Genomic DNA, 71,597 nt, shown 5'->3' on the forward strand with positions numbered 1-71,597 from the left:
TATGAGTAGTGGACTCTAATCTAGAGATCCAGATTTGATTCCCCACTCATCAGCATGAAGTCTGCTGGGTGACCTTGTTCAGTCATGGTTCTTTCAGAAGTCCCCCAGCTCCACCTACCTCACAAGGTGCCTGCTCTTTGTGTGTGTGTGTGTGTGTAAGGCAAGTGTAAACCAAGTTTGAGACTCCTTATTATAAAAAAAATTGGGTTATAAAAATCAATTCTTCTTCTGTTTCACAGTTATATAGTCTATAATTTTTGTATTCTCCAAATGAGAGAATGTAAGTGGAATCTACCTCTCCCCCAATCTCTCAGGCATTTTTAGAAGTTTAGGGAAATACAATTTTCTTTCATTTTCACAGGGGCTTGAAGAAAGTAAGGAACAGTAGACATCTATTCCAATGTTTCTTATGTTTCCGTTGTCTAGAGTAAAAGAGAAAAATATGAGTTTCTCCAGTCAACCTTATGCATATACTAGAAAGCTCAAGGGAGAGTCAGAGTCTTATCTCATTTATATTGAGTTTTGGAAAACTAAACAGTGGTACTACAGATTCATTCAATGTCTTACTTTCTCCATCTTGAGAACAGAAGAGAAAAGGCCCCACCTCTTTCCCAAGTCCTCTGGCAAGTACAGATGGTTTGGCAAAAGGCAGGGTTTTAGCTCATTTGTGCTGCAATTTTGGATATGATGCACCAAGGGGTCTCATGCACAAATCAGAGGACTAAAGGGTTGTTAGTGAACACTGATTTAGTCTGTTTAATAAACCAAGCCAATTTTGTGGACCTGTGGCTGCTTAGTATTCAAACAGTGCTATTAATTTCAATCAATATTTTTGTCACGATCACAAATCAAACAAGATTGACACACAAGACAGTTATCAGCACATCTACACACTATTAAATTTCAGAGCCATATAACAAGCTGATTTAAGTAATGCAGATGTAATTAATAACAAGCCTATACCAGCTGCTTCCTTGTTGAGTATCCTAAAGCAATAAAATCAAATAAAAAAATCAAAGACAGCCCAGAAACCCCACAACGCTCCAATCAAAGGTGGTTAGAACCATCTGAGTGAAGGAGGGAAATATAAAATTCATCTGATCTGCCTGGAAAATAAGATTGGAGTTATGAATAGGACCGAATGTGCCTATACAAAAGACAATAAATAACATGTGGTTGTCCATGAACCTTTTAGTACAAATGATCAGAAATGTTTGGAAAACATTTTCAATCCCCGCCCCTTTACCACAATATAGTTCCTCACTCATCCCCTCATAATGATTCTTAGCCACCATTATGTGATTTTTCCCTCTCTTTTTTTGAGTTCTGTGTTGAGTTGATGCTTCAGAGCCTCAAAGCTTCTTGCTGCAATTCTCCATTTCTCATATAATCAAAGCATAGAAGGTTAGCCCGCCCCCCATAAAATAAAACACCCTCAGGAATGACTGAAATAAACAGGTGAGGGGGAACAACATGTGCTCAAAAAATGGAGGAAGTCCAGGGAAGCAGAGAAACTTTGGAAACATAGTAAATAGATGACACAAGCAATTGAAGATGCTTTCAAAATGTTTCAGCCAGAGAATCGTTTTAAAAGAGGATTCATTTAAAACATTTTGAGGCTGAAAATAAAATGTTTTGGAGTTAAAAACAATGTGGAACTTCAGGGAGGAAATGTTTTATTTCCTGCCTCAAAATGTTTGAAAAGGTTTGAGCGGAAAGGACCTGTTTCAACCATGGCAGGGGCAAATATGTTGAGAGTAAAGAATTCAGGTATATATTCCTTGCAGAGGAGATTATGGTAATGCATTAAAGCAGGTCAAGGTAACAGCTCTTCAGTATTTAAGGAATTGAACAATTTAGAGATAGTCTGCCTGATTTTTTTTGCCATGATTCCATATCACCCTGCACTCTGTTTACTTGAAGGGATGCATCCCAGATTCTCTGTTTAATTAATTAGCTCCAAGATTACCTTGGACCAGGGGAGTAAACCCGTAGAAATTTAGTTTTTCCTCGCCAGCTCTCACCAAGCATGAGCAGAAATTGTTTGAAAGAATTAAGTTAATTCAGAAGGATTAAAGCTTAATTTACGATAAAGGGATATCACATGATAGAAATCTCATGGCTTAAGCAGTACCATCCTGATTGTATCCTATGAAGGGCATTAGGAATATGGTGTGGACCCCCAAATATGGATCTAAGAAATCTGGCTTGTATTGTCTCCAGGGAACAGAAAACTTTATATACATTTATAAGGCCATTCTTCCCCTACGGGCTTGATGCAGCTTTCAACAATTGTATCCCATATATGTCAATAAAATTAGTAAAGTGTGGGAGGGGGGAAATGGTCAGCTGGATGGACAATTGCTGCTGCCCTTGACCAAAGACCTGGCATAACAATTGTGTCTTTCAAGTCCTATGGAACTGTACTAGGTCCTGCTGGACAAGACTCTTTGGGGGTTTTACTGGGAGGGGTGGTCACACAGATGTGACAGTTCTAGATAGTTAAGGGCCGTGAAGATTAATACCAGATCTGGTACTCCACCTGGAGCCAATGCAGCTGGTGGAGCATCAGTTGAATATGTACCCACCTTCAGGAGCAGAGCAAGGGGAAACTGCTCCCAGAGTGAGTGTGCCCTGTGCTCCTGCCATGACACCGCCTGCCCCGGAATGCCACGCCATGCCCCCACTGCAGCGCATGCCTGGGGCATTGCCCCACCCCCACCCCATTGGTGCTACACTACTGCCCACCTTGGAGTCCTGGTTCTGACGAGCAGCTGCATTTTGCACTTTCCAGAGCAGTCTCAAGGGTTGCCCTGCAGAGATTGAGTTATGCTAGTCTAGCCTCAATGACCATTGTATTGATCACTGTGGCTAGAGATACTGTTCCCAGCGCTGCTTTCTATCCCATCTTTCTCTTGGAGTTCAGTTTGGGTCATTCAACTTTACTCATCGAACCATTCCACTTCTAGAACAGGTAATTATTGCCTTATTCCCCCAACCCCCCCCCCAATCTGTTCCAGACCTTTATTCTCACCTCTTACTACATCCTAGGATTATGTGAATTCTCTCTCTGCTTTTATCATTTGTGTGCTTCTACATTTATTTTTTTCATTTTCATAAATAAAACTTATTAAACTTTACTCCAGATTCCTTCAGATTTCTTGCGGAAACCCACCTCCATAAACTCTGGTGGAAAGGATCTCATATCAATTGTCCTTTCTTGCTATGCAAGGTCTGCCCTTGCTAATTTCCCCATTCTAAAAGGGGCTGACCTCAGCATTTTGGGTAACAACCAAACTGGAAGTCAGTTGCTGTATCATTCCTGCAGTCTTTTTTCTCAGGTGGGCAACATTCCTAGGGCCTTTTAGTTTCTATCAATGCAAAGACAATATTCATGACAACTGAGGGAGAGGGCAGAGGTCTTGGCCCATTGTTCCAGTGATTTGGCCTAATTTGACCTACCAGCCAACATGCAGTTCAATTCCTGCTGTAAGCAATGAAGCCTGACCTTATTAAACATGGTAAGAGATTAGTCATTGGTTTCTCTGGGACTTAAGAACACTGTGATAATGACTGCATTGGAGTGTGGTAGAAATGACCCAGCCACAAAGAAAACTTCCCTGTAAATGTATCTTCTGTGATTATGATTGTGAAGCTTCAAGTCCTGCATTTGATGTTAAACTTATACAGTGTCTGCATGCAATGCACTTCATATCGTGTTTATGAAAAACAAATGGTAAAATGAATGCTTAAAATTAGAGGAAAGGATATTTATTTAAATGTTTTGCAGATAACAATTTCTGCACCAAATGTGGATTTGGGGTGTTTAGGTATGGGACAGTATGAATATATATATATATATATATTAAATTACATCATCAGAATAGCTTGTAGTAAAAATCTGTTAATTTATACTTGAGTGAGCCAAGAAAATTCCATACTTAGAATAGCAAAGTATGCTACTTCATGCTTTCAAAAAAGCTTTCAGAAAAAGTCTTTGAACATGGTATTTAGCATAGAAACCTAAAGTGTTGTACATTTCCTTAAAAAAATACTTGTATGATTAAATGACTGGTTAAATAATATACTATATAAGCTGAAATAGAATTATTTAATGAGAGAAGAAATTTCAAATGTGATCTTGGTTCTATAATATTTTATGTAGGAGAGAAAATAAGTGAATCCAGTCATTACTTGGAATTCAAATAATGAACAACTGGCTATTTTCTTATAACTTTTCTTCAATTTCCTTAATTTGGGATGACACCACTTTGCCGTCCACCACCTCCTCAACAATTGTCTTGATCTTTCTGGTTTTGGTTGGATCTAAACAGGAAGAAAAAGAAGGTTCACAAAAATTACTCTCTTCCTTACAGATATACTCTAAATATTTTGTTCGTTTCCTAGAACATTAAAAAGTATAGCATAGAAGTATGTGAATTAATCCAATAAACACTGGGTGCTGTGTAGTTGTACACATGTCCACAATATATGCGGAGAAAGTGAAATGCAGATCAAAAAGAGGGATAATACAACAGCTGAAACGCTAAACCATGAAAATGTATAAATAAGACTAAACTCATGGATATTCCTATTAATTGGGCATTTCCTTGATGTTCTCTCATTCATCTATCTGGTCTGAAATCCCAGCATCTGCTTACCAGAAGTGGAATCCACTGACTTGGTACTTGCTCCAGAAGCACTTTCAAATGAGCTGCAAAGGAATAATAAAGCTGTTATGCCACACAAGATTGCTAGGAGGCATTTTATGATGAACACAGTCTTTCACAGAGAACTGATGTTACAATGGAGGTCATTCAATAATCATTTAAAATATTTGAGCGGTCCTCCTACCGAATCTCGCCGTCAAGTAGTCTACGGTAAGTCTCAATCTCCATTTCCAGTCGGGTCTTGATATCTAGGAGCTGCTGGTACTCAGAGTTTTGCCGTTCCATGTCTGCACGGACCTGGAAAAGCTGTGTTTCTAGATTTTCGATCTGAAGTTGCATTTGTGAGAGATGGCCACAATATCCTGCTTCTGTTTCTGCCAGGGTGTCTTCAAGAGATTTTTTCTTCATTGAGGAAGAAAGAGAAGTGGGGGGAGGGAGAGAGAGAGAGATGCATGACATGCATGACATTAAAACAAACTTAAGCATGCTAAATCACATAACTAGCTGTGAGGTAGTGGCAGATATGAGAACCCATTGTATCAAGGGATTAATAGCACATAAAAGCATGTTAATGATAACCAACAGCATGTTTTGGAGAGAGAGAGAGAGAGAGAGAGAGAGAGAGAGAGAGAGAGAGAGAGAGATTGATTTCTGGACAAAGCAATTGAGAAAAGAGAAGCATTCTCATTGGGACCTGCTGTGCCCTTGAAAGGTCATTTTGAATAGTGCCAAAATTCCCTGAAAGATATTCGATAATTTCCTCTTTCATTCAGAATTGAACTGGTAGCCATACCATAGCCAGTTGAGACTGCAGTTCTATTTCCAGGCTTTGTAGAGTACGTCTCAAGTCTGTGATCTCACTTTTTCCCGACTGAAGCTGTTCACTGTGTGAGGAAATTTCTCTTTTCAGCTCCCCGCTCTGAAAATATCAAAATAAGAGAGGTTTGGGGGGCAAAAAAATCCAGTTTTGATAATTCTGTTCAAGCAAATATTCTCTTTCTGACATACCTTTTCATTGAACCAGGCTTCGGCTTCTTTCCGATGCTGTTCAGCAACTGCCTCATACTGGACTCTCATCTCATCCAGAAGTTTGGTTAAGTCAATCCCTGGAGCAGCGTCCATTTCTACACTGACTTGACCAGTGGTATTGCTTTGGAAACCCTGAAGTTCCTTAAAAAACAAAAGAGCTGGGGTATTAATGGTCAAAAAAACCCAGCCTGATGCTATATGTAAAGAAATGGGTTAGAGAGCCTACTTGGATATGCATTCTTCAATATCCTATCATCCATACAGACCTGCCCAAGTGCTGAGGTTGGGGGGTGGGGTGCTCCTGGTGGCCCCATTGCCTTCTGAGACTGGGGTGGTGGTGGTTGGGACTGCCCAGAGGGCCTTCTGTGCATGTCTTATATGCTTAATGCAGTTTAAGGCCGTTTCTGCACGGCCTAACATCTGGAGGTGCACCAGCATAATTGACACCGGTCGAATCCCCACTTGAAATTTGCACGCAGATCCAAACCTGTTCGTTGTGAAACTGTGTCCTCTTCATCGGAGTTTCTCCCTCCCCACCGCAGTGAGCACACAGCAAACACACCCCGGTTGCAGAACTCTTAGCAATCCCCACTACCAGGCTAGCTCGCTTTGCCAGTCTCCCCTGATTGGCTGGCGTGCCTTGATGGGGTGTGCATCGCAGTGCTGTTTGGTTGCCCAAATTCTGCGTCACACTACAGGGCGGGAAACGAGTCAGGGTTTCAACCCTCATCCCTTTCCTCAGATCAGCGCTGAACCATGTTAATGGGGTCTATGCCACTTGCAACCAGGCCCTGCCGGAACGCAGATTAACGGGGAGAACGGGCGCCAGAAACGGAATCTGCCATGCAAGCAATGGGGAGGTCATCCCTCAAACCTGGTTAGTTTGTGTTCTGAAACCTGGCTAAGACAGTAGTGGGGATTTGACCACCAGCGCACCACCAGGGCTGTTCACACGGTGACCTGCAAATGGCCCCGGTGCCCCAGCGGCCCACAGGGCTGGGTTTGCATGGGCACGCTGCCACAGATTCCTCTTTCCTTGTCTCCCAGTCACCATCACACTGGAGAGGCCATGGGACATGCTTCCTTGGCCATGGTAACACCTTCAGGACCAGAGGCCAGAAGGAATGTCTCTTGGCTTCTCCAGAGCAATGTGGCTGGGGGACAAAGTGAGAGGGATCTGCACTGGTGCGGGGAAAATACCGTTTTCCACCTGATGCCGTTCGCTTGGCACCGAATGGAAGCCGGTGTTTTCCAAAAGTGAAAAACATGGGGGGGGGGATGCTGCCGTAGCTATGCGATCTCTCCCCCCAACAGCATTTTACTGGCCCCTCGCCAGTCTAAATAGGCCGTGCAGAAGCAGCCTTATAAATATTTTATTTAAGAAGTAGCATACTTAATTGAGGTAGGCTGTGTATATAAGCTGGAAAACTGACTGTTATATTTGGAGCATGATAGTTACTTCGTGACTGCACTCACAGTCCTCCAGAGCTTTACCAGAGCATAAGGATTCCTTCTATATACTGTTTATTTTATGGAACTTATCTTTCTATTCTGCTAAATCAAAAAACTGTTAAAAATCTGCTTGTTTTTCAACTTCTCTTTTTGTGTATATCCTCCCTATCTGAAGTACCAAAAGAACAAAGCATGGTGAGTTAATACAAATGGAACTTGAACACGTGAGGTTGTGACTTGGAAGAAAAAGAAAAGAAACACTAAAAGGAATTAAACAAAAGCTTACTTCTTCATGGTTCTTTCTGAGGTATGCCAGTTCCTCCTTCAGATTTTTGACTTGCATTTCCAAATCAGCCCTGGCCAAATTCAGTTCATCCAGAACCCTGCGCAGCCCATTGATGTCAGCTTCAACAGCCTGACGAAGAGAAAGTTCATTCTCAAATCTGAAAAGAGATCAGATATGTATCTTCCAACCAAAGCAAGGTTTCTCAACTAAAAATGCAGAGGTATATTTGGGGGGGAAAGCTTGTGCTGCATATCACATTATGTCCTTGTTATATCTGACCAGTAAAATAATTCCTAGATCAGGAGAAGCCATTCACCAATCACGTATAAACTGTACTTGTGGGTTTATCGGATTCTGACATCAATGTTTTGTTTGTCCTTGTGCTGTTTCTCTTTGAGATCTATGCCTATTTCTCCTTCTTCCCAGGTCTGTAACTTGGGGTTTCTTCTTTTGAATTCTGATCTTTCTTTTTATTTCTGCACTATTTCCAATTGTTAAAAACACTAAACTTTAATCTTTGATTTAATTTGTTACCACCAAGTCTACTTGATTATTTTAAAATAGTTAGATAAAATTACTGTAATGTTCTTTTATCTGGATTGGTGCTCATCTTTAACCTATTTTATCTATTTCAAATTCTGCAATTCATTTTTCATTCTTATTTTATGTGTATTTTCCTGTTCTTTCAGTTCCACAAGATTTCAATGTATATTTGTGTTGCTCTGCCTTTTTCTTATATTTCTATTCTCTTATTTCTTTATAATCATTCCCTTGCAGTGAGCATGATGCTAAATGTTGCAAGATACGAAACTGTTGACTTTTATGGGTTTGTCATTATTGTATTTTTTATGTTTTCCATATGTTGTAAGCCTCCTTAAGTTTCTGGAGGGAGAAAGGTGGCTAATAAATATTTTAATAACAATATGTATAAATATACTTATAGTTATAATTCTCAGGTCACTAAGTATCATGATTTGAAAACTGAGATTCAGCAACTATGGCACAAACCAGCTGAGGTCGTCCCAGTTGTAATTAGCACCCTGGGCGCCATTATAAAACCATTGGGCAGCACTTAAAAACATCTTCAAATCGACAAAATCAACATTTGTCAGATTTAGAAGGCAGCCCTGCTGCAATCTGCATGAATACTATGCCAATACACTACAACAGCCTAGGCCTCTGGGTGAGGCTCAAGTTGTAATGAAAGGCCAACAGCTGGCAGCTGTTAATAAAATAACTGGCAGCTGTTAATAAAATAAATAGCAATAAATAAATAGCAATAACAATAATAAATAAAATAAATCGCAATAACAATAATAATTTGGGAGCCTTCATGAAACAATTCTACTTACTTAAGTCTGAAATCCTCAGCTGCCAGCCTTGCATTATCGATTTGAAGGACTTTTCGGGCATTATCAATAATTTCACTCAGTATCTGGAAAATAGAAAGCTTATTTTAAAGCAGCACACAATTTGGAAAAATGCAAAAACGATTTGCATTATGACCTTATGCCCATTTACTGGGAAGTAAATTCTGCTTTGTTAATTTGGACCTATTTCCAAACAAGTGTACATACAAATGCAACATTATGCAGGGTAGGTTTTGACACTATAATTGTTTTGCAGTACAACTCTGTGTACTTACTCCAGTCTAAGCCAGTTTTTTTTTTAAAAAAACAGCAGAGTATAAAATGACGTAGTTAGACTATACCTGGAGCAGTGTGCATTAAAAGTAAAAAGCTTGCAATCTGTGAAAACATCCTTAATTCTGTTAGATCTTTGTTTGACACCTTTGTTTACTGAATTTTCCAGTCTGCCAATGCTACAATCCCATGGAGTAGTCTTGGTTATTGCCATTATAAGAAGTGGGAACCAAGTGAGAATGTAATACCTGATGTCCTGCCTTTACAGTATCAGATTACCCCTATGTATGTTGCTTGTATTTCCTTGAGGTAAGGTACCTAATGTAATTTTATAAAAGTGAGGTTTAGTGTCCACTGAAGAGTACCCACCCACGTTTCCCCCAAAACAAGACAGGGTCTTATATTAATTTTTGCTTCAAAAGATGCATTAGGGCTTATTTTCAGGGGATGTCTTATTTTTTTCCATGATTTTGTGCCTCCCCACATGACCAGATTGGCTGCGCTGGGGAATCTGTAACTAGGGATTTTTGGAGTAGGGCATATATTTCAAGCATCCTCCAAAAATCCCACAAAATGATGCTAGGGCTTATTTTTGGGGTAGGTCTTATTTTCGGGGAAACGGTATCTACACAGCTGTAACATAATACAGCAACAGACTACAAGTCACAGTATTGTTAAGCATAAATTATTTATTCATCTTTAAGGGCTGGTTTGATAATATTTCAACTGGGCGGTAATATGGAGAGTTCAGTTTGTAAAGAAATTCAGGGATCTCATAATGGCTTACCTTGTTCTGGAGATCTTCAATTATTGGATTGTATTTACTGTAATCTCTGCCAGCTGCTGAGCTGCCAACACCTGGTCCATTATTCTCATACCATTCATGGATTTTGCTTTCCAGCTCAGTATTGGCTTCCTCCAGAGAGTGCACCTTATCCAGGTAAGCAGCTAGGCGGTCATTCAGATTCTGCATGGTTTCCTTTTCAGTTCCTGATATGAGGTTGCCTTCACCTCCAGCACTAAAGACCCCACTGAAACCTGCCACTGACCCTCCACCATATCCACTGCCCAATCCTAATCCACTACTGCCGCCACTTCCAAAACTGAGGAGAGACCCCCCACCAAATCCTCCCCCCATGCTGCCTGAACTACTGGTGCTAGATAACCTAACAGAACCTCTGACAAGTCTGCTCCGGGAAGAGAACTGCCGGGGTCCAGTAGATGCTCGGATAGAAAGAGCCATGGTACACAAAGAGAACTTATCTCTAAACCTGGTACAGTGATGGGATGAAGCAGAGTAGCTTCACTGTAGGCTTTAACTTTATATATGAAACAAAAGGGAGTGTCTGGCTGGTGAAGTCCACGCCTCCTTGAGGCAATATGCTTTCATCTGTTGCCTGTTCAGTTAATCTCCTGACCAAGTGGGTTGATATATTCAACCCCCAAATTGTCCATTGGCATGGAAAATTCAGTGCCCTCTGGGTGTTTGTATTTCTAATGGGTGTATCGGGTGGAGATAAGCTTAGAAATAATCCATCTGCTGCAACTGAAGCTGGAAATACCTTGTGCTTTGCTAAATCCCCCCCCCCCCCCATGAATTAATTTTTAAAGACTTCGTTGCTTTGGTACACCCCAAACAAATTATAAACTTTTGTTTATCTCATCTTGTTTCTCCCATTATGAGTTTTTGGTCCTGTAAAACATAAACACTTCCTTTTTGTTTGCATGGTTTATACATTGCTGAATGCATAAATTATGAATATCCTGTCATTATGAGTGAACATGGGATAATATTCTATGCTTTGTTCAAAGTTATTTGTAAGTAGGAAAAAAATCCCATCAAAAAGTGTCTTCTCTTGTTGAATCTGGGCAGGCTCTGGCAAAACATTCTGTTCTTCCACAGATAAATGTGGTAGTTTTAATGGATGTTCACATATCTACATAAATACAAATGTATTGAAGCTGCATTGTACTGGGAATGCACTGCTCCGTGTTAATGGAAGACCACGTTCTGCCAAGCAGTCATGTTTGGGAACTGGAATGTTTTCGGCAAGAAGCTGAAAAAAGGGCAGTTAGTTCCATCTGCCCCAGGGGTTTTGTGTTGGTTTCCCAAACAACAGCTTCAGTGCTGAATGGCAGAACACTTGTGAAACTATCAGAATGTTCAAAATTATTTTCTTGATGTGTTGGCATGAGAGACATGCAACTCTAAGAAAAAAGTAAAAAATCCCACTGGATCTATCCAAGGTTTTCAGTGCCCAATGATCACCTTAAATCTTCCGCCATGTCTTTTATTCCAATGCCATCTTTTTATGCCTCAAGAAAGCTTTATTATCTGCAGGTGTGAGAGAAGATGCACAGCCTTTGGCCATTTCTGTAGCTTACTAAAATAAAGTTTGAGTTTTATTTGCCTTTTTTTGTGAATTGGGAAAAGCTGACCTGTCTAAGGCTCATTCCGCACACGCAAAATAATGCACTTTCAAGCTGCTTTCACAACTGTTTTTGCCATTCCGCACAGCTTCAAAGAGCCCTGAAAGCAGCTTGAAAGTGCATTATTCTGCGTGTGCGGAATGAGCCTAATAGAATTGTTGGGGCAAAACAAAAAAGATTGTAAAGCAATGTGATAACTTAATGATAAACAGTAGTTCAACAGTAGATCAAATGAATTAAGACATATGTCCGGGGGATTGTATCTGGTGATTGAGATGCATTCCTAACCCCTTGTAACTGCTACAAGATATATGTAACCAGCCTACTATATGTTATCACTACTATTCTGGGGCATTATTTCCTCGATCTTTGCTTTATGGCTTCACATGCTGGGTAGATAACTATGCTTTCCCCTGACACTTTAGTCTCATGGGAGACATGGTTTTTTCCCCTGTCCCATGGTGGTAGGATGCCGGGCGGTTTTATCTCTATCTATCACCAATCTTGGGGCACCTCAGTTCTGAACTAACTCTTTCTCACATTCCTTGGGAACAAGGAGGGGGATTAGCATTGAGATAAAACAGGTAGCAAAAGCCAGGTTCCCCAGAGCTGGCGTTGTCCAACTGGGTGCTCTGAGGCCTATTAATAAATGCTGCTGATCAACACTACAGAGTCAATTTATTGCTTCAAGGTTCAAGACCTAACAACGTACAAGGAACACTCAAGGGCCCTTTCCGCATGGGCGGAATATGGCGGCCTGGGGACAGCAAAAACGCTGTCCCCAGGCCGCCATTCGCACAGGGGGCGCAGCTGCAGCGCAGCCGCCCTCGCACCGCCCGACTGGCGCGAAGCCGGCGTTCCCAAACCACGCTTCCCCAGCGTGGTTTTCTGGGAACGCCAGCTTGGAGCCGCTGCCGTGCGAACGGCAGCGGCTTCCAAGCGCCTTTCCCCCCCCCACCAGGCGACTCACCAGTCCCCCGGCCCTCCGGCGCGTCGCCAAGGCCTGGGGACACGCCCCCTTTGCCCTGCGACCCTGGAGCGGCTGCGCAGGGCAGGGGGCATGTCCCCTGGCCTCGGCGACGTGCCGGAGGGCTGCAGGACTGGTGAGTTGCCTGGACGACGGTGTAGCTCTGGTCGTCCCAGCCGGTTCCGGGACCGTGGTGAAGGGGCCAAGATGAAGTTATTTCCTAATTTCCTAATTACATTCTTATTACACTCATTCTCCATGGACAACACAATGGTATGTATGGTTCTATTCTCTAGCTTATCCACACAACCCTGTGAGATAGGCTAGGCTGAGGAAGTGTTTGGCCCATCATTACCAGTGGTATTTTATTACAGAGTGGAGATTTGAATGTGGGTCCTAGGCCATTTATACACTTGTGGTCTGCCCTTCAGTGAGCCTACATGCCCCTTGTGTCAGATTTCTGGTTGTGCACATGTTTTCCCCCTCCCAAACTCACTGCTGCCCAATCAGAGAAGCCCCGAAGCTTGTGAAAGTAGGAAAAGTACTTTTCCCCTGCTCATGCAAGGAAAGTGAAGCAGAAGCAGTATACCTTTTGACTACTTTGGGTTTTCTGCTACTCCTTGCCTCCCCCATGCAGGAACAGTTCCACTCACTCCTCAACCAGCATTTCGGGGGGGGGGGGCGGGTTTGATATAAAATCAAGTGGCAGACACCCTCCTTACCCAAAACCAGGGGGCAGGCAAAATGGTAGCTGGACTCAGAGGAATCCATGGGCCACCTCCTCTCATGTAAATGAAGAAACACAAGGAGTCCCTACTGTGGAGCCAAGAACACTGGGTGAGTACTGCAGGCATAAAGGGTCCTAGACACAGAGTCCCCACTGGCTCTATACTACAATTACAAAGCACTGGTTAATCTGTATGTACATAATCCTAGCAGAAATATTTCATGTTAATATGCAGTCCTTGTGAAATCACTTTGACATTTGACAGGGCTTCTTATTTAGAACAATGTTTCAGAGAATAAATGTTAGGCCTTAATTATAAATACAGACTCCAGAGACCTTTAGATCTTTCTTTGATAAGCTATACAGCAAATAGATAACTTTTAAAAATGTGTATGTTGGCTTTTATCATCTTATTGAAGCTGTCATTTCGAGCTTATAACTTATAATGACTTCAAGCAGTAGTGCTATGGGTGTGTTTGCTTCAGTTTTTGGTTCAAGAAGCTCAACTGAAAGAATTCTCCTTTTTGGGTAAAGAATCAGATTGTGACTCACAGCTGTGAAACTATGGAGTGTTTTCTTTGGCTTGGTATGGACAAAGATTATCAAAGGGGAAAAAGGAGATTTGTGAAAGATGAGTGCATATTTGTGTGTTTGTTTAATCAAGAGGAAAGTCTGTACTTCCTCCTTTGGACACCTGGGTGTTGGCTGACGGGTTGTGCTATATGGGCATATTTGCTAACTGATAGGCAAAGTCTTATTTTTCCTATCAAATAGAACAGGAGTCCCCAATGTTAAATGTTTAAGTGGGTGGGGCCATGTAGAACTTTTTGCATTGTTGATGTTTATGATGTACTGTAGTCAGTGGCATTTTATTAACTATTTTACTTAATCAAATAATGGAGTGATAATAAACACACAGTGGTACTACCTTCTGATTAATGCAACAGGTCAGTGTCAGGATATCCTAATCTAAGCACTATATTGTTAAGGGAGAGAGAGACCCAAAACAAGAACACTTAAAACGCTACACAGCAGTTGCTGCCACCAGCCCTGTTGTCTAACTCAACAGCCAGGAGCTAAAGGGGAAAGTTCCAGCCAGGGTTCGTTTTGGGGTATTTTAGTGGTTTTCCATTTTATGCCTGCAGGGGGTGCAGTTTTTAGGCTAGCGGCACCAAAATTGCAGCGTATCATCAGGAGACTGTCCTTATGCTACCCCCCAAGTTTGGTGAGGTTTGGTTCAGGGGGTCCAAAGTTATGGACCCTCAAAAGGGTCGCCTCCATCTCCTTAGCAAAGACTCTGGGCTTAGACTTGAATTTAGACTGGAGCCATCCGAAGACAAAAACACCTCCAAAATAAAGGGAATTTATTAAAATTGTGCAAGAACACCAATAAGAGAACAGCAGTGAAGAATAAAATAAGAAAACCTGTACCATGGAGGACTGACAAAACAGTAAAATCACATTAGTTCAAAAGGCAAAAATCAAAGCAAGACGTCACCAAATTCTAGCTGTATCCATCAACGTCACGCAGGCCACTTTATTAAAAGCAAATCTGAGGTGTCAGACAGCCATAGTTTCAGGCACCAGAAGCAGGCTTGTCAAGATCCAAAATGGTGAATTATTTTATGAATTCCAAATCACTTCAAAATGCATGCATTCTTTGGCTGTTCTCCCAGAATGCTTTCCTGGGATTAAACCCCATTAGTTAAAAAAAGCACTTACAAATAGACCTATTTAGGATTGTTCCATAAACTATGTCAACAGAGAACAGTCTGCTTCTGCAAACCTGTATCAAAAGATAGCTGTGGTATTCTATTCTGAGAAAAGCCCAACACTGCATAAGCCATTCTTACTTTGCTCCTGAATGCTGACACTTTTTCCTTTTTAAATTTACCTTTGCTTTATATAGGGAGAATCTCTGGTAATCTAAGAGAAGTTATTCAATTATTTATAGCTGTGAGGATAGAAAAGCTACATTAGAGGGAGTGCTTCAACATAATGCTCCTTCATTCTGCAATTATGCAGCCCATTCAAAAGCAAAGGCCGTTTCCGCACGGAGGTGAAAGCGGCTGGGTCGGCGCGTTTCGCGCCGATCCGACGACGCTGGGACCGTCCGCATGGACAGTCCCAGAAAGAGCCGGGACGATGACGCCACAGAGCGCCATCGCCCGGCCGACCCAGCATGTCCCCGGGCCTCCGGCACGTCGCCGAGGCCTGAGGACACCCCCCCGGCCCTGCGCGCCTGCTCCAGCATCGCGAGGGCAGGGCGTGTCCCCAGGCACCGCCGACGCGCCGGAGGCCCGGGACAAGGTAAGTGCAGGGAGGGTGGGGGGAGGCGCTTTGAAGCTGCTGCCGTTACGCGACGGCAGCTGCTTTAAGCCGGGCGCTCCTCGAAAAGCGCCCCAGCGCACTCTGGAACGCTGGCTTGGCGCCGGTCGGGCGGGCGGCGAGCGGCGGCGCTGGCGATGAGCTGCGCCCCCTGTGCGAATGGCAGCCTGGGGATGCCGTTTTTGCCGTCCCCAGGCCGCCATATTCCGCCCGTGCGGAAACGGCCAAAGATAGTGGGAAGAAAGAAAATAGTATATTATTTCTATATGAATCACATGATGATTCTCTTTGTAATTTGACTCTCTTGATACCTCTGTTGAAAAGCTTCATAGAGGCATAGAAATCAAGGGGTTTTTTGTAAGTAGCGTTAATACAAGGTGCATTTCATTTCATTGCTGGCTACATCTTCTCTTCTCTCATTCTGACTTGGGATGACACCACTTGTCCATCCACCATCTCTTCAACTACGGTCTTGATCTTCCGGACTCTGTTCTTTTCTGGAAATAAAAATACGTAGCTATTGAGTGCAGCAGGCAATTAACAGTGATATCAGTGTTGGTTCAATGTAGTAGTTTTTCTGACCCTACTAATTCTGGGTTGGCATTTTTACAAGCAGAAAGGGGAAATGCCTGAATTTTTAACAGGCTGCTTGAGTTGCTGATGTAGAGCAAGTACCATAGACAGTATCCTAGACGAGTCTTTTGAGGAGCAGCAGTGGCATATTGGTTAACAGCAGGTGTACGCTAGTCTGGAGGAGCCAGGTTTGATTCCCCGCTCTGCCGCCTGAGCTGTGGAGGCTTATCTGGGGAATTCAGATTAGCCTGTACACTCCAGCACATGCCAGCTGAGTGACCTTGGGCTAGTCATAGTTCTTCTGTGCTCTGTCAGCCCCACCTCACAGGGTTAGTCATAGTTCTTCTGTGCTCTTTCAGCCCCACCTTATGAATTATCTATTGACTTTATACTCAAACTAATTGCATATACCAATTAGTTCATTGCCTTGTGTCACTATATATACAGTCCATGTTTCTTAGGCTTGGCTGGCCTCAGATTTTTTAGTATTGAAGTGAATTCATCTCATGTTGGGTCTTCCTCTTTTCCTGCTTCCTTCAACTTTTCCTGGCTTTATTGTGTTTTCCAGTGACTCTTGTCTTCTGATGATGTTTTTGAAAGTATGGAAAATTATTTGTAAGACTACATTTGTTCAGTGTGAAATGATGAAATGAAATATCCTTGCCTTATAACGAATTTGAGGATTACAGCTCCTACCAGGAATGTGAAATGCCCTTTCCCCAAGTCAGTTATCTGTTCACTAAAGCACACAGGTTTCAGGAACTATTGTCATGCAATCAACTGCTGAAAAATGGAAAAGCCCCTGGATTAAATCTTTTTCAGCGGAAATCCCACAAAGTTTGCTATCAAAAAGAAGGAGGAGATATCTGATCTCTTACCTCTCTCGGCTTCTTCTTGTTCCCAAATAGCTCTGTTTTTTTTTAAAAAAGTAAAATAGATTTTGTAAACACATAATCCTGACTTTTAAGAGAAAGTTCTTGTTATTCTTGTCTCTTTGTCCGAGAAACTCAGGGCAACATGCATGGGGTTATTATCCCATTTTATCCCAACACCAGATATAGGCTAGATGGAGAATTATTGCCCTCAGATCACTCAGTGGGTGGAAGCCAGGCCTGCATCCACATGGGGTTGCAAAACTGTGCTCCTGACAGACCAGAAGCAACTAGTGGTATGGGAGCAGGTGGGAACAGCGAGCCATTCACTGCTGCATCTGCACCCTCAAACCTCTGCTCCCCCTTTCCCCCCATTATGTCTTCAAAGCCCTAATGTGTTGCAGATTGTGCTAGGCAGTCCCCCAGTAGGTTGCCAGCCTCCAGGTAGTAGCTGGAGATCTCCTGGGATTACAAGTGATTTCCAGGTGATAGAGATCAGTTCGCCTGGAGAAAATGGCTGCTTTGGAAGGTGAACTCTGTGGCATTATACCCTGCTGAAGTCACTCCACAAACCCCACCATCCTCAGGCTCCACTCCAAAATCTCCAGGTCAGTGGTATAGCTAGGAGGGTGAATGGGGGGGGGGGGAAGAGCCCAAATGCCACTTCCTACAGTCACATGTGGGGTGTATTGTAGGGCTGCCCCCCTCACAACTGTGCCCTCTAAGGTTGCCAGCTCTGGGTTTGGAAAGATCTGGAGATTTTTTAGGCAGACCCTGGAGAGGGCGGAGAGTATAATACCATAGAGTCTATGCTCCAAAGCCTCTATTTTTCTCCAGGGGAGAAAAATTCTCTCAGCATCTCCTCTGTTTTCCAGTGTCCTTCCTGCCAGATAGTGGCAGCTTGACAGGGTCTTCATCTTAAGCAAGCCTGTAGCCACACCGGATGGGTGGTGGGTGGGTAGCTTGAGAAGGACAACGCCCCTCCTCAAAAGTGCCGTGCCCCATCCCCAATGAGTACTCAATATGTTCTACATCTTTGCAATAAACCTGAAACATTTTTGTGTGATATACCACTTGGCTTAGAAGCGTAAGCATGGGATAAGTTCTGTACAGACACAGTACGGGTTGCTCTCCAAGGTGCTAAACTGGCCCCCAACATTTAAAAAATTGGCTACAGGCTTACTTGCTATCTTCTCCTTCCAGCAAGCGACGATAAGTGGCAATCTCTGCCTCTAGCTTGACCTTAATACCCAAGAGGGTACTGTACTCAGAATTCTGCCGCTCCATGTCCTCTCGCAACTGCAGCAGCTGGGCCTCCACATTCGCAATGGAAGCCTGTATTTGGGCCAAGGTCATCCCGTAGCGTGCTTCAATTTCTGCCACAGCATTCTCCGTATTTGTTTTCTACCAAAAGATATCAAATGTGAAAGTCAAGAGGACTGTCCAAGCTTTGTACATTAAATTACCATGTTGCCCATCTGTCTCAAACAACTCTAATTTTACTCCTGATATTCATAATCTTTCCACATTTGGTTGCAATTTGTCTGGTCTCCTCCTGAACAGACTATTTCAAGTTGGAACTCTGAGGCCCTTTCCACATGGGCCAATAAACCCTGGTTAACCACAGGATAAAACCCGTGTTGGGGGGGAACTATGCACGGATCCCGCTTCCAACAGTGGCATAGCTATCATGGGATGGGGTGGGGACAAATGTAATGGGTGGGCCCCCATTCGGTCACATGGGGGATGGAAAATCACCCCACATTGCTCTCCCTTCCCCCCTCAGCCTCCCCCAGCCTCACCAGGCCAAGCAGAAGCCATAGCCAGGTACCCCTCAACTGGTTTGTACTGGGACCGCTGCTGGTTCAGGTAAGTGGGGCATGGGGTGTGTGTGCCATTTTGCCCCATGCGCCATTTCCCCCCTTCAACTCTGGCTCCCAATTCAAGTCTGCTCCGCGGTTTCCCCCCAACCCTGTCTTTTCAAGAATCGCACTATCTGCTATTCTTTAGTTGTAACATGGATTGCAGCTGCTCACCAAGTGAATGGCTGCCTTCCCAGTTTTTAAAGGTCCTCCCTGCACAGCCATGCAGCATGGGAGGAGAGTTTTTTTAAAAAATACACACCTCTGTGCAAAGACATGACAGCAGCCCGCAATACTTTCGTGGGCTCCAGTCACTGCCTGCATGGAAGCATGCGAACAGGACAGGAGGGAGAATGGGTTCCTTTATCCCACCTGCAACCTGCTCTCCCTGTGCTTTGCGGAAAGGGCCTGACTCTTTGACATTCTGATACTTGGCACTGGAATAAGCAACTTTTCAGAAATGAAACAGGAGCTGAAAACAGGTTTTGTCACTCAGGAGAAGAAACAAGGCTCTTTTGAATGGGGTTTGGGGAAGAAGGTAAGGAAGAAACCCAAATATATGTTAAGTTGCCCCAGAGCTATGGTTCTAGAACAGTAATGCTTGAAACAAATGTGTGATGTAACTTGTGTGCACATTGCTGAAAAAGTGGTGTATCCAGGATATGGTTTTGTGAGCTGAAAGGGGTTTCTGGTTGCATAAAAGAGTTTGCCAGAATTCACAATGCCCAACCCTTTCAGTGACTTTTTCGGGAATGTTGCAAAAGGACTGAGAAGCTGTTGATCCTTTGGGCAATCTCTGATTGGCTAGTACCACCTAAGTGAATGATACAGGAATGATACAGCTTTATTTGCCCTTTGTGGCATCAAAACATAACAGGAACCCTGCTGGTTACAAACCATTCTGACATTGTATCCACTATGTTAGCCCTATCGATTTGAGAACTGACAAGAAATGAAACCTGTCCTCTTCTGTTGCTTTCAGGTGAAGATTTTGTTTTGTTTTGCTTGGCATTCCCTCTGCGATTTTTCCTCCCTCCCTAATGTTTTAACTGTTGTTTTTATCTTTTGTACTTATTTTCAACTCTGGTTTGAACTTGTTCTAATGATGTATTTGTATGTCAGTTCTAATGGCTTTTTAGAAAAGCTTTTAAAATCGGTCTGTTTTAATTTGTTAACTGCCTTGGTTGCCCTATTAATAATTGGTTGCCTGATTAGTAAATAAATAAATAAATAAAATGAATAAAACAGTAACCATTGGCTGCCGGAGCAGAAGCAAAGGGAAAGAGAATGGCTGTAGACAGGCATGAAAAAGGATAAAATTAAGAGGTTTTATAGGACAAAACTAAATCTGGATAACATGTAGTTCAGCAATAGTTATATCATTTAATGATGAATTCCAGCTGCACTATTCAGAAAGCTCTTCCATAATGTGCATTGCAGACTACCATTGGTGGGCATGAGTTTTCCCCCTGATCTTTGCAACTTTGCAAAACTTACACTGCAATGAGATAGGCACGTGGAGCAAAATTTAAGATCCTAGATTAAAGCTCAAGGAGCTTTTCCTTTGATCACTACCTTCAAGGAAGACCGAAGCCAAGAGTGTCATGGATGGCACCTAGATTGAGGTGCATTCTTAACTCCATGTAATGGCTACATAATATATGGATGGCAGTGGTGTAGCACCAAGGTGACAGTGGGTGCATGATGCACTGGGCACATTCTGATGTGGGGGTGTTCTGGGGGCATGTGGAGGCATGGCAAGGGTGCAGTGTGCACGCGTGCCCTGGCCGCAGTTCCCCCTCACTTCGCCCCGATGGATGGTGATTGTGTCTGGATGATTCAGATGTGTTCCTGTCAATGTAACTTCTCTTAGATATATGTACTTAGCCTGCTATATGTTACCACTGTTGTAATGGAACATTCTTTCCTTGATCTTCTTTCTATGGTTTCACACGCTTGGTAGATAACTAGGCTTATCCCTGACACTGTCTATTCCCATGGGAAATGGGATGTTTCCGTTGCTCCAATTCAATTTCAATAAGCCTTTATTGGCATATACACGATAATATAAAATACAGTTCCAGTTAAAAAGTGAATAGTAAAAAACTTCGTGTTTGTCATACATTCAGTTTACAAACTTCTGACAAAAACTTTGCCACTATAAGGCAACAATGAAAATCCTGACAATTTAAAAGCATAACTACTTTGTCTGATTCAGTATAATCAATCATAGGGTCTATAGCTTGGGATAGCAGGCTGGATCGGAGTTCTTGGTATAATATGCGTGAAAGGAATTGACATATTTGTTGGTGAACAAGATTTATTCGCCAAGCTCTGCAGTTGTTGATAGTCCATTGCTAACAGCCTCTCTTTAATGAGGGCAAAAGTTTCAGTAAAGGTTAGCATATTGAAGGAGTCACTGTCATAGCCCAGTTCCCCGATCTTTGCTGTAACTATTGTGCACCATTTTGAATGGTGGAGTTCACTCAAGGTAAGTTGGGTCAATGAGTTTCTGGAGCTTCGGTAGTGAATATTTAACCAGAATTTTATAATGATTAGCCAAATAGTGGCCTCTATAGAAATATTGGCCAGATTCTAAACATAAGACTGTGTATGGGACACAGTTTGGCATGCCAAATAATTTGTGCAAGAATTTGGAGTGGAATGATTTGATAATGCTGTTATTCGGAATTAGCCAAATAGGAGCTCCATAGAGTAGCTGGGCTCTCACCTTCGCTTGGAAGACTTGCAGAGCTGGGGGGATATATTGGTTACCCCTGGAGTAATAGAACCTCTTAATGGCTTAATACTTGAGATTGGAGCCAGACCAGTGCATATTTTAGATGAGTGGACCATGACAGGTTGTTGTTGAACCAGAGTCCTAAATACTTGAAAGTTGTTACTTGCTCAATATAATGGCCCTTTATCTTCCAGGTTTGCTTTTTGTTACTTTTCCCAAAGACCAGAATCTTAGTTTTATCATAGTTCACCTGCAAGTCATTTGTCTCGCAGAAGTCGATGAATTTATGCAGGAGTCTTGTTAAACCCACATGAGTGAGGGACAGTAGGGCTGCATCATCCGCAAATAGCAGAAGAGGGACATGCTTTGGGCCGATCTTAGGGCTATGCCCGTCCACCCGGGCCAGGGCTATGGGGAGATCATACAAGATGTTGAATAGTAAAGGGTTAAAAGCATGACGATGTTTGACTCCCTTTTTTACCTGGACCGGGTTTGATAGAAATCCCCTATGGTCTTTCACCTGGCATGAGTTTTGGGTGTGCAGTTGTTTAATCAGGAAGAGAAGTCTTGAGTCGATGTTAAGGGCTGCAAGTTTTCTCCAGAGTTTTTCTCTGTTCACCGGGTCGGAGGAATGCTCCCTTGAGGTCCAAAAAGGCCACACTTAGTTTGGAAGAGCTGTTCTTGGAGTATTTATTAGCTAAGTGGGCCAGGACATGGGCCTGGTCTAGTGTTGATTTCCCCTTGGAAAAGCTCACTTGTTCAGGGCCAATAATACTGTTTTGCATGACCCATAACTCTAATCTAGTCAGGAGAAGCTTAGCATATAGCTTCCCTATAATAGAGAGCAGGCTAATGGGTCGATAATTTGCTGGATCATTTTGGTCACCTTTTTTGAATATTGGGACCAGCACGGAGGAGGAGAGTCCATGTTCTCGCATTATCCCCTTCTCATTGATCCTTGTAAAGAGATTTGCGAGCAAGTCTGCCCACCATTGTGGATTTGCTTTCAATATTTCGGGGATAATGGCATCGCTGCCTGGAGCCTTGTTTGACTTTAAGTTCTGTATCAAGGGGATGATCTCTTGACAATTTACCGGATCCCAGCTTGGACCCACTGGGATTTCGCTGTCACCATTGGCTTGGATGGAGTTGGTTTCGGCAAACACTTTTGAGAAGTACTCACCCCATCTCTCTAAGGTGATATCTGCCCTAGGTGATCCCTGGGGATAGTTTGTCCTGTTTATTATTGACCAGAATTTCTTTGTGTTGTTTGTTTGGGATGCCTTTAACACCGATTCCCAATCAGCTACGATGCGGGCTTTGTGTTTTTGGCCCATGAGCAATTGTTTAGTTTCTCTGTTTTTGTTGTTGTTGTTTAGTTTCTCTGTTTTTTGTGAGGAGGAGGTCATGATGTGAAGAGCGATAATCATTGTAGAGAGAGCGTATCTGTTTATTTATTATTATACACTCTTTGTCGAACCAGTTTTTAGGTCTGTCACTAGATTACCTCGGTGTTCGTTGCCAATCATGTAATTTGGAAAAAATAGATTTTACAAGGGATTCAAACCCTATGATCGCCTCTTCAAGAACTAAGTTTTCGATTATCTTGCCTTTCATGGACAAAACTCCTTGGGAGCCTAAGATATCTATACACACCCCATCCATCCTTCCGTTCCACTTCAATCTAGTATATTGTGGGTAGGTTTGTTCGAGTGAGGAAGTATTTCTTCTATCCAATTCCAGGATAAGGTGGAGAGGAAGGTGATCACTCAGCAAGTAGTTGTCTACGGCAAAGAGATCAGTGCAACTTGCTATAAGGGGAGAGGTCAAGATGTAGTCTATTACACTGGAGCCCCTTGATGAAGTGAAGGTGTATTCTCCTGAGTTTGGGAATTGGATGAGCCCGTTTAGCCAGAGAAGGTTAAGCTGTGTGGCCATTCTGATCAAGCCTTTCCCAGCTTGGTTGCATATTTGATCCTTAGAGTGTCGGGCTTCTGGTGCCAATAAGGAGAGGAAGGGGTCTTCGTCCAGACCCTCTTCTCTCATCAAGTTCAGCAAGCTAGTGCCTACCCTTGCATTAAAGTCACCCACTAGAATAAATTCACACAGGGGGTTCTTGGACTTAAGGTCTAATATGTAAGATGTTAGTTTGTCCCAGTGGTCAACTGTTGCACTTTTTGCCAGGTTGCCTGGGATATAGGAGTTGACAAATACTATTTTCCTGTTTGTAAAGGTTAACAGGACAGCCTGTGCCAATGGGGGATAATTAGTTAGACTGGAGACAGCTATATTAGATGAAACGGCTATGGTCAATCCCTATGGGGCGACAAGGACGTCCTATTTGGTTCAGCAATCCTTGGGAGTCTATGAATATGCAGCCGTTTGGACGCTTTTCATCTCCTGTTGGCACGGGTAAGTTGACAATGAGTGGCTCATTGATGACTTCCATTTGGTACTCTTTCGGGGCAATGTTTATTTCTGCTTCGATTCTAGATAGCTCATGTGCCCAAGTTGGGCCAGCTGGAAATGACTGATTGTAAGTGGCTCTAAGTGCTGGGGGATCAAGCTCCAGCTCACCACCATCCTTTAAATCCTGGATGAGATTCATAAGTGAGGCCTCCTGGATTGTGTTTTCTGCTTCACATGTAATTTGACCCTCTGGATGAATCCTAGTAGTGGCAGCTTTTATGTAGCTTTGAACTTGTTGTAGGTTTGGTTCGTCTGTGGTCTTATTGTAGGGTCTAGCCCAGGGGTAGGGAACCTGCGGCTCTCCAGATGTTCAGGAACTACAATTCCCATCAGCCCCTACCAGCATGGCCAATTGGCCATGCTGACAGAGGCTGATGGGAATTGTAGTTCCTGAACATCTGGAGAGCCGCAGGTTCCCTACCCCTGGTCTAGCCATTGATGGAGAGTCTCTCTTGCTTCCTATGATGGGAAGAGGGGTTAGACATGCTGCTTCATGGATCATCAAACAGGGATCTGGATGTAAGAAAGAAAAGGTCTCTGGTTGTGCTTCTTGGGCCATCTTTGGGTTTGCAGGTTGTATTGTAGTTTTACCTGTAACAAAAGCTCCCAAGGTTGCTGAGGGAGTGACTTGTTTAGAGCTAACCATGCTATCTCTCTTGCTTTCCTGGAGAATTTTATCACTTTTGTATTTGGCTGGCTTTGCAGTCGGAAAAAGTGATTTTATCCAGGTGTCCTGGAAAACTCTGGTGGCAAATATCCCTTTCTTTTCCAGTTTTCCTTTGTTATACCTGTTTAATATTTGAGATGGAGTTTGGGATGATTTAAAAGTTAATAACACTCTTTGTGGGAGCCATTGGGAGAGAATTGAGTCCAGCACCTGAACAGATATCAGATCAAGGCTTTTCCTACATTCAGTGGCTCAAGTTGTTTATAGCTGAAGCCACTGTATTCCATGCAGGTCGGGTTCCCTTGTATTGGTATACTGAAAGACAAATCTGTCTATCAGACAGTCTAAGGTTGCTGATTTGGGAGTTTGGAGTAGAAGTCACTTTTCCCTGTGAGTAAGTCATTGTTGCCTGGTTATCTTTTGCAGAAAGGAGTGCTCGGTTCAGCTTGCAGTAACATCCTTCATCTCGTTTCTCTGGTTCACTAAGACCATTTGGGATTTGCTTTCTACAACTAGTATTCTCCCCCTTGATTAAGTCCGTCAATGAGTCCACACTGCTGTTGAGGTGGTTTAGGCGCTTAAATATTTCTTGGAGGGAAACTGCTATCAAATTGCAAAGCGTTAAGGGGTCTGTTGTGCTGTCGAGTAATTTCTCTGGTGGTTCTCCACTATCAAAAGAGGGAGGGGTAGGAGCAATATTCTCCGTTACATTTTCCCCTTCCTCCAAAAGTTCTTGGTCAAGTGGGGCATATCGGTTTGACACTAGCACATTAAGCTCATTACTTAAGGCAGTTCTTACATTCCTAGATGTGTAAAAGTCATTTATCTTAAGTTGTTTACTGGCCGGCGGAGAACAGCTGTCTTCAATCTCTCGCCGCCTCTTGCTGGGAGTCATTTGCAGTTTCTTCCAGCGCCTACTGATAGTTTATAACTGTCTTCAACCACCCCAACACGGTTCTGTTCCTCAGCTTGGGAGTGACCCGAAATTACAAATAATCTTTACAATAGTCTTTAAAACCTTGGACTTAACTTAAAATTGTGGGGGAGCGTTCATAGCTGCCTGGTCTGGTGAATTACCAGAACTGGAAACTGGGTGGGCACCTTAATTTAATTGATTAGTTAAAACTTCCCCTTAAGGCTTTGGGGATTCCGAAGCCTTAAGGCTTGGGGATTCTAAAACCAAAACAACAACGAAACCCAATAAAACAATAAAACAGTAAAACAATTTGCTAGCAGTTACTAAATTTTTTAAAAACCTTTTTTAAAAAAAGTTGAACAGACTCTAGTTACCCTAATAAAAGGACACTTGTATCAAGCCCAGCAATAAAATTGTTAAAAGTTAAAATAATACTAAAACTAAATTAAATTAAAGCCAATAGTAGCTAGAAGATAGTAGGTTTAAAAGTTTTAAAAAGACTCAAGTAACACAGAGCCCAGTCAAATGAGTGCAACTGGCATATCACCAGCATTAAGCAAGAATGATAAAACAATTTTAGATTAAAAGGAAGTGCTAGTAGATAAAAAGTGAGTGAGGTAAAAGAACTTTTAAAAACTTATCGTAGAAATGCGGAGGAGTGACCGCACGGAACGGCAGCCGGAATTCAGATTAGCCTGTACACTCCCATACCGTTTCCGTTGCTCCGTGGGGGGAAGACTCCAGGTGGCTTTACCTTTATCTGGCGCTGACCTTGGGGGGCTTAGGCTCCGAAATAATTCTCACAATCTTTGGGGAAACGGGAGGGGGGTTGTTTCTGAATAAAGGGGGTAGCAAAAGCCAGGTTCACCAGAACTGGCTTCTTGCAAGCTGGGTGCTTCGTTACCTTTCCAATAAATGTTGCTGATCAACGCTCCAGAGTCCGTTTATTGATTCAAGGCTCAAGACCTAACAAAGAGTATTGCTGCTTCTGTCTTGTCACCAGCAGACTGTTTTCCAGCTCACTCCAGATGTAGGAGCAAAAGCAGATGCGTATATGACTCCCTTCAAGGCCCTTCTACAGATAAGTGGGCAGCATTCTAAAGTATTATTTAATCAAGAACAACCATATCGTATAAGTTCAGGAAGCTTTACCAAGCTATGCTGGGTTTGGAGTTCAATCTCTAGGTCCTGGAGAACGCGTCGTCGGTCCGTAATCTCATTTCTGTTGCTCTCAACTTGCTGGGTGCTGGTGGTGATTTCCACATTCCACTCGTCAATCTGAAATGTGAAGAAGGAAAGGAAGATTAAAATAAATAGGAAATAAGTTGTAAAGTCGGCCACGTTTCCATCTAAATCTTGTGAAATCAGCAAGTTTAGACTGGAGTAATGCAGTGCAGAATTTTGCTCAGTCAGTTGATTGGTTGGATTAAAATTCTTTTGATTGAAGGTATCTCTGATGAATTGGGCAGTATATTTTTAAATCTGATATTTGTCATGCTGATTCCTTGGAGTCTGGCGCTCCCACCCCCTCTGGCCTCCTTTGAAGGCGAGCCTTGGGCGATGCCTCAGTTGATGGGGCTGAGGGGGACTCACCTTCACTCACAACCCTCTCCCTCCTGCCTGACACTTGCTCCCCAGAGGTGTGGGATAGGCCTGGCTTGTCCTCCCCAGAGTTCCCAGGAGTGGCCTTTTAAAGGAACCTCTGGGGGGGGGGTGATCCAGAGCTCACCTGGCCCCTCTGGGGCTCTATGGAGTTTGTGGCACAGGTACAAATGGGCTTCTGGCCTGGCCTTCCTCCTCCTGACACCGTGCCCTCCCCCAGCATCTCAGAGGGCATTAAGAAGGCCCGGACTGCCACTGGCATCAGCTGCAGAGGAGTCAGAAGGCAAGGCTCTCAACAGAACTCCCCCTCATTGTGCGGGGAAGGGCGGGGGTTTGCCCCAGGCACCATTTATTGCTGGTATGCCTTGGGGGGGAGAGAGTTTCATGGTGACTGGGCATGGCACAGCCCCACCACCTCCAAAAAAAGGTTTCCCGGTGGGTCGGCAAGGAAAGATAAGAAGTCTTATTGACTGTGCCGCAAGCCCCCTGTTGTTGCTGGCATAAGTCACCATCAGCAAAAAGGGAGTTCCCAGGCTGGAAGCCCCGAGGGAGTCAACTGTGCCCCTTGGAACGCTCCCTTAGGCACCTGTGCAGGCTTCTGTGACAGAAGAGCATCGACACAGTGGCTGCAGTGGTGCCTCAACTATGCAGCTCCTCAGCACTGGCGTGGATTGCCTCTGCAGTGGTGTATGTGCCTCTTATGCCATGTGAACTGGCAATGATGCCAGCATAAAAGTCATGCCAGCTGCATGGCCCCATGCTTCTCCCCACTGTTAATTTCTGACTCTTTCTTAGCCATGATCATGAGTCATTATAATGCCCATCACCTGTTTCTCAAACCGTTGCTTAGCTTCTTGACGGTGCTTGTCTGCCATGGCTTCGTATTGCTCCCGCATACTGTCCATAATCTGTCCGAGGTTAACACTTGGAGCAGCATCCACCTCCACTGTCACAGTGCCGCTCAGCTGCTGGCGCAGTCTCCCCATTTCCTGCAAGCAACAGTGCTGGTTATCAGCAGTCCATGTCGACCCATTTGGGCATTCCCATGAGGCAGTTCGGCGGCCTGAGATTTGAGTTTGACAAATGAGACTGCCTGTTTGTGTCTGTCCAACCGCCTCTGGGGAGAACCAACCGCTTACTAAGTAGAGCTTGTGCCCTCCTGCATTCATGCCAAATGCCATTGCCCTTGATGGCCTTCCAGAAAATGGACAGAAACTAAAGATTAAGTTAAAATAGGGAAACATACTCTGAATACTATGTGCAGTTTGGGCAGCTAATCATTTTTATATATGTGTGGACATGTGTGTGTATATATGTACACACACACACACAGAGAGAGAGAGAAAGAGAGAGAGAGAGAGAGAGAGAGAGATCCACTAGGTGGTCCACTAGGGCCAACAGCTGTTTAGGCTATTTGCAGACCTCAAGAATTTGTATTCAAATACACACACACATACATACACAATTATATGTAAGAAATAAGGGACCTTTGGACAAAGGCAAAGAGATGCAAAAGGGCCAGATGTGTCAATTGCAGACACTAATCATTACTTGAGATTGCACTAATCATTACTTGGGAAAGGGAAACCAAGAGAATGTGCTAAAAGCTCTTCCTCCTCCCCTATGGCCTTGATCTGATATCTCCCCCTTCCCTTTGGTTGCTTTCAACTTCCAAAAAGACAGAACAACAAAACCACAGGAAATTCTCACAGATTTTGCACTAATGGTGTTGTGAAGTCTTCATTTTACATCACCAAATAATCTATGGCTGGAGCTGAGAAAATTCCTAGATCTCAGGAGGTACAATAAGTCAATCACTCACCTCTTCATGGTTCTTCTTGAGGTAAGCCATTTCTTCCTTCAGCCCTTCCACCTGATGCTCCAAATCAGACTTTATCAGGGTCAGGTCATCAATTAGTCTCAGCAGCCCCGCCATGTCGTTTTCCACATTTTGTCTGAGCCTCAGCTCCGTCTCGTACCTGTTCGGTCAGAATATGCTCAGCATTTGCAGTCTTTATCAACAGATCTGACCATCTGACTTTTAAAACTGACTTCTTAACAGCAAACTCTGTTTTCCAGTAACTTTAGAAAGCTTCTCAGGAATAATTGTTTTGGTGATTATTGTGGGAGAGCATGTTTTAGTTAGAACACTGTTAAGGGTGGAACCAAAGGGGGGAAGGGAGAAACTGCATTGGAAAAGCAGTGTGCCAAAGGGGTTCAGCACACCTGCCCCTCTCTCTTCCACTCCAATTTTCCCCCTGCTGATGTTTTCTGAATTTGATTACATGAAGAAGAAGAACAAGAACAAGAACAAGAACAACAAGAACAACAAGAACAAGAAGAATTGGATTTATACCCCCTTTCTCTCCTATAGGAGACTCAAAGGGGCTTACAAACTCCTTTCCCTTCCCCCTCACAACAAACACCCTGTGAGGTAGGTGGGGCTGAGAGAGCTCTGAAGAACTGTTAGCCCAAAGTCACCTAGCTGGCCTGTGTTGAAGTGTACAGGTTAATCTGAATTCCCCAGAAAACCTCCACAGCTCAGGCGGCAGAGTGGGGAATCAAACCTTGTTCCTCCAGATCAACCTGCTCTTAACCACTACACCGGCCAATTCACTGCACCTGCTCCTTTTGGCTCCTTCCATACATGCAGAGATAACAATGCACTTTTCAATCCCACTTCTCCAGTTCCTTACAAGCAAGCTGGATTTTTTGCACAATGCTGGAATACCAAAAATCCCACTCTTTGCAAACAATTGTGAAAGTGGATTGAAAGTGCATTATTCTGCATGTGCGGAAGGGTCCTTTGTGTGCCACGTTTGCTCCATCTCATGCTGCCTCAGAAACTGTTAGCTTTCCTGACTGTAGCTTTTATCTCTTCAATGTTCAGATTTTTGAATGGGGAAGGGCGTAGCTCAGCAACAGAGCATTTGCTATAGAATCATAGTTGGAAGGGGCCATCTAGGCCATCTAGTCCAACCCCCTGCTCAGTGCAGGATCAGCCTAAAGCATCCCTGACAAGTGTTGATAGCAGGCAATATAGTCAGGCAGGGGGGCTATTTCTGCTGTGATCAGCTACAGAGCCCTACCAGTCATAATCTTGATATCATGCACAGCCCAGCCTCATGGAACAGATCAAGGGTAAGATAGGTGGCAGTCTTAATTCAAGGGTTTGATATCAAGAGGGTCTAATTGACACATGACATCATTCTTCCCCCTCCTGAGTTAAGAATGCGGAGCTTCAGACAATGATCTTCCAAAGTGAGTAACGACAGCCCAGCCTTGGGATTGCACGCTTGGCTCTGGTTCTCCAATGAACTTGCAAAGGTCTGCACCCAAATCTCCAATGAACTTGCAAATCTCATCAGCAAACCTGCTATACTGCCCTGCCCCTTCTTTCCTAACATTAAACTAATCTAAGAAACCTCCTGTCCAACTATTAAGGGTCATCAAGTCTCCAGAGGAGTAATTTTTCCTGTAACTCCTGTAACCCCAAATCCATGGCTGTTTGTACTTGGATTTCCTCCTTGCACCCAAGTTTGTTCTCTGGGAGAAGCACTGGCCATTTCTCCCACTCTCCTTGGATCTTTTCACTTCTGAAATGGTAAATATTGCCCTCCCAATACCTTCAATGATCCCTGCCCAACCTTTTATGTCTCAGGCCTCTTAATTCTGTGTGCTTGCAAGTGTATTTCTGTTATTTTTGATCCGGTAATAAAGTTATACTCTTTTTTGCCTCAATTTTGGGTTTGCATGGATTTCTTAGGAAACAGACCTCTGTATAAACTGGTGAAAGCCCCGATCCTCCTCTCTCATTGCTGGTCTGTTTCTAGCTAATTTCCCCAAACAATTAAAGGAACAGACCAGACTAATTCGGGTATCAGTGTTTGTCCAGCCACTGCTTGAAGACTACCAGTGAGGAGGAGTCCCTCACCTCCCTGGGCAGTCGATTCCCCTGCTGAAGTACTCTCACTGTAAAAAATAAAATTTCTCCTGATAACCAGCTGGTACCTTTCCGCCCATAATTTATACCCGTTCTTGTGAGTCCTGTCCTCGGCCTCCCTAGTTCCCTGCCCTCCTCTAAGCGACGCCCTTTCATATACTTCTAGAGAGTCATCGAATCCTCCCTCCACCTCCTCCTGTACAGACTAAACAGACTGCACACTTTGCATGCAGACATTCCTTGCTTTAATCTCTAGCATCTCTGGGATCAGCTAGTGGGTGATTCGAAAGACCTCCTCCTGAGACCCTGGATGAGGCAACATTGAACTTGACAGACCAAGGCCCCTTCCACACATGCAGAATAATGCACTTTCAATCTATTTTCAGTCCACTTTGAATCTGGATTTTATTGTGCAGAATAGCAAAACCCACTTTCAAACAATTGTGACAGTGGGTTGAATGTGCATTATTCTGCATGTGCAGAAGGGGCCCAAGGGTCTGAGTCAGTATAAAACAGCTTCATCTGTGCATTTACTTTCACTTCAACTTGCAGCTACCTCTATTTGCATTTCTTTCATCGCATGCACGTACTTTACTCGAAAATCATCAGCAGCCAGCTTGGTGTTGTCAATCTGCAGTACGAGTTGGGTGTTTTCTAGTCTCGCTGCAGTAATCTGAAAAACAAGTGGGCACAGACACCAAAAAGGGGTTGTCATTAATCTTAAGTCAGCAAGCCAGCTCAGAAAATGTCGTCAGAAGGACTGCATAAGAGAAAGTACGGTATCTTTATTATTTCAGCAGTTCTTGGTAAAACCAGTAGCTTCTCAAGATTTGTCCAGGTGTGCAGCTTCCGGTACTGATGGAGAGGTGTTGTAGTATTCAGCTAAGCATGCCCAAGGAGAAGATAGGTATGGAGTTTCCTGGCCCATTCTGTCCAGGAAACCAGAACGCGCAGAAGTGCAGAGGCAGAGCTACCGGGGGACGGGGAGGTGCGTGTTGCACCAGGCGTGCGCCTGTGGGCAGAAAACCACCCACAGCGCCCCCCTCCCACCCCTCCATGGTGCCCCGCACACACACTTACCTTTGTGAAAATGGCCTGGGGGGAACTACACTTCCCAGGAGACCTTGCGAGCCCCAGGGTCTCATAAGAAGTGTAGTTCCTACCAGGCCATTTTCAGCCTCAAGGGAACAGGCTGCTTCTCCAGCCTGCACTGTTTCACAAAAATAAGTGTGTGTGTGGGTGAGGGGGTCACCATGGAGGAGGGGCAGAAAGCACAGAGTGCACACCGGGTGCATTCTGGCTCAACTACACCTCTGCAGAAGTGCCCCACATACCTGCAGGACTTCAGATCAACACTGAAATGTTTAGAATCTTTGGAAGTGGCCCTCTAGTGCTTGAAGGTGACTGAACATGGAAATCTTCAACCACATTTTTTGGAAGGAGAGTCTTTTGCTCCACCCCAGTCAATACATGGAGCTTGCTGTTTTGCTGTGGCTGAGGAAGTATATGTGTGTGCCATCAAATCATGGCTGACTTATGGTGACCCTGTAGGGTTTTCAAGGCAAGAGACATTTGGAGGTGGTTTGCCATTGGCTGCTTCCGCATCGTGACCCTGGTATACTTTGGAGATTGCCTATCTAAATACTTGAGTTCCCAGCTATCTCTTAAAGAAAAGAAATCTCTATCCTTTTTCATCATGGACACCTGCCTTTTGACCTTACAGCTCTTCAACAAAGGGCTGGAGATTTCCTTTACAAAAGAAAGAAAGAAAGAAAAGAAAGAAAGAAAGAAAGAAAGAAAGAAAGAAAGAAAGAAAGAAAGAAAGAAAGAAAGAAAGAAAGAAAGAAAGAAAGAAAGAAAGAAAGAAAGAAAGAAAGAAAGAAAGAAAGAAAGAAAGAAAGAAAGAAAGAAAGAAAGAAAGAAAGAAAGAAAGAAAGAAAGGGGGCCAACACTGCTTAGCTTAGCCTCTTAGATCTGACAAGATCAGGGTAACTTGTGACTATCTAGGTCAGGTGATAGTTACCTCCCAACAAACTGACTCACCCAGTATACACAGACATTCACTAACAACACAGTGGGACCATGTGTGAATTCAGGGGCGTAACGAGGCAGCCCTGGGCAAACTGTAGCCCTGGGCAAAACCTGAGTTGGATCCCCCCCCCCCCCGCATGGGCGGCCACTCCACCACGACCAAATTTTTTTTGCACCAGGACATTGGTGCCTTCAGGGGGTGCATTTTTAGACATATCAGCACCATATTTTCAGCATATCATCAGGTGACTGTCCTTATGCTACTCCCCACGTTTGGTGAGGTTTGGTTCAAGGAGTCCAAAGTTATGGACTCCCAAAGGGGGTGCCCCATCCCCCATTGTTTCCAATGGGAGCTAACAGGAGATGGGGGCTACAGTTTTGAGGGTCCATAACTTTGGCCCCCCTGAACCAAACTGCACCAAACTTGAGGGGTATCATCAGGGCAGTCTCCTGATGAGACCCTGAAAGTTTTGAGACTGTGCCTTCAGAAATGCCCCTAATATAGCCTACAGCCCCTACATGGACAGCAATACAGAAAACTCAATGCAGAACAAAGATTCTTGGGCAAATTTCTGGGATGTTCCTGCAGGGGGCGCATTTTTGGATGTATCGGCACCAAAATGTCAGGGTATCATCTGGAAACTGTCCTTATGGTACCCCCAAAGTTTGGTGCAGTTTGGTTTAGGGGGTCCAAAGTTATGGACCCTCAAGGGGGTTCCCCATCCCCCATTCTTTGCTAAGGAGATGGGGGCTACCTTTTGAGGGTCCATAATTTTGGACCCCCTGAACCAAACTGCACCAAACTTGGGGTGTGCCATCATCTCCAGATGATACCCTGAAATTACGCCAGTGTGTGAATTTATCAGTGCTAAAGGAGATGAGCTCAGTTTTTAAGAAGTATGAAAGAAACAGTGCATTCTTGGTTAAACAGCAGTGTCATTCTTCATGACCCTATTCAGAGTTCTGTACTGCTTCCTAGGGACTTATACTCAAAAACAGACAATGGGAAAGCCAACAGAAGATAGGAGGGGAATGGCAGAGTTTGGAAGAGGTGGACCTGAGGATATACTGGAACTTCTGAGAATGGCAGTGGGGGAGGGGAGGGGCACTGGGAGAGTGGCTGCCTCAGCTGGTGAGCTTTCAGTGGTCTCACCAACCCAGATTGGCATGGGGAGGATGTGTGATTCACCAAGCACAGGTTGGTGGCTGGACTGGCCAGCCTGCAATGGGTTCTCCAGGGAAGATTGGGAGCTGAGTGGTCGGGTGCACTGGCCCATCTGCCATGGGTTCAGCAGGACAGATCGGGAGCAGAGGTTGTTTAGGTCCCTGGACTGGCAAGCCTGCAGCAGGCTTGGCAGGCAGGATCGAGAGCGGGGCTGAGGTGGGGAGGTTTCCCCCCTGAAAAACTTTCTCAAGGGGCCAGATCAGGCCCCTGGGCCACGTTTTATATCATGGCATGCAGTCCGCCTTCCAAAGTAGCCATTTTCTCCATGATCTCTATTGCCTGGAGATCAATTGTAATAGCAAGAGATCTCCAGGCCCCAGCTGGAAGGACTGGGGGCAGCTAAACTGCAGAGAAATTTGCTTTAGGGAAGTCTCTGCTGCTGTGCTGTATTGGGAATGATATGCATTGTAACCCATACAAGTGAGACCCTGCGGTGAAGCTACTTTAATCTGGGCATTTACTACTTTCTAAAAATTGATAGTTGGACTGAGTTTTTAAGGAACAGTTTGAAATTACCATGAACTTAGAAACGGATGAGAACTTTAAACACTCCACACCTCTTGTTTCAACAAATGGCACCTCCCTGTTATGTATTTACTACTAGGTAGGTGCAGTTAAATGGCATAGATTACCTTATTAACTACAACACGATGATAAGAAGGGTGAAATAAGTGACTCAAATAGCCCACATAAAAGACAGTCGAAACTGACTTTTGGAATTTAATTAAAATTTTCATTTGTGCATTCAATGAGCCAAGGAAACATTACCCATCTGAAGTGAAAATCAGTAATAATAATAATAATAATAATAATAATAATAATAATAATAATAATAATAATAATAATAATAATAATAATAATAATAATAAAATTATTATTGTGATTGTACCATCAACATATTTTATTTTATTTAGAATATTTATATGTCACTTCTCTAAAGACCTGCTTGAGGCAGCTCAGAAAGCAAAAATAATACACCGAAGTGATAAGAACAGACATGTTCAAAACCAACATTGTGTGTGTTTGTGCTCCGAAATAACAACTGACTCAGGCGATTCCATAAGGTTTTCAAGGCATTCAGAGGTGGTTTGCCATTAACTGCCTCTACATGGGCTGAGAGAGTTCTGAGAGAACTGAAAGAACTGTGACTGGCCCAAGGTCACATAGTAGGCTTCCTGTGAAGGAGTGGGGAATCAAATCTGGTTCGTAAGATTAAAGTCTGTCGCTCTTGACCACTATACCACTTTGGTTCTCAAAAACAACATTATTTAGCCTGATATCCACATATAGCTTTCAGGCTAAAAGTAACCATAAAAACAAATTCAAAAATGTAGAAAGTTACATGACGCTTCACAGAATTTTGTATATAAAAAAGTGCCTTGTCATTTCTAGATATCAACTTCTTTGTCTACTGATTTTATTCTGGGTTCCCACATGTTTATGGGCCTAAGGCAGTGATGGCAACCTTTTAGAGACCAAGTGCCCAAATTGCAACCCAAAACCCACTTATTTATCACAAAGTGCCAACACAGCAATTTAACCTGAATACTGAGGTTTTCGTTTAGAAAAAATGGTTGGCTCCAAGGCGTGCATTACTCAGGAGTAAGCTTGTGAAGCAACTGTGCAACACTTCAAACGGATGAATCACGACCCTAGGAGGGTTTACTCAGGGTTTACCCATTGCCAGCAACCGAGCTTACTCCCAGGTAAAGGATTGCGCTTTAGTTCTTCCCATGAAAATCAGTGGGGGTTAACAGTGCTTAACAGGGTTACCTACACTGCTTCCCCAAAACTAGGTCTTAGGTTTTATGCTAATAATATCCCTGAAATAATTACACTATTATCACACTGGGGGCCTGGCAGCGGAAGGGGAAGGGGTAGTGGTGTGGGGAGAGAGGGAAGTAAAACTTTCGCTTTCCGAAACCCAATAAACCCCCCATCACAAAATAGAAGTAAAAAGGCAGTCAAGGAAGGGAATCCTAAGCAACAATGCTGTGCAAGGGGTGGGATAACTTCAGGAAAGCTAAATTGGTGGAGCAGCCATCTGATCTGCATTTTTCACATGTCATCACAGCACTTGACTTCCCACAAAAATGCAACAGGAACAGAAAAATAAAAGCAGTTCTAGCAAAGACCTTCTTTTTTAAAAATCTTAACTGTATCTCGGTTCTTCCACCCTAGGCTTGATCTGCCCAGGCGATCTGCCCCCCCCCCTTGGGCAGCAGCCACCCAAGAGCACAGACACCAGGCCCACCAACCGAGTCCTCCCTGCTTGCCGTGGTGCATGCACATTGTGCCCAGCAGCCCAGGTCAGCCTGGATGTGTGTGTGTATGTGGGATGATTCCCCCACCCCCCGCCATGACGAACTCTGTGCGTGCGTGCGTGCGTGCGTGCCTACAGAGAGGGCTCTGAGTTCCACCTCTGGCACGCATGCTATAGGTTTGCCACCACTGGCCTAAGGTAATGAATAATCTGTGTCTGGATACCTCCCTGTTGAGACTATTAAACTGTTCATAGTTTGTTGGTTGATAGCATAGAATGGCTTGGACCACATGCTTGATTCTGTATTTAGAACATAGTCATTGGAGACGCTGATTTTGTACCGTAGTTCTTCCTCATGGCCTGGTGTTATTGCCAATGTTGTTTAACATGTCCTTGGAGCTGCTGGGAGAAATCGGCCATGGTGTTGGAGTTGGGTGTCAGCAGTGGCACCCGGCATTATATTTCTTAATCTAATTATCTAGGGATGGGCCACCTCAGTCATCCACTTGTGCCTGCAAACCATGATGATGTGGTTGAGATTAAACTAACTGAAACTGTGCTTGCAGGTTTTATTTATTTAGAAGAAGTAGTAGTGTTGGTTTCTATACCCCACTTTTCTGTACCATATGAGGAGCTCTGTGGCGCAGAGTGGTAAGCTACAATACTGCAGAGAAAGTTCACAACCTGAGTTCAATCCCAACAGAAGTCAGTTTTAGCTGGTTCAAGGAAGACTCAGCCTTCTATCCTTTTGAGGTCAGTAAAATGAGTACCCAGCTTGCTGGAGGTAAAGTCCAGATGACTGGGGAAAGCAATGGCAAACAACCATGTAAACAAAGTTTGCCTAGTAGACATCATGGTGTGACATCACCCAATGGGTCAGTAATGACCCAATGCTTGCACAGGGTATGACCTTTACTGCTAATTTTTTTCTCTACCATGAGGAGTCTCAGAGTGGCCTATAGTCACCTTCCCTCCCTTCTTTCCCCAGACACCTTGTGTGGTAGATGGGGCTGAGATAATAATGAGAGAACTATAACTAGCCCAAGGTCATTCAGCCAGCTTCATGTGGAGGAATGGGGAACCAAAACTGATTCTGTAGATTAGAGTCCACTGATCTTAACCACTACACCATGCCTTTTCCACTAAGACTCAGTGTGGATTACATAATATAAAACAATGCAATCATACACAATCTGTGTATCTATTAGCAAGGTGTGAAAACTGCCCCCATCTGTGGTATCCTAAATCCATGGATCAGGGCCACACAGAGGCTAAACAGACTTTTCTGCAAACAGACTTGGGGGACTCTGCAGATTGGCAGAAAGACCTCCATTAAAATTAAAAATTGAAAAAGCATTGTCTGCCCTCCCTCTCTTATCAGTAATATGTGATCAGAATATATCTTCAGATCCTCTGAAGATGCCAGCCACAGATGCAGGCAAAACGTCAGGAGAAAATGCTGCTAGAACACGGCCATACAGCCCGGAAACCACACAGCACCCAGTGATCCCAGCCGTGAAAGCTTTCGACAATAGATCAGAATATAGTTCATCAATTTCAAGAAGGCCTGTTAAATGTGGCTGATGCTGGAAAATAGTGAACTGTGATTTTTGAAAAGGTTTGTTTTACCTATGTTTTACTCCACACCAGAAAAATCCATTTGTGACGGTTTCACAGTGTTACCATTGTGTTATCCATGAGCTATTATTGTGTTATCCATGAGCTATTATTGGTCAGAGATGAAAGACAATCTGTGATCTTTATAAAGACAGAGCCAGCCACTACAAATGTATAAGAAGCCATTATATAGCAATTTGTACCAACTCACCATACTGCTGTTTGGAAATAAACAATACCTTACCTGGTTTTGGAGGTCTTCAATAGTTTTGTAATAGGCAGTGTAGTCTTGCCTAGCGGCAGGAGAGCTACTTGCATACCACTCCCGGATCTGCTTTTCAAGATGGGTGTTGGAAGTTTCCAAGGAGCGCACTTTTTCCAGGTATGAAGCTAAGCGGTCATTCAAATTCTGCATGGTCACTTTCTCATTGCCAGCAAGAAGTAGGTCATTGGTGGAAGTGCTGGACTGAAAACCACCCCCAAAGCTACCCCAGGAGCCACCACCATAGTTGACCCCAGTGGAGATGCGGGTTCCGTAGCCACCAGCTCCTCCATGGACACTGGGGGGTCGGTATTTTTTGATGGATGTTTGTCTGTAGACAGTACTGCCTAGGCTTTGCCCGATGGGTTGGAGAGTAGAGCTTGTGCTCCTTAAGTAGTTATTGCTGGAGAAAGACATTGTTGATTTAAAAAAAAATCAAATACCACAGGCACTATCGATTTCAGTGCTTTGCGTATTGTAGAGAGTGTTCTATAGGACAAAGATTCTGGCCCTTTATACTTTGGGTACATACGAGAGGCTTGGTGGTGTTAAACTCCACCTCTGCTGATAAACTGTTACGGTAGGGTTGGTCCTTTCACCATTTTGCCACCACCGAGTCGCCTGGCAGTAAAAGATAATTCAGTATTCAACTGTACTTTGGTACAAAGTCCTAAGGGGCCCTGTTTCTTTGTGATTGTTTAAAGCAGAGATGCAGGCTTTTGAATGATTTATTGCCCTACACCTAGCTTTATTACCTGCCAGTATCCTGGACAAACTAACAAGCAGTAGGTGTCAATACATAGGAGAGCTGGAAGCTATCCTTGTTTGGAGAAAAAAAGTCCCTTAAACATGAATTCACCTTTAATTTGACTCTTTAGTTCCATAGAAATAGGGATCTGGATCTGTGAAGCTAGCAGTTTTGATCCATATTCAGTCAAGCAGGAAGTTCACATGGTACAGTAATACAGTTCCCATGCAAGATGCTTGACATTGTTTAGAATGGTTTTGCTTCCGGAACAAGTGGGGCCACAGTGTTCTTACTTTACAAATCCCCCTTTATATTTCCTTTGGGGGCATTGGGGGCATGCCAAAGCCTGTAAAACTACGGAGAGATTCTTAAAAGTATGTGTGCATGCCATCAAGACACAGGTGACTTATGGTGACCCCATAGAGTTTTCAAGGTAAAATACATACTTTCAAAAATATATGCTCCCTTAAAAAATATATACAAATGGGCATCTATTATCTTCACCCCCAGTGGAGATGCATAAACCCCCTTGGTTCCCTCTGCCAGCTGTGTGGCTCCATCTGCCATTTTGTAAGAAAGTTTCCCTAATTATCCTTGAATTAATCTTCAGAAAGGAGAAACCAACCCAAATCCCTGGCCTGCTTTTAGACTGCTTAGGAATCAGCTCTTGCACACTTGTTGGTCTTCTGTTCTGCCATGTTGTTCATGGTGTGCAGTAGGTAATTGATTGGTTGCTCTGGAAGAATTATTCCATTTTCTTCTGCAGATGTTCTAATATAAGGAGAGCTGCAGAAAACATGGGTACTTCCCTTTTTCATAGGGTTGCCAGCTTCCATGTAGAACCTGATGGTCTCCTGCTATTGCAACTGATCTGTAGACAATAGAGATCACATCCCCTGGAGAAAATGGCTGAGTGAACATTTTGGAGGGCAAATGTTTTGACTTTATACTCTGCTGAAATCCCTCCCCTCCCCAGATTCAATCCCCAACATTTCCAGGTATTTCCCATCCCAGAGCTGCCAACTCTACTTTTTTCATCTGAGTATCTCTTGATTGTGGGAAGTATCAATATATTCTTTTCCAGTCAGTCTATTTCCCAAGTAATGTGTCCAGGGGCGGAGTGAGAAGGAACTCTGCCTGGGGGGGGGGGGCGCATGCACCCTGCACCCCTGCCGCAACACGAGCCATCGTCGCCATGCCCCTGCCACGCCATGCACCTGGAGCGTCATGCCCCACCTGGCCCTGTTGGCACTATGCCTCTGACTGTGTCACTGTTTTTGCACAAATGTTTTACTTCACTGAGGTCCCTTAAGATCCCTAAGCGAGCACAGGCCTCAGTATCTGGGAGGGTGAGAGGGGCAAAGCTACAGAGAGGTCTTGGGGTGGGTGGAGTTGGGGTTAGAGGGACAGCTCAGGCAACCACTAGGGCCAAGGAAGGGCAGTCCCAACCAAGACCCAGAAACCCTGGTGGGTAGGTTGAGGGCCTAGGGGTGGAGCTGGCTGGTTAAAAGGCAGGAAAGGGATGGCCAAGGAGGAAACTTTTGGCTGGCAGTTCCTGCAGAGCTGGAGAACTTGCCAAGCCATGAGGCAGAGGCAACAAGTGAGCTCTCCTCCCTCACTTCTGAGGCCTATGGGCTGAGCAAAAGACTGGAACTGTCTGCCACAAGGGATGCTGAGGGAGGGTCCCCAGTAACGGTGTGTGTGTGTGTGCACGTGCCACATATTAGTTTCAGTAAGAACCCAAATGCAGTTTAACTGGCACTTATAATGACCTAATGCTAAATGAATGTCTTCTGCTCCACCCCCAATTGATAAGTCATTTCACCATGAGATGAATATGGAATATTGTGTTTAAAAGCTACTGCATAAATAGTTCCGTAAGGAGTTCTTATCAAAAGCTGCATGGCAGTTGTATAACCTATACCTAAACTGCTTCACGACATAGCAATTACTTTAATTTATTATGTTTTAATGTTGTACCTGTCATGAGATTTGCCACTCAATAAACCATGTAGAATTTTCAGCATTTGGTGTACAAAGCTTGGGGCAATAGGTCTTGTTCAATCTAAACTTTATTTTTCTTTATTGTATTGTGAGTTTCAAGTAGCATTTTGACATCTGCTTTCCAAAATGGAAATAAACTGGCACTAATAATGATGTATGGAAAGTGATAGCATAATATAGACTTTTACACACTTTTGGTTTGCCCCGCGGTGAGTGTACATTACCTTTGGGGCAGAGTCTTGGCTACAGACACATCCCTCTCCCTTACAAACTCATTGCATGACAGATTCCAAAAGCCCTGCTGAGGAAAGTGTGAGGTTTTCCCAGCCTGGCACCCCACCCCACACGACCAAAAGGCATGTGCCTGGGGACATGGGTGACCCCATGTCCCTATAGGCCATATGCCTCTGGCAGGAGGGAAGTCTTAAACCCCCTTGCCCCACCTGTTCCAGGCCAGTTTGAGACATGACGGTGATGGATGGAACTGCCAGATCACGTCTGTCATCCCAATCCTGAAGAAAACCCAGAAGATGTGCAATGTGTAGTTGTCCATAATCTACCAAAAATTTTCAATTGCATGATGCATAGAACATTCTAGCTATTAGGACAGCAAAAAGCTGGAATGGATTGCTTGGACAAGAAGAAGAAGAGTTTTGGATATATATCCCACCTTTTTCACCTGTAAGAAGACTCAAGGTGAGTTACAAGCTTTTCCTTCCTCTCCTCACAACAGACACCTTGTGAAGTAGGTAGGACTGAGAGAGTTCTGAAGAACTGTGACTAGCCCAAGGTCACCCAGCAGGAAAGTAGGTGTGTGAAAACACATCTGGTTCACCAGATAAGCCTCCTCCACAGGTGAAGGAGTGGGGAATCAAACCCGGTTCTCCAGATTAGAATTCACCTGCTCTTAACCACTACGCCACGCCAACTCTTCATCCCTGGAATTCTTTTCAAGCTAACAAACGTGATTGGATTCATTGGGTAAATTGTGTTCCTAAAGTAGAATGATTGATTGCAAGATCTCTTGAGGTAATTTCAAGTTGGCTAACCAAGGAAGCCCATCTATGAAGATGGTTGACAAGAATTGCTTTAAGTAGGATCCCTGTTTTTCTGCGGCTTGTTTGATTAAATAAAACACAAGGTACCGTCTACCTTGTTCCATTGCATGATGATGTGTAAAGTCCTGTCAAGTTACAGCCAACTGAAAACAACCCAGCGGGTTTTTCACAAGAGATGTTCAGAGGCAGTTAGCCATTGTTTTCCTCTGCATAACAACCATGGTATTTTATGGTCTCCCATGAAAGTACTAACCAGGGCTTAGTTTCTGAGATTTGATGACTTGAGGTTGGTCTGGGCCATTCAGCTCAGAGTTCATTGCATGATACTCTACACTAAAGTGTGCCTCACCTTTGGATCCCAATTCTGTGGAACTGGTCAAACAATAAAAAGGAAGTTTATGATAGCAGAAGTTCATGATAGTGAAATATCTGTAGGAACTGAGCAATAACTCTTCTGTTTATTAGTAAACCTTCAGGAGTGGAAGGGAAGAATGAGTAGGTCCCACAATTTTGGTCATTTGTGCAGCTTCAGTGGAACAAATTGATAAGACCTACTTAGTACAATCAATGTGATTTTTTTTGCTCTTATATCTAATACAGCCCCCCAAGTGTCAGGGGGATAGTATCTATGTGATTGAGATGCATTCCTAACTGCTTGAAACAACAAATCAATGCTGCTGAAATATATATGTAACCAGCCTACTGTATGTAACCACTGCCGTTTGGGACATCTTTCCTTGATCTTTCCTTTATGACTTCACACGCTTTGTAGATAAGTGGGCTTTCCCCTGACACCCTGGTCCTATGAGAAAAGAGTTACATCCGTTATCTCATGGGGCAGGAAGCCAGGTGGCTCTCTATCACTATCTGCTTGTGACCTTGGGCGCCTTCGCTCCAAATATTGCTTTTCACAACTTCTTGAGAAAATGGGAGGGGGGGTCACTTTGGGGATAAAGGGCACTGTGAATGCCAGATTTGCAGAACTGGCTTTTCTAATGTGGTGCTTCAATGCCTGCTCAATAAACGCTACTGATTAATACCTCAGAGTTTGTTTGTTGGCTTAAGGGTCCAAGATCTAACACCAAGCTCCCAGGAATGGGACTTTGTCATCAACCTCATTCTTTTATAGGCTTGGTCAATACCCTAGAAATTTGGTAAAATTCAGATTCAGATTTATTCAGGCATAAAATTATTTGTATGCCCGAATAATAACATATTTGAATATGCCCACATATTCGAGTACACCTGAAAAATGTGGGTCCATATGATTTTTTTTTACTTTTTGTGTGTTTTGCATTTTGGCCTGCAAGGGTGCATCTTTAAAGCTAGTAGCACTAAAATTTCAGAGTATCATCTGAAGACTGACCTGATAATACCAACCAAGTTTGGTGAAGTTTGATTGAGGGGGTCCAAAGTGTGGGCCCCATTCCCCATTATTTCCAATGGTAGCTAACAGGAGATGGGGGCTACTCTTTTGCGGGTCCATAATTTTGGATCCCCCAAACAAAACTTCACCAAACTTGGATGACATCATCAGGAGAGTCTCTGGTTGATGCCCTGAAGTTGTGGTGCCACTAGCTTTAAAAATATGCCCCCTGCAAGCCAAAATGCAAAAAACACCAAAAATACCCCAAAACCCCGAATGCCTTGCATTCAGATTCGGGCAGGACATATTTGGCTGATTTTGGCCCAAATATGCCCAAATGCGCCCAGATTCAGCCCATTTGGTGCAGCCGAATCTCCAACCCTAAGGATAGGCATTGAGTGTTTCCAGTCTTAATAAAGTTGCACAGCTGTCTCTCTCTCCTCTATGCAGACACACAGAGCCAGTCAGAATACAGTTGTCATATAACTTCAGAGTCAGTCTGATACCAGAAAGTCATTTTCTGTCAAATCAAATTGGCTGGAGTTGTGGTGGGGAGAGTGTTGCCTTCCCCCACTGCATGTACTTTCATTATCTTGCTTGGCTCAGATGTACTTTCTGCTCAGCCCACCTGATTTCTGCTCAAACTGGCATAATTGGAATGGATTGGAGTAGGGTGCGACATTTTAGTAAAGCCTTGAGCAACAGTTATTTTTGGTGCTTGCATTTTTGTTTGATATTGTGATCCTTGAAAAGCTGGTTCAATAGTTAAAACATGGTTGTGTCTAAAGGACTAACCAGTCTCAGGTGACTTATGGCAACTCAGTATGATTTTCAAGGCAAGATACTAACAGAGCTATTACCCTCATCTGCATAGCAACTCTTGTATTCCCTGGCTGTCTCCCATCCAAGTATTAACTGGGACCGATCCTGCTTAACCTCTGAGATCTGACAAGATCAGGCTAGCCTGGGTAATCCAGGTCAGCCATTTTAAACCATAAAAGGCTTTAAGTAGTCATTTATACTGGAAAAATCCTGAAAATCAGTAATATCAAATGGCCCCATTCAAAGGAGGGGGGATCCACTTGTGGGAGTGGTGCATGGCTGTGCCAGCAATTTGCCCTCCCCAGGGCACTTGCCCCAGTGGAGGGGTGATTCTACCAATCTGCAGTCGCTGTAGCCCTCTCCAGTGCTGGGATGCCAAGCTGGATGCCACAGCAGTGTCCCAGGGCCCCTGCCACCACCGGTGTAGCAGGGGTGGACTGGGGGTGTGGCCAGAGGAGGAGCCAATATTAGTCAGCTCCCTCCTGGCCTTTGCCAGCATTACACCAGCGGTCTGGACCTCAGATTTATGCCACCAAAAATGCTCAGTTTGGGGGCCCAAAGGGGTGGCATAAGCATATGGCTAATAAGGACATGGGGTTAACCATGTCCTCGGGTGCATGCCACCAAGCCCTGCCCCCAGCATCTATGCAGGCTGGCTTTTGGCCTCCCTCCCACGCTGAGCCACCCCCCCCCCCGACCTCTGTGCAGGCTGGCAGGATGGGGCTCAGTGCCCCCAAGCCACGTCTCTGAGCACAAGGGGGCGTGGGGGGCTGCTCAGAGAAGGGGATGTCTCTGTCCACCATTCCCCCCCCTGATATGCCTCTGGGCATAAGTCCAGGGATATGGCTGCAGTGCAACTGGCATAACCCCCAGGCAGGGGCCAACTAATATCCGCTTTGGCTTTTGAGGCAGTAGGACTGAGGGGTGCCCACTTGCGTATCAGGCCCTCCGCCAGTCCATTTGACCCTTTTTTCCTCCATGAGGGCTTTTGACAATGCTTTTGGTAGGCATATTTATTAATTAACTAGCGGGGCCTGGCCACGCATTGCTGTGGCAATTGTCCTTCTCATCACAGTCTGCAACCCACACAGATGTCCATGCAGGTCCAATGATCCCCAGCATAGCCTCTTTCCCTTTTCAATTGACATTGTTATATGGTGGTGTCTTGTTTTTTTAGTATAAGGTAACCCTTTCCATTCCACAATGGAACTGTCCAGAGCGCGAATCCCGCTGTCCATGAGGCTGGTTGACACGCACAGTCCTGGCTTGGGTAAGGCAGAACTGGGGCAAGGAGGCTATCCCAGTCAGGCAGCAGAGGCAGGGTGGTGAGGCGCTCAGATCGAGGCCAGCTCCCTGGGTTCTTAAAGGGCCATGTGCAAAAGAAGCGGAGCCAGTAGTGTTGGTTCGCCCCCACCCCGTGGATTTTCTTAGAAGAAAAACGCAAACTCCAGGTCGCGTTTAGTAAAAGAGAGCTGTGGTGAATATGGGTGAGGAAGTGGGTAAGTGGTAGTTGGATGTGAGGGAGGGCAGAGTGAGGTGTGTGAGGATAAGCTGGATGTGTATTGTGTGGTAGCAGTGGGTGAAGCACAGAGAGTGAAAGTTACCTGCGTGTGAGGGGGGGGACCCCACCTGACGTCTCACAAGGCAAAGTGTGTATGTGTTTCACTTCCACTCGTGTTACCTAACAGTATTACCTATTTACTGTTTTCACTGCTCATCTCTGCCCATCTGCACGAATATTCTAAGCCCTCAGGCCACAGACAGACAGGCTGCACGAACATTCTAAGGGTGACAGTTAAACACAGCCAGCTTCAGGGCCTGGTGTGCCAGGAAAAAGACGTTTTACCTGGCTCAGGTACGGACTTTCAGCGATTTGAAGGTCCCATTACCTGCCCGCAACAGGGAGGAACGTCATGTGAAAATTTGGGGGCGATCCGTCCAGCCGTTTTGGCGTTAGGGAGTGGCTAACAAAGTCACTGTTTGCTTTTTATATGTATAGATCAAACATTGAGTAATTTAGCCTTGTTGCTTGTTGTTTGCTAGTTTATCCAATTTGCTGTTCTTTTAAAGAGACTGAATTCTTAAAGAGCTGAAAAATTCCTTGACCTATACTATAAAGAGTGTATCTGTAAATTCTAAATTCTGTTCCAGGGTGATTCAGGTACTGTTCAAACAACCACCGTCCTTGCAATAGCTGGCAGAAGTGGAACAAATTAACCAGGATAACAATGTACATATACTTTAGCATACTTTAGTATTCCGTACACGTAGTCTTGAGCATGTATGCTGACTATCTAAATGCAGTTAGAGTGGAAACTTTGTTCAGATGATCTGAGATCTGAACATCTAGATCACCTTGGAAAATAGCAGTTTTGCATGATATGCCAAAAATAACTCACATTTGTAGCAAAAAGTGTAAAGGATTCAATGGTGTTGATGAGAGGGGCAGCCGCCTGGCCTTGACTACATTCCACAGCCCGGGCGATGGGCCAGCTTCTCCGGCGGAGACCTTATCTCTGCGAGGGAGATGAGACCTCCATTCCCATGGGAATCCGGGAGGGGGGATGGGATGGACAGAGTTATAACCTGTGTTTCTGGCGGGAGATCTTATTCCTGCCACTGCGTGTACATGAGCTTTCTAAGATGTCTGAATACCAAAGAGCCTTTTATTTTACACCAAAGAGCCTTTTATTTCTGCTTCTATGGAATTCCTTACATTGTGGCAGGAATCTTAATTCATCTATATTCCTAGTGCAGTGGACCTCTGGTGTCTCGGCATGGAGAGGTTGGATGTTTCTGTGGAAGGTGCGGTAGCCCCCAAAGAGGGCTCCGACCTTTCCCTTCTGGATCTGGAGGAACCGGCGGGAGAACGGGTCTCGCTGGTGACTTCTTTCCTCATTCCTCGTGATCAGCACGAGAGTCTTCCTTTACTCCGTTGGAACGTAGTGGACGTGAAAGACGCACCATGGGGACTTACATGAGTCGTTTGGGGTGCTGTCTATGGACTGAAAGTGCGCCTGTGGATCGGATATCTACCCGTTTTCGTATGGATTACAAACCTCAGATGCAACCTGTCACGGAGGAGACGGGCCTGACCACCTTCCATGCGGCAACCCAGGAATCCATTGAACGATTCCTGGTTCATTATTTTGGTGATGCTCCCCAAAGACCCACCGTGGCATAGCACTGGGGCCGATCCGAAGACCACCGGTGACACTGGGACTATACCAGGGATTAGGAGGGGTATCCATCACGAAGTCCTCCGATCGGACCCCCCTGATCCCGGACCAACGAGCTGCACCTGAGATGCCCCGTGCGGAGCCACCGGTGGAGCACGATGTCCTCCGCTGGTCCAGACAACGAGCGGAGTCCGGAGAAAGCCTGCACTCCCCAGCCGGATCTGTTCCTCTCCCATCGAAGAAGGCTGGGATGAAGGAAGGCGGGCCCGACCAAGCGAGATGCCCAAGAAGCATGGAGCCCGTGGAACGTAGCCAGCTAAGTGGGAAGAGGAACGGGAACAGCTGCAGCAAGAGCGGAAAACCTGGGTAGAGGGGACTGTTGCGGAGCAGCAGCGCTAAAGAAGTCCAACTTTCGAATTGGACCGTGCCAAAGATGCGCTCCAACGGGCAATATCGCGCCCAGAATCTATCAGTCCATGATAAAAGTCCTGGAACACTCTAAACTGAACTTACAGCGTCAACGCGAAAGTGTTCAGAGCCTTTATGCTGTACTCAAAGTGAACTTACTGCAGCTGTTCAACAGGACGAGAACTGGCTAAATTGGAACGAGAGAAAGCAGCTTTGCATGCGCACCAGGATGCATTGACTACGCAAGGGAGAGAGAGAGCTGGCTGCCGTGGAGAGGGGAACTGAAGAAGCAGCAGACCAGGACAAACTCCAAGTTGGAGCTCTACGGCTGTCATCGGGTACAGCCGGCTGCCAGAGGGCGACGCTGCTGGGTCCAGCCACCTTCCAAGGACCGGCTCCCCACCGAACAGTAATCAACACCAGCTGCACCGGCGCTGAAATACACTCCACCGGTTCCGGCCCCCCCTGGCGCCAACCGGGCTTTTGCCCTTCAACCTCGCTCAACCTCGCGCCCAGAACCGCCAGCGGGACGCCAAGAGGCACGTGGAGAGAGGGTTACTACAGACCTCCAATACCTCGCCCTCGCTTCGGGATGGGACCGCTTCCAAACTTCCCTACTTCATCTTACAACTTCGATGCCCACATGGAGGACTAAGTGGACGCCGATTTATACCGGTCTGAGCTGGAAAAAATACGGGACATCGGCTTTCCAGTCCTGGATGGGGCAGCAGCCGACTGGTTTGTGACTCTTTGAACCTGCAAGATGAAAGATACTCGCAGACGGTACCCGTGATTCCTCCAAGCCTTAAGGGCTCGCCTCAAGATCCGGGGTCGCGCGGAAAAATGAAGCTATCCGCACTCATCAAAACTATTCAGCAAGGCAACCGCCGGCTTGCGGCAGAATTTGCCCGTTCGAATTTCGTCGCGGCGGCGCCGCCCGACTCCCTCCTGAGTGGCCTGAGCTGCGATGAAATGCGTAATAGCTTCTCGGATGCTGTCGGCGGCAAGCTGCGTTGAAAGCGGGTGTTTTTAATTCGGGTCCCCCCCGCACTATTGCTGATTGGATTGAATTGGGGATCCCAGGTGTGCGTCCTCATGCTTTAGGAGTATCGCCTTCGTGCCGAGGCCGCCCACGCCCGAAGCCTGCCACTGGCGTCTCCACTCTGCTGCTTCCAGCCGCCTCTACCAAGACCACTCTCAGAGCGCCCGTCCGCCCGACTGGGATTGTGGTTCTTTACTGCGGGAGGTCCAGGTCCATCTAGCCGCCAACTGCCCGGAAAAAACAGAAGCCAACCCGGCCTTCCAGCCGGCGCAGCTCCCATCTCCGCCAAGCCACCACGCATAAATTCAGGGCCACCCCCAACGTGGCTCGCTCTAAGGCAGTCATCGAAGGCAACCCGGAGGAGAGGGGAAGCAGCTGTTTGCCTTTCTTCAGCCCCCCCATGGACATGGGTTGCGACTCCAGACGCTGGTGAGTGAAGCGCAGCAGCTCCCATTACAATCCAAGCGCTTCTGCGGCCAACCCCGCTAAGCATACTCGCATTATAGCCTTCAGCCCTGTGTGGATCTCTGGGCATGCTCCCATTAGCTTAATGCGGCCCCAGGTGGCGGACTGAGGAGCTAGGTCTAGACCAAGTCCCCCTCTGGCTAAGCTTCCATACCATTCACCCAAATGGGACGGCAGTCCTCTCGGGGAGAAGCGTAAGGGACCGGCCCAGTTCAAAAACGCAACCGGGTTCTCCTCGCTCTGCGCCGACCATTGGGAGAAAATTAGTTTTATTCTGGTGCCAGTGGCCAAACACTCCATAGTTCTGGGCATGCCATGGGTTGTTGTTGCATGAACCAAAATTCCTTGGAAAGAAGAAAGGATCTTGGAATTCACTGACCCTCCCTGCGGGGAACACATGAATTGGGGGAAAACTCTGACTTCTCCATCTACGACACACACCCCCCCTGGCTCTTCATCAGCGTTATTGCTCCCGATTCCTACCGGCATCCCACCGGCTGTACTCAAGATCTAGCCAAGAGTATTTCAGGAGCAAAGAATGCGATCAGATTTGCCACCCCATAGAGACACTGGACTGCAAAATCATTATTACAGCCAGGGCTTAACTGCCCAAAGGGTAGAATCTACCGCGATGAGTCTCCAATGAGGAGAAGGAACTGCGTGCCTTCTTAGATAAGAACCTCACCTTCAGCATGGGTTCATACGGCGGGCCACCAAACACACACATGCTGCTCCTCTGTATTGCTCTTTGTAAAAAAAAAAGAAAGATGGGTCTTTACGGCTCTGCACAGATTACCGAGGTCTCAATGCAGTCTCCTGTCCAATAAATACCCTTTGCCTTTGATCAAGGACCTTTGCCAGAGCGATTGGGCAAAAGGACGCATCTTTACTCAAGTTGGGACTTGGAGAGAAGCTTACTACAGGGGTCAGAATTGCTGAAGGCCTATGAACACTTGACTGCATTTTAACACAAAGTTTGGACAGTTTGAATACTTAATAATGCCATTCGGGTTAGAGGAAATTAGTGGGGCCCCCGGAGCTTTTATGGCCTCTTTATCAACGAAGTTCTCCCATGATTTATTATTGTACAAGGGAGTAGTGGTGTACTTAGATGACGTTTTAATTTATTCACAAACCATGGAGGAGCATGAAGCATTGGTTCGGAAGTATTGAAACGCTTGCTCAACAACTCCCTCTTTGCCAAACTTTCCAAGTGCTGTTTCCACCAAACCTCTATTGACTATTTGGGTTACCGGATCTCGCCCGAGGGCCTAAAAATGGACCCTGCTAAGATTGATGCGGTCCTCCAATGGCCTGCCCCTACCAACCGAAAGGAACTCCAATCTTTTCTAGGTTTTGGAAATTTCTATCGTGACTTTATACCCCAATTCGCTGAACTGACTCTCCCTCTCACAGACCTCTTACGCACTAAGGGTAAAGATCCACTGTCCGCCAAGCCCGGGGCCCCCCTTTCCTGGTCCGAAGAATGTCAGACAGCCTTTCAGCTTTTAAAGTCTGCTTTTACCACCGAACCTATCCTAAAGCACCCGGACCCAGATCTCCCGTTTGTGGTTCACCTGGATGCCTCGGACAAAGCGCTTGGGGCAGCCCTGTTGCAGAGAAATAAAGATGATAGGCTGGTTCCGTGTGCTTATTTATCAAAGAAATTCTCCGGTGCTGAACTCAACTGGACTGTAGGGGATAAAGAGACTGCGGCCATTAAAGTAGCACTCTCCACTTGGCGCCACTGGCTGGAGGGGGCTAAACACCCCTTTCAAGTTTGGTCGGATCACAAGAACTTGGCCGCCCTCTCCACCCACAAGATGTCCGCTGAAGCAACTTCGTTGGGCCGATTTCTTTTCTCAGTTTCTCTTTCACGGTCCATTTTTTCCCCGAAAACCAATAAACTGGCTGATGCGCTCGCGCCTACCCGGGGAGGGGTGGAGCCAGCTTACGGGACATTCAGCGACTGTTCTCTCCCCCTCCCAATTAGGGCTGGCTGTCACCCGATCTCAGACATCCACTCCTCCTTCTCCGCCCATTCCCAGCCTGGTCTCTCCTTTCCTACGGGAACTTGAGGAGGCGGGGCTACGCGAGCCTCCGGCGGAGGAAGGCGACTCCCACCACGCTTGGAGAATGGCGTTTGGCGGCGGGGGGATTGTTGGTAGTGGCTCCCCCCCTCCGTAAGCAGGTTCTCGAGGCCCGCCATGATGCCCGCTCGGCTGGACATTTTGGCTTTCTAAAAACTCTGCATTTGGCCCGGCCAATTCTGGTGGCGCACGATGCGCAAGGACATTGAGACATATATTAAAGGTTGCTCTGTTTGTGCAGAAGCCAAGACCGTTCGGAAAGCCCCATGCCCTGTTGAAACCTCTCCCGGTGGACCCCCGCCCCTGGGAAGTCATCTCCATGGATTTTATTACCGATTTGCCAGAAAGTCAGGGCAACACGGTCTTGTGGGTGGTGGTGGACTTATTTTCTAAACAAGCCCATTTTATTCCATGTGCTTCCATCCCCTCCGCTCCTAAGTTAGCTGCGTCTGTTCATTCAGCATGTTTACCGTCTACACTCCGCCCCCGTTAAGGTGGTCTCCGACCGCGGCCCCTAATTCATTTCAAAGTTCTGGAAAGCTTTTCTAGGGTTGTTAGGGGCCGCCCGGGCGTTGCCGCCCCCTACCACGTTCAAAGTGACGGTGAGTCGGAGAGAACGAACAGAACCCTAGAGCAGTATTTACGTTGTTATACCTAACTACCACCAAGACAATTGGTGCGAGCTAATCTCCGCTTTGCAGAGTACGCCTATAACAATGCGGTTCATAGCAGTACAAAAGACCCCTTCAAATTGTGTCCGTCGCTCCTTCCACGCCAAGTTGCCGCCAACTACTCCGCGGAAGCATTGGATCCTCCAGAGTTTCAACAATGGATTTCATCTCTGGCCGAGGGTGGAAAACGGTCCAGACTGCCTTGCAACAGGCTAAAGACTCCCAAAAGCTGCAAGCCGATAAGCACCGCTCGGATTTCCCTCTGCGTGTGGGCTTCGGGTGTATTTGTTCACCAAAAATCTCAGAGACGTGCATAAATTTTCTAAACTAGGCAAAAGATTCGTGGGACCTTTTCAGATTACTAAAGTGATTAATGATGTCACTGCCCGATTGGATTTGCCTAACTCTCTTAGTAACATTCATCCTGTCTTCCATTCCAGTTTACTCAAGGAGGCTCCCGTTTCCGATGCCTGGCACGACCCGCCGGAGAGACCCCCACCGACTATTATTGATGGCCACAAGCATTACGAAATTGACGCCATCCTGGACTCTCGCTTTAATCGCAAACGCTTACAATATTTAGTCTCTTGGGTGGGGTATTCCTCTGGGTATAATCAATGGGTTTATTCCGAAAATATTGACGCCCCCTCGGCCTCTTATTTCTGCTTTCCACCGCTACTTCTTCCCTGCATAAAACCTGGAGGGGAGGGGTCTTTTTTTAAGGGAGGCAGGAGTGTAAAGGATTCAATGGTGTTGATGAGATAAGCAGCCAGCCTGGCCTTTGACTACATCTCCACAGCCCGGCGATGGGCCAGTTTCTCCAGCGGAGAGACCTTATCTCTGGCGAGTGAGAGATGAGACCTCCATTCCCATGGGAATCCGGGAGGGGGGATGGGATGGACAGAGTTATAACCTGTGTTTCTGGCGGGAGATCTTATTCCTGCCACTGCGTGTACATGAGCTTTCTAAGATGTCTGAATAAACGGTCTTTTACACCAAAGAGCCTTTTATTTCTGCTTCTATGGAATTCCTTACAAAAAGGCTATCATGTATAAGAAAGAATAATTTTGCAGTGAAGGTATCAAGAATTTCCCACCCAGGGTGTGGGAAACACAATCTCCATCAAAGTGCATTCATGTGCCAGCTATCCTATATGAGAAGCCATTCTCTCATGTAAATTAAATTGTGTAAGGATGCTGCAGAGGTGTAAATAATGAGTTCTGAATAGTTTTTAATATTACATACTGAGCACCTTTACTTGAAACCATGTCTCTGTTTCCAATTAAACTAGGATTTTTGTTTTATTTTGTGCTGCTTTTGAAACTGTGTAGTCAATGTTCACATGAGCAGCGGATTTTAATCTGGTGAACCAGATTTGTTTCCCCACTCCTTCACATAAAGCCTGCTGGGTGACCCTGGGCCAGTCGCAGTCGTTTCCGAACTCCCTCAGTCTCAAGGGAAGGAGTTTGTAAGAAGAAGAGTTTGATTTATATCCCACCTTTCTCCCCTATAAGGAGACTCAAGGTGGCTTACAAGCTCCTTTCCCTTCCTCTCCCCACAACAGACACCTTGTGAGGTAGGTGGGGCAGGTGAGAGTTCTGAGAGAACTGTGACTAGCCCAAGGTCACCCAGCAGGAATGTCAGAGTGTGGAAACACATCTGGTTCACCAGAGAAGCCTCTGCCACTCAGGTGGAGGAGTGGGGAATCAAATCCGGTTCTCTAGATTAGAATCTACCTGCTCTGAATCACGACACCACACTGGCTCCTTTGCCGTTTTGAGAACTCCTTATGGTTGAGAAAAGCATGGCATAAATCCAGACTTCTTCTCTTCTAGGTAGCTGAGACTGAGAGTCATTCTTGGCACATATTTACTCAAGAGTTTTTTCGCTCTTTACTTGGCCCTCAGTGAAATGGCAGCATGTTATATTTCCCTGCACTTCATTTCCCAAGCATGTGAGAACACTGATGCCCACATGCACTTATGCACACTCAAATGAATTGAGAACTCTTGATAAAAGCTAAGGCCCCTTCCGCACACACAAAATAATGCATTTTCAAACCACTTTCACAACTGTTTGCAAGTGGATTTTGCCATTCCGCACAGCTTCAAAGAGCACTGAAAGCAGTTTGAAAGTGCATTATTCTGCATGTGCGGAATGAGCCTAAATGTTTTCAATTGCCCAGCAGAACTGGCAGCCCAGTTTGTGGTTTAGTTGGAGAGTTGGCCTGCCACAAAAAATGTCCTTTTATGTCAGACCAAGTACACATTTCTAGCCATCTTGCTTCCTGAGAAAAGAGGCCGTTGAGGGAGCAGCACTGGAGAATAGCTGTACCTTTCAGAGGAAGGCGAAGTTAATGATGAAATATGTTCACAGAATTCAGGGAAGTGCCTGATTATCCACATATGTTTCAGTTGCATGATAAGAGTGAAGGTATATTTATAGAGCTATAATGCTGGTGACTCACAGAGGAGTGTCGTTGAGTTGTGCATGCCATTCAGGCGTGCACTCATGGAGATACTGAAGCAAGGGGGCGAGCAAATGTTGCAGTGAAGATATTAAGAATTTCCCACCCTTTTGCCTGTGTGTTAATAAACAAGGGACAACACACACACACACCATATCTGGGTTCTATATAAATCAAGGTGTGACAGCAGGGCATTCTAAAACACAGCTAGTACTAGATAGAGGTTCATAAAGAATCTTTTTGCAATAGGAAGACTCTGTTGTCCCAGTAGGGTAACCCCTCCACCCAGAATGGGAGCTGCTCAGGGCAAACTGTCGGGCTGCATTTTATTGGTTCCACAATGATTATGGCCAGCCTGTGTGATCCCAGGTCCTTACATATTATGAACACACAGCCAGAGTGTGGAGTAAGTATCTCGTGCACTAAAACAGCACATGTGGTGCCCTAAATTAAAGTCTGCACAGAGGTGGTGGTGATGGCAGAAAGTGTTATCAAATCCTAGCCAATTTAGGGCAACTATGTAGGGTTTTCAAAGGCAATTTACATTTTAAGGTGGTTTGCCACTGCCTGTCTCTGCATCGTGACCCTGGACTTTCTTGATAGTCTGTCATCCAAATGGCCTTCTGAAATCTGACTAGATTGAGCTATCCCAGGCTATATATCTTGGGGCAAAATCTGTACAGAAGCACATTTTCCTCTTAATCCTTCCCCACAGCAGCATTCCCTTTTTCTGCAACACAATATGTATTTGTTGTTCACTAGAGGTCGCCACCAGCATGCATGTTGCTATCACTTGAATTGGTAAAACCTTTCCCCAGTAGCTAATAGTGTTTTGTACATCAAGATAAAATTTGCATGAGCAGCCACTCTCTTATTCTTTATATTGTGTTCAGCCTGTCAATGCAGAAGGGAAAGTAGAGAAGGTGCATTTATTTTGTGCAGAGTATTCTGGCCAATTTACCAGTGGAGCAAGAGCCCTTCTATGAGGGAACCATGCATCTTGATGGGAAAGATAAAGTGCACACATAGAGGAAAGTCTACACTCCAGGACTGGAGCCTGATTTCTTATGGGTTATTTCTTTATTACTGATTTTAAGGGTAAAAATCCTGAAATTGGCAAGGGCTGTTAGTGATGTTATACAGAGAGACCTCCCCCCCCTTTTTTTTGCCAGTAAGTCATATCTGACTTATAGTGACCACTGGTGGGGTTTTCAAAGGTAAGAGATCTTCACAGGTGGTTTGCCATTACCCCCCTCCAAGTCACAACCTGGTATTCCTTGGAGGTCTCCCATTCAAATACTCTCCAGGGTTGACCATGCTTCGCTTCTGAGATCTGACAAGATCAGGGCTATCAAAGGTCAGGCTATCCAGGTTAGGGCAGAGAGACCCTATGGCAAGTGACAAAACATAAGAAAAGTCAAGTCTTTCATTATTATATTTGCAAGATCTGGACTATCAAAAATCTAAGGACACTTTTGTTTTCAGTGGTGGGTTCTGCCCAGGCCAAATATAACATCTTCAGGACATTATAAAAACCGTTCTGGGTTGAGGGGGGGGGGGTGACTTCGCACAGGTCCCATTCCCAGAACGATTTAGGGCAGTTTTATTCCTTTCAACCCTGGATTTTTGAAAATCACTAAACCAGCAATCCTTTTGTACGATCCCAGGTTGGAGGTGCTCCTGCGCAAACACAACAGGCAGGAAATATTTTATTTTCCTCCCCTCCACCTGTTCCCTTTAGGTTCCACCACCATCAGCCATTTCAGGAAAATGCCATTCTGTGCAGTTCACCCAGCACATTGTGGGCAGAATGTCTGGATGCCTGCCAGTTTACAAAATCCCCCAAGCAAGTTTTCTCCCCATTGCAGTGAGTATGACCACCATTTCACTCATAGATCAACAGCAACACTTTCATCATTGACTGGCCTTTGCAGGGAAGTCCCTTTTTCTCTCTTTTTATTTTGTGTGGTGAACATGTGCAGCTACGCAAGTGCAGCCAATCAGATTGTGGGACAATCTGCATGGCTGCAAGGGTTCATTTCTGTTTGCCTTCACAGCTACGCATGCATTGGAGAAAATAAAAAAGGAGAAGCTGAATTGTTTCCATGGGCACCAATCACTTCCTGAATACGTAAAACATGCCAATGAAAAAAGGAAAATTGGTTCATTTATAATTACTGCAACTCGTTATAAATATGCTGTGTGGAATCCACCACCGTCTCACACTAAGAGGCTTAGCATGTTCTTGTACGAACAACTTCTTTGCACCTTGGTGAATGGCATTTCACCCAAAGCCTGGATCAATATTTGCTTTTGGTGTGTGTAATTTTGACAATTGTCTGCTACTGTGAGAAACAAACATACCTTATCAAATCTGGAATGTTGTGAACAGGACGTGGATTATTATTTTTTTTTTAGAATCTCAGGGAGGAAAATATAGACTGAAGACCGACAATGGTGTTTTAAGGGCCTTGGAAGTTATGTGACGGAAGCATCGTTGTCCCCGGTCTGCTCACATCCCTCTGTGATGATTAGATCTCTCAGCTTTTATTAAAAAACAAGACACTTGAGTCGCCACAGGGAGTTTTGTTTTTAATTACACCTGTTGAGCTTGGAAAGGGTGATTAACCCTTCCAGCTATGATATCATCTAGGTTTAAAAGCATATTCCCAACTGCTATTAACCCCACAGCAGAATTATACCTGTTGTCCCTCCACCACTGTATAACAGCAGTGCTCAGGACATCTGCCTCAATCAAACACAACACATACCGGGAGAGGGCGGTATATAAATATAACCAATAAATAAATAAATAAATACTCCCCAATCAAACTTGGAGCCTGCCACAACTCTTTTAATTAAAGAAATAAAACCTCCAGAGGTCTGATCATGGATCTCCCACATTACATCTGCTTTACTCTCTTTACAGTTTTGCAGGGTTTTTTATTTATTTTATTTATTTATTATTTAAATTTATAGACCGCCCAATCCCCAAGGGGCTCTTTTGTTCTTTTCTTTGCACAACTTGTTTCACCAGGTGCAGGAGTGAAGAAAAAGAGTTTTGGATTTATACCCCGCTTTTCTCAACCATAAGGAGTCTCGAAGCAGCTTATAAATGCCTTTTCCTTTCCTGTCTACATAACAAACACCTTGTGAGGTAGGTGGGGCTGGGAGAGTTCTGAGAGAACTGTGAGTAACCCAAGGTCACCCAGCAGGTTTCATGTGGAGGAGTGAGGAAACAAGCCTGGTTCACCAGACAAGAGTGTGCTGCTTATGTGGAGTAGGGAATCATACCTGGTTCTCCAGATTGGAGTCCACCTGCTCTTAACCACTTCACCACACTGGAGAAAATAATGTGTGTACACCTTGGGATATATGTACATTCTTTTGGAAGCACACCTTAATGGGGTTAAGGTTTTTAGTGTGCATCAGGGAACCTGGGAACTATAATGTAAGTGATCTGGACTCTGTGAAGAGGTTAAATTCCTTGTGGAGTCAAGATGGAATGGCCGCAGCTGAGACACCAGACAAGGATTCCTCCAGTCCCTTCAGGGATCAATGGCCACATCAGCAGAAGAGAATAGACAGTGATGGGGGGAAAGGAATCCTTGAAGGTTAGCACCTGGGCAGCAGCAGTACTGGAAGGTGATACTGGTGGAGCAGCTATCATGGACAGTGGCAGTGCCACTACAGCTGACCCTGGTTAGTAGTGCACAGAAGAAAGCAATGGTAAACCATTTCTGACCAACTGTTACCTTGAAGACCCTGTGATGAGACTATCTAAAGTGGGGGGGGGGGAGATATATTGCTTGCAGATTGGGTGTCACTCCAACAGCTACTAGAGAGGAGCTGAGGGCAAGTATGAATAGTACTATTCTTAATGACAGGTCTGGACTAAAGCTGAAAGGGCGTTCAGTTGTTGATAATGTGAATGGATGCAAAAGTAAAGCCCAGACCTGTTTGACGCATATAATAGGAACATGGAATGTGAGAAGTGTGAATCAAGGTCACCTTTAGATTGTACAATGTGAAATGGAACATTTAACACATATACACACCTCAGGAAACAATACCTGTCTCTTGCCACCTTCCTTTTACCTGACCAAAAAACTCTACTTTTTTTTCCAAATAAATACCGGTAGTACTAAAGAGAATTGAGTCAGCTTCATTTCAGATAGGACAAAAAGGGGAATAATTGAATGGATTGTGGAACTGAGCTCAGAAGGTATGTCTTTGTCTTCGGAAGGCGTACCTCCGGTTTTTCACCTTCTCTGCTTTTTTTCATTGGTTATGAATCCTGACAGCTTCCTTGTGATTCATTCGATGGAACATTATTATCTTCTACCCAGATTAGCAGAACTTTTGGCAGGCCAGGTAAAAAGGCACTTTACCAGTGACAGAATATGAGGACCTGATAAACAACATTCTTATGATTTATTAAAAATGAACCAAACATGTAGTGAGTAAATGGTTGCAGCAAAATTGTTTTCGTATGTTCATTCCGCGAGGCTTTCTGAGGAAAACACTCAGGTGATGCATGAGCTGCTTTTGAAATTAAGGTGGGGATTTCATACCTCAGGATGATGATTATTATTTGGGTTCTCTAATTCTAGCTTGGCTGCTTCCTGTAGCACATATTTATTACTCATTTAAGAACGTAACATCTGTTTTGCCCTTGACCTTCAGTCTCCATGTGCCCTAAAACAATAATCACACCTTCAATATTTCTTTTGCTTCTCATTTGTCCTCTAAAACCTGCATACCAGTTCCCTGCCAGGATCTGGCTATTAAAATAACCAGACTCTTGAGTTTAGAAATCGGTTTATTGTCAGGATATCACAAACAGCTTACAAGAAAGCATTTGCTGGAACTAAGTTCCTGTAAAGATGCTTTCTTCTTTCCCAGCTCCTTCGACCTTGGCAGCATTCCTTAGGTTTGGGCTGTGTGCCCGGTGTGGCTACTTGCTTCTGCTTATGTTCTATGTGTGAAAGTAGTTTGAGTTTTTCATGGGAACCTGTCGGGGGATTCGAAGGAGGGGAGGGAGTCAGACTCGTAAAAGCAGTCTGCTTGTTTTGGGAAGTCAGACTCAGCATTTCGTGTGTGTGTATCATGGAAGCTTAGGAATAAAGATCCTTCAATGGTGACTCTATTCTGGTCCTTTCTGATCCTTACATTATGCTGAGTCTCTTTCTCTAATAAACCTACTCAAAGTTGTGGACCCCTGGTGTTATCCAACATGCAGAGGTTGAAATCTCAGGAATATGAGGAGGGACCGGTAGCCCCCAAAGAGGGTTTTGGTCTCCCTCTCTCAGGTTCTACTGACCATGAGGAACCGGCGGAGTCTATCTCTCTGGTAACCCTCTCCAAGCCTCGGCTCAGCCGTAGTATGGCCTTCCTGCACCTTGAAGAACAGGTGACGGAGGCTGCCCGGATGGCTAGACGCACGGTTTCTGCTGAACGTCTAGAGGTCCGCCAGGATTTTTATGACCCAGGCGGAGGGGTGTCGATGGATCGGGCCCCTCGTGATCAGCATATCACCACTCGCCAACATATGGATTACAAACCGGTCATGAAACCACTACCTGAGGAGATTGGACTGTCTACCATTCACGGTGATACCCAAGAGTCCTTGGAGAAGTTCTTGGAACGTTACTTGGAGGATCCGCCGCTGACCGAACACTGGCAAAGTACCGGCGCGCGCCCGAGAGAACCACGACCCCTCGCATTTGGGGACGACGGGACAACCGCTCTACTGTCGGTCGAAGGCGGTTTGGCAGGCACGATGACTCGGGGCTCCCGAATCCAACTCACTTTTCCAGATGACAGCCGGATCCGAGAGCTAACTGAGGAGAAGAAGAAGAAGAAGAAGAGTTTGGATTTCTATCCCCCCTTTCTCTCCTGCAGGAGACTCAAAGGGGCTGACAATCTCCTTGCCCTTCCCCCCTCACAACAAACACCCTGTGAGGTGGGTGGGGCTGAGAGAGCTCCGAGAAGCTGTGACTAGCCCAAGGTCACCCAGCTGGCGTGTGTGGGAGTGCCCAGGCTAATCTGAATTCCCCAGATAAGCCTCCACAGCTCAGGTGGCAGAGCGGGGAATCAAACCCGGTTCCTCCAGATTAGATACACGAGCTCTTAACCTCCTACGCCACTGCTGCTCCTCGGAGCCACCGCCTTACCAGCTAGCGCCCCGGAACCAACCTCCCTCCAGAAGGTGCAACAGTGGGAGACCCAGATGGAAGGTCTGAAAAGAACCCAACGCGATTGGGAGTTGGAGCATGAGGAATTGGAAAAGGAACGGGAAGCCTTCCAGGAGGAATGCGACCAACAACGTCGTTTGTTCCAGGCAGAGATGGATAAAGAACGTGAGGCACTTCGTCGGCAGTACCTACAAGATCTCACTGTCCAAGATAAGGTGATAGAACAATCTCGGATTGACCTCCAGCACCAACGCGAGTGCGTGAAGGCGTTGCAGACCCAGAGCGAAGCAGCTGTGAAGGCGCAACGGGCCGAGAGAGAGCGCATCCAGCGGGAACGAGATGCCCTGGAGCTTAGAAGAATTGCCATGGCATGCCGTGAGCAGGAACTTCTTGAACGGGAGTAGGCTTTCCGGGTGCAACGCTGTAAGGAATTCCATAGAAGCAGAAATAAAAGGCTTTTTGGTGTAAATGGGGTGGGCAAGGCCAGGCGGCTGCCCTGAACATCAACACCATTGAATCCTTTACAAACGCGATGCAGACAGAGCCCGGCTCGCCCAGCCCCCAGCCGTACCAGTGCCAGCGGCTCCCGTCCTTAGGGATCGCGTCCCAGCTGCTCAACCTCCACCAAGGAGAATTCAACAGGTGCCGCCGCCGCTACCTGCACAGGCCCCAATGCAAGCTCCCCAGCAACCAGCACAGGTGATTCAAGCCCCTCTGCCCGCTCCACGAGCAGCGCAGGGTCCGGCTAGAGGTTATCTTCGTCCTCCTATTCCAGCTCGTTTCGACAGGGCCGCGTCGAAACTGCCCTACTTTATTTTGCAACTTGATGCTCACATGCTGGAATTTGATGATATGTATAGATCCAAAGCCGAAAAAGTACGTGATATCGGATCTGTCCTAGATGGTGAAGCTGCACAATGGTTCGTGGAACTGTATGGACTTGGAGCGGATGAAACCCACTCTGTAGCGGAGCTGCTTCAGGGCCTCCGTCTTCGTTTCCAAGATCCAGATGCAGAAAATAAAGCTATTCACACAATCAAGACCATCAGACAGGGAAACCGACCCTTTGCTGAATTCGCCCATGAATTCCGAGCAGCAGCCAGTAAACTCCCTGATTGGCCAGAGCGTATGAAATGCGAAATTTTTTTTGGAGCCGTTAATGATGACATTCGAGATAAAGCGGTGTTGTATCGGGAGCCTCGAACGATCGCAGACTGGATTACAGTTGGAACGTTGATATCCACCCGTCTCAACCGTGCCAAATCCGGAAGATAACCGATTGCGAAAACACCAGGTAAGCAACCAGCCCCTGCGGCTGCCAAGAAACCAGGCGGCGCGACCCCATCCGAGACTACATCGGAGCGCCGACGCCGTTTGGGGCTGTGTCTGTGTTGCGGAGGTCCAGGTCACCTGGCTGCCAACTGCCCAAAGAAACAGAAAATCCCTACTCCGGCTCCTCGCACCCAAACCGCAAAAGCTCCATGCAAGCCAGGACCAAGGGCCCAGCAGGGCACTGCAAAGACGGTGCTTGAAGACGAAGAAGATGACGATTGGATGGATCCTGATGTGGGGGTGAGCCTGTCGTCGGCCCCGTCGGAGGGAGATCCTGCGCCTGATGCGGTGAGTGACGGTGGTGCCCCCATTACTTTAATGATTTCTCTTGCCAACCCCACGAAAAACACTCGTATTTTGGCACGAGCCTTGGTTGATTCTGGCTGCTCTCATTGCTTGATGCGGCCTCAGGTAGCAGAACAACTCGGTCTGGATCGTATAGCATTGGTCAAACCCATTACCTTCACCCAAATGGATGGCAGTCCATTAGGGACTGAGGGACCCGCTCGTTTTAGAACCCAACCAGTGCTTCTACGATGTGCAGAACATTGGGAGCGACGCAGTTTTATTTTGGCACCAGTAGCGAAACACCCTATAGTTTTGGGGATGCCTTGGTTGTTATCACATGAACCCACAATATTTTGGAAACAGCGTATTGTCCGATTTACTGAACCCCCATGCGGGGATCACATGCATGAAGGAGAACCACCTGAGGACCCCTCAGGAAATCCTATCGACTCTGAACCCATCCTAAATGAGGTGTCCCCTGACTCCGAGTTAGCTGGAGTTCCCCAGGTTTACTGGGATCTTTCCAAAGTCTTTGAAGAACAGGAGTGTAACCAACTTCCCCCCCACAGAGACACTGATTGCAAAATCCTCCTGGTGCCGGGTGCACAACTACCCAAGGGTAGGATCTATAGAATGAGTCCGGTAGAGGAACGAGAGTTACAAGCCTTTTTGGATAAAAATCTGGAACATGGTTTCATTCGGCGGGCCACCAAACACACCCACGCAGCACCGGTGCTTTTTGTTAAGAAAAAGGATGGCACGCTTAGATTGTGTACAGACTATAGAGGTCTCAACGCCATTTCAATGTCGAATAAATACCCATTGCCCCTGATTAAGGATTTGCTTGACGCCCTCGGGTCCAAAGCCCCCTTCCAAGTTTGGTCTGATCACAAAAACTTGGCTGCCCTCTCCACACCCCTGAAAATGTCGGCCAAGCAATTGCGGTGGGCAGATTTCTTTTCCAGGTTTGCTTTCACAGTTCATTTTTTTCCCGGAAAAAATAACAAATTGGCCGATGCTCTGTTCCGCCTACCCAAGGGGACGGACTCTTCGCTACGGGCCATCCCTCGCACCATCCTTTCCCCTGTTCAGCTTGGCTTAGCGGTCACCCGATCTCAGACGATGACTCAACCGACCCCTCCCTCCCTGGACATTCCAGACGCCGTTTCCCCCTTTCTTCATTGCCTGAGGGAGGCGGGACGAGAGGACGTTCCCACAGTGGAATCCGACCCTCTTTTACGTCTCGAAGGGGGTGTTTGGAGGAGGGGCGACTGTTGGTACGTCCCGCCGTCTCTACGGAAGGCAATCCTCCTAGCTGGCCACGATGCCAAGCCAGCGGGACATTTCGGGTTTTTAAAAACATTGCACCTGCTTCGTCGTCAGTTCTGGTGGCGCTCCATGCACAAGGACATTGAAGCCTACATTAAAGGGTGCCCCGTATGTGTGGAAGCCAAACCCATCCCAGGCAAACCCCATGGGTTGTTACACCCTATCCCAGCAGCTGCCCAACCCTGGCAAGTCATTTCCATGGATTTTATTACGGATCTCCTGGAAAGTCACGGGAACACGGTGCTGTGGGTGGTGGTGGACCTTTTTTCCAAGCAGGCGCATTTTATACCGTGTCCCACTATTCCTTCTGCTCCTAAATTGGCTAAATTGTTTATACAACATGTCTACCGCCTACATTCCTCTCCCGAGAAGGTGGTTTCAGACCGCGGGCCCCAATTCATTTCCAAGTTTTGGAAAGCGTTTTTGGGGTTGTTGGGGACCACCTCGGCTATCGCCGCCCCCTACCACGTGCAAAGCGACGGTCAGTCGGAACGGACCAACAGAACTTTGGAGCAGTACCTACGTTGCTACACCAATTATCACCAGGATAATTGGTGTGACCTATTGCCGTTTGCGGAATATGCGTATAATAACGTTGTGCATAGTAGCACCTCCAAGACCCCCTTCGAAGTGGTGTCGGGACAATCTTTCCCTCCTTTGCCGCAACTTCCAACCCAGGCATTGCAACCCCCTGAGTTTGATCAATGGATTCAGTCCTTGGCAGAAGGGTGGAAATCGGTTTCAACCTCCCTCCAGCAGGCTCAGGAATCACAGAAAACCCAAGCTGATAAACATCGCTCTGAATTCCCCTTACAAGTTGGGTCCCGGGTTTATTTGTCCACAAAAAACCTAAGGGATGTGCACAAATATTCCAAGCTAGGCAAGAAATTCATAGGGCCCTTTCGGATTACAAAAGTGATCAATGATGTGACTGCTCGTTTGGAGCTCCCTAACTCCCTGAGTAACATTCATCCTGTCTTTCATTCCAGCTTGCTCAAGCGGGCTCCCGCTTCCGATGCCTGGCACGACCGTCCGGAGACACCCCCGCCAGTGATTATTGACGGGCACAAGCATTATCAAATTGACGCTGTTCTTGACTCCCGTTTTGTACGCAAACGCTTGCAGTATTTAGTTTCTTGGGTGGGCTATCCTTTGGGCCATAACCAGTGGGTGTATTCAGAAGATATTAATGCGCCCCCCTTAATTTCTGCGTTTCATAAATCCTTTCCCCACAAGCCGGGGGGAGGTGGGGGGGAGACATCTTAAGGGAAGCGGAGTGTAAAGATGCTTTCTTCTTTCCCAGCTCCTTCGACCTTGGCAGCATTCCTTAGGTTTGGGCTGTGTGCCCGGTGTGGCTACTTGCTTCTGCTTATCTTCTATGTGTGAAAGTAGTTTGAGTTTTTCATGGGAACCTGTCGGGGGATTCGAAGGAGGGGAGGGAGTCAGACTCGTAAAAGCAGTCTGCTTGTTTTGGGAAGTCAGACTCAGCATTTCGTGTGTGTGTATCATGGAAGCTTAGGAATAAAGATCCTTCAATGGTGACTCTATTCTGGTCCTTTCTGATCCTTACAGTTCCACTACAGCATTTCTTTTGTTGTTGTTGTTTGTTGTTTGTTGTTGTTACGATGGTAGATTTCACAGCTGCATATAATAATAGTAATAGTAATAGTAATAGTAATAGTAATAGTAATAGTAATAGTAATAGTAGTAAATAATAGTAATAGTAATAGTAATAGTAATAGTAATAGTAGTAAATAATAATAATAGTAATAATAGTAATAATAGTAATAACAACAACAACAACAACAACAACAACAACAACAACAACAACAACAACAACAACAACAATAATAATAATAATAATAATAATAATAATAATAATAATAATAATAATAATAATAATAATAATAATAATAATAATAATAATAATAATAATAATAATAATAATAATAATTTGTAGACCACCTCATCCCCAAAGGGCTCTAGGCGGTTCACAATACAATAAAAACCAATAAATTACTTTTAAAAATATAAAAACATTTAAAGTTAAATATGCAGTATCAATCCAATAATAACAGATTACCCATATTGGTGGCACCCGGTCTTAAGGCTGGTAGGGGCTGGCAGCGCCCAGAGATGAAACCAGCGGGGGCGCTGCCAGAGATGACAAAACCATGGCAGGGCCTCACAAGGGGGCAGCCAATCCACAGACAGCCTCACCAAAAGCCCAGTGGAACAGCTCAGTCTTACAGGCCCTGTGGAACTCGCCAAGGTCCCGCAGGGCCCGAACAGCTGGAGGAAGAATGTTCCACCAGGCAGGGGCCAGGGCTGTTAAGGGCCGGGGACTTCCAACAACTCCATTGTTGCAGAACGCAGCAGCCTATTCGGGACATATGGAGTAAGACGGTCCCGTAGGTATGAGGGCCCTGAGCCGCAAAGGGTCTTAAAGGTTAATACCAGCACCTTGAAAATGACCCGGAATTCCACCAGAAGCCAGTGCAGATGGCGCAGCACGGGGGTAACATGATCTTGATAAGTACCCCCCCCGTAAGAGTTACAGTAGTCCAACCTCGAGGTGACCATCACATGGATCATAGTGGCCAGGTCAGCCTGGTAGAGGTAGGGGGCCAGCCGTGGGCCTGGCGAAGATGAAAAAAGCTACCTGGGTAACATGGGCCACCTGGCCCTCCATAGAAAGGGAGGAATCCAGGCAGACCCCCTGTACAGGCCAGGGAGGTTGGGGCCAACATGACCCCTTCCAAAACCAGTGGCTGAAAATCCCTAGGCCTCTCATCACGATCCTGCCAAAGGACCTCCATGTTAGATGGATTGAGTTTTAACCTGCTCTGCCTCAACCAAACAGCAACCGACTCCAAACAATGCTGTACAGCCACAGGGGCAGAGGCCGCCGCCCCCCATCAACAGAATGAGCTGGGTGTCATCAGCATATTGGTGACAACCCAGCCCAAAGCTCTGCACCAACTGACCAAGGAGTCGCATTTAGATATTAAATAAGAGTGGGGATAACAAGGCCCCCTGTGGCACCCCACACTGAAGCGGGTACCTTTGGGAGGCCTGGTCCCCACACCACACCTGCTGACCCCTATTCTGGAGAAACAAGGCAATCCACTGAAGAACAGTGCACTGCATCCCGGAAGCAGCCAGGCAGTGGGTCAAAAGGTCATGGTCAACCACATCAAACGCTGCAGTAAGATCGAGCAATACTAGCAGCGCCGATCTGCCTTGGTCCAGCTGCATGCGTATCTATGATAGCGACAAGGATGGTCTCCGTCCCATGCCCAGCACAGAAGCCGGACTGGAAGGGATCAAGTGCTGATGTGTCCTCCAGAAAGCCCTGAAGCTGCTCCAACACCACTCTCTCAATTACCTTCCCCAGAAATGAAAGATTTGAAATGGGGCCGTAATTGGTCAGATCACTGGGATCTAAGGATGGTCTTTTCAAGAGTGGGCGGACCACTGCCTCCTTCAACCCACCCGGAAACACTCCTTGTGTTTGTTTTTAAATGAATGCACCTGCAGCTTAGAGCTGTTATATACCCAGATAAAGAATGCATACTACAAGGATGCCAGCATAATAGTCTCCATTCTTATTAAATGTGTTTTAATTTACATAAATATTTATAAGAAAATACTGCAGGCCATGCATTTTCTAGAAGATAATCTACCAAATGCTAAGGTTAATAATGGTAATAAATACTGCTACTTACAGTATAATACTTGAAAGAATTATATGATGACTAAAAAACAGCTGATTGATTCCTGCAGCACTTCTCACCAGATGAAGTTTTTCATTCTCCTCTTGTAAAGCAGGAAGCTTGAAACAAGCAAGAGAGCTTGTAATATTCAAAGTATGACATGAATGAGTGCTCCCTTAGTTTCATTGAGTCTTTTTCTAGAAATATGCTTGGAAAGTACTTACTATCTGTTCTTACAACTTTGTGTTTCTGTCTTCCATTTTTGTTTAATCATGTAATACTTCTTAGGGTTTTCTCTTAATCCTCTAGCTCTATAATCTTGTTAGATAATAGCTGACTGGGTTCCCCCCAACTCCACTCTATACAATTCCTCTGAACAAGGTTGGTTTTTTAATATTGGGGGGGTTGTTTACCAGCACCTGACAAGATAAATCTTTTTGAAAGACCAGTTCACAGAGTATAATACCAGAGATCAGTGATTTCTTGACTCCATCTGCTCCTGCTGTAGATTTTCAAGAAGCTTCTGAAAAGGAGCATGCCACAGTTTCATCTGCAATGTAATTTGGATGGCTTTGAGCTCAGACACTCATGTAATTTAGGGTTCAGTTTTCAAAAAGACAGTCAGCAGGGCATAAGACTGTCTGGAGGCTGTTTCCCCTTAATGTAGGAGGTCTTATGTATAATTGCAGACTACTGCAGGTGGATTGGGATTATCCAGTGGTGATGAAAAAACATGCTGTACATTATTCAAATCATTCTCACGTTATTTCACATGTTCTGGTCTGATCCTGTTCAGTAAAACAGGATAGGTTTTAAATAGGTTTTAAAGTGAAAACTTATGCTAAGCCTATAGACTTTGTCAAGGTGTTAGATTTGCCAAGATTCATTAGATTTGCTGTCTGCCTCGTGCAGCAAGCCAGGGTAGCATTTATAAACCTATAATAATATAAACACTTATATATGCTATAAGTCAAAATTTTATTTTCTTGTTAAAAACAGTGGATATTTGCAAAAAAAAATGACATCTGAACATTTTACTTGTTCTAGTATATTTTTCTACATTGAATGGCATCCTTTTATTCATTGGTTTCCAAATAGTGCTCTGGGGAACGCTGCAATTTCTCAGAAGTTTATTAGGGAGTTCCTAAATAAGAAGGTCAGGTATGGCAGATACGCATCTTTATGTTTGTGTGTGTGTGTCTGTGTGTGTCTGTGTGTGTAATGGAAGGCAGTCGTAAGCCACTTTTAGACTCCTTACAAAAAGTGGGGTATAAAACCCATCACTGCTCATTTCCTTCAATGCACAACTTTAGGGTTTCTGAGCCACCATGGTGTAGTGGTTAAGAACAGTGGACTGTAATCTAGAGGATCAAATTTGATTCCTTGCCCCTCCACATGCAGCCTGCGGGGTGACCTTGGGCTAGTCACGGTTCTCAAGAACTGGCTCAGCCCCACCTACCTCACAAGGTGGCTGGTGTGTGTGTGTGTGTGTGTGTGTGTGTGTGTGTGTGTGTGTGTGTGATGGAAGGCAGTTGTAAGCCACTTTTAGACTCCTTACAAAAAGTGGGGTATAAAACCCACCCTTTTTTTCTTCAACTCTTCTTTGTATGGTTCGCATAGGATAAAGAAGAAGAAGACAAATTCAATGTTTTCTAAAACATTCCCAGGAGCTTTCTGTGGGATCATGGGTCTGTCATGGCAGTGTTGGAAATAGATCAGAGATTATTGTTTCTCATTCAACAGCTGTATTCTTCCACCACCTGTCAAGTTCGATGTGACCATTATGGCCGCTTAAATTTCACCTATAGTCTCCAACAAAGGAGCCAAGCAGGGATGTATTCTTGCTCCTTTGTTGTTTAATCTTTATATAAACAATTTTGCCCCTCATCTGTCCCAAAGACCAACATGCGTACTTCTTTATGCTGACGACGCCGTGTTGCTATCTCGATCCAAGGTTGGCTTGCGCAGACTTCTTCAAGCCTTCGCAATTTACTGCAAGAACAGTGCCCTGTCCCTAAATATTAATGGTGCACCGATAGAACATGTTTATGCATACAGGTATTTAGGAATTACCTTTCACCATTCCTTAACCTGGACTTTACTTACCCACTCAACTCTTACCACCATCAAAACTGAAGTGCCGGCAATATCAAGATTTTTCCACACCAGAGGCGATCAATTCTTCCTTGCTGCAATGGAAGTTTTTCAGACAAAATTACTGCCACAGCTTCTTTATGGAGCCCCAATTTGGGGAACAAAACCTGTCACGAAACTAGAGAGTGCTCAGTCTATGTTTCTTCGTCGCTTATTAGGCCTGCCAAACACGGTCGCATATCAAGTCCTTTGTCTGGAATCTGGAGCCAATTTGATTTCTTCCTGGATCTGGTTATCTGTGTTCAAATATATACACTTCAAATATATACACTTCAGAGCCCACCCTGGCAGCTTGATATACTTTCTGCTAAGCGACCATTTTCGTTCCACCTGGCACATTACAATTCTCAATCAGATCAACATTATTGGTGCATCTTTTGACCAACTCCTTCTGTTAGAAGAGAAACAAGCATATAGAATTCTGAAACAACGAATCCTGGACATCGAAGGGCAACTTCTCACAGCTGGAGCTAGAAAAACTTGCTCACCCACTTTTTATGGCATCTCACCACCTTTGCCAGGTTCCATGCAAAAATACGTAACTTGATTAATCCACATCTTCTCAGATATTTCATGCTTGCTCATTTAAATGTACTACCTACGGCTCAAACAAGAGGCAGATATCACAACATCCCATTGGAGAACAGAATATGTTCCTGTGCCGTGGGCTTGCCTGAAACATCAGAGCACATGCTTCTCCACTGTAAAGATTTTGTGGACTATCGCTCGGTCTATCTGGAAGCCATCTTAAAGAAGTATCCAGGGAAATCAGATAAGGGAAAAGTTGCATACTTTCTCAGTGACGTACATTTTCATACCACATAGTTAGTTGCTAGGTTTTTAATAAAAGCTTTCGAACTTAGAGAGAAGTCCTTCTGTAAGTCTTAGTCATTCGGGTTTTAATTCAAGTGTATACTATAATCATCTATTTTATGTCACTAAAGGCCTGTGTTATGCATTGTGCTAGGTATATTATATAAGGGCAAGAGCAAAATATAGTCACCTAGTTCTGAAAATTTCTACGGTCAATCTGATGAGATAGTATTTGCATCCTGTAGGATAGACTAGATTAGGCAGTATGTGAATGAGTAATTTCTTTTTCACTTGAACTGGTGAACATGGATTGATATCCATATGGACTAGCATTGGACGTGTTTCACCAAATTGTTTTGTTTCATAACTGTAATGTTTTTAATATGCCATTAAAGGCTTTTTGTTTGTTTGTTTGTTGTTGGGTCTGTCATGAACCATCCCCTGGAGAGGAATGAGAGCAATGAGTCAGAGGATGAGTGGAACACAATAAGCCCAGACCAGGTTGGGAACCAACAAGGGCTGGGCTTGGAGCAGCCAGGGCCTCTGCAGGCTCTACAGAGTGAACAACAGGAAGGTCAGGACTCAGAACCAAAAGTGGCTCCAGAAGCAGGCTGTGCATCCAGTCCTGCTCCAGCTACAGAGACTCATGCATCTAGCATGAGTCAACAGTCAACAGAGGCAGCAACGCAGAGAGCTTTTGCTAGTTAAAGGAGACGTGCATGCCTACTAGCTCAAAGAAAGCACCTTCTGCAGCAGGAGGGAAGCAGAGTCATCACAGGATGGAACCTAACATGCTGGAAGACCCTGTATTAAGCAGGTTCACAAAGCATAGCAACCTGGATGCAACAAAGCATGAGACAGATGCAATGTTTCC

The 71,597-nt window shown here is 45.3% G+C and overlaps 2 protein-coding genes across 2 annotated transcripts; both read right to left on the bottom strand.

Annotated features, from left to right (window-relative positions):
* Window positions 1-3,755: 3,755 nt before the first annotated feature.
* LOC125444694 (keratin, type I cytoskeletal 12-like) lies at window positions 3,756-10,362 on the bottom strand. The gene is made up of 8 exons (XM_048517277.1): window positions 9,868-10,362; window positions 8,790-8,872; window positions 7,438-7,594; window positions 5,679-5,840; window positions 5,464-5,589; window positions 4,855-5,072; window positions 4,662-4,714; window positions 3,756-4,326 (listed from the first exon to the last, which is right to left on the bottom strand). The coding sequence occupies exons 1-8, from the start codon at window positions 10,321-10,323 to the stop codon at window positions 4,229-4,231; spliced, it is 1,353 nt and encodes a 450-aa protein (XP_048373234.1). The 5' UTR covers window positions 10,324-10,362; the 3' UTR covers window positions 3,756-4,228.
* Window positions 10,363-15,931: 5,569 nt separating this feature from the next.
* KRT20 (keratin 20) lies at window positions 15,932-38,991 on the bottom strand. The gene is made up of 7 exons (XM_048517280.1): window positions 38,557-38,991; window positions 31,767-31,849; window positions 29,056-29,212; window positions 28,061-28,222; window positions 26,784-26,909; window positions 18,161-18,381; window positions 15,932-16,049 (listed from the first exon to the last, which is right to left on the bottom strand). The coding sequence occupies exons 1-7, from the start codon at window positions 38,989-38,991 to the stop codon at window positions 15,932-15,934; spliced, it is 1,302 nt and encodes a 433-aa protein (XP_048373237.1).
* Between the last annotated feature and the right edge of the window lie 32,606 nt (window positions 38,992-71,597).

This window comes from Sphaerodactylus townsendi, linkage group LG15 (assembly GCF_021028975.2).
Source record: "Sphaerodactylus townsendi isolate TG3544 linkage group LG15, MPM_Stown_v2.3, whole genome shotgun sequence".
NCBI lineage: Eukaryota > Metazoa > Chordata > Lepidosauria > Squamata > Sphaerodactylidae > Sphaerodactylus > Sphaerodactylus townsendi.

What these genes read in the sequence shown, in the direction of transcription:
- LOC125444694 (XM_048517277.1), bottom strand. Translation starts at nt 10,323, where the DNA reads ATGGCTCTTTCTATCCGAGCATCTACTGGACCCCGGCAGTTCTCTTCC. An exon ending in CTACTTGACGGCGAGATTCG is followed by an intron (nt 4,715 to 4,854) that starts GTAGGAGGACCG and finishes ATTCCTTTGCAG; the next exon opens with CTCATTTGAAAGTGCTTCTG. An exon ending in GTCAGTGGATTCCACTTCTG is followed by an intron (nt 4,327 to 4,661) that starts GTAAGCAGATGC and finishes CTTCCTGTTTAG; the next exon opens with ATCCAACCAAAACCAGAAAG.
- KRT20 (XM_048517280.1), bottom strand. Translation starts at nt 38,991, where the DNA reads ATGTCTTTCTCCAGCAATAACTACTTAAGGAGCACAAGCTCTACTCTC. An exon ending in TTGAAGACCTCCAAAACCAG is followed by an intron (nt 31,850 to 38,556) that starts GTAAGGTATTGT and finishes CTTGTTTTTCAG; the next exon opens with ATTACTGCAGCGAGACTAGA. An exon ending in AGCAACGGTTTGAGAAACAG is followed by an intron (nt 26,910 to 28,060) that starts GTGATGGGCATT and finishes TTCACATTTCAG; the next exon opens with ATTGACGAGTGGAATGTGGA.